Source organism: Tribolium castaneum, chromosome 2 (assembly GCF_031307605.1).
Source record: "Tribolium castaneum strain GA2 chromosome 2, icTriCast1.1, whole genome shotgun sequence".
Lineage (NCBI taxonomy): Eukaryota > Metazoa > Arthropoda > Insecta > Coleoptera > Tenebrionidae > Tribolium > Tribolium castaneum.
Window position 1 is genome coordinate 6105440 of NC_087395.1, and position 68515 is coordinate 6173954.

General features: G+C 34.8%; 3 protein-coding genes and 5 long non-coding RNA genes across 9 annotated transcripts in view; 6 read left to right on the top strand and 2 right to left on the bottom strand.

The window, feature by feature from the left end:
- The window catches only part of LOC107399093 (uncharacterized), a 1044-nt gene extending 757 nt beyond the window's left edge, over window positions 1-287 (top strand). The window contains exon 2 of the long non-coding RNA XR_001575769.2: window positions 1-287. This exon is cut by the window's left edge and continues 382 nt beyond it. This is a non-coding gene — a long non-coding RNA (uncharacterized LOC107399093).
- Window positions 288-3658: 3371 nt separating this feature from the next.
- LOC135265369 (uncharacterized) lies at window positions 3659-9280 on the bottom strand. The gene is made up of 3 exons (XM_064354819.1): window positions 7613-9280; window positions 7113-7562; window positions 3659-7052 (listed from the first exon to the last, which is right to left on the bottom strand). Exon 1 carries the CDS (start codon window positions 8954-8956, stop codon window positions 8030-8032), a length of 927 nt encoding a protein of 308 aa, XP_064210889.1. The 5' UTR covers window positions 8957-9280; the 3' UTR covers window positions 3659-7052; window positions 7113-7562; window positions 7613-8029.
- A 15464-nt stretch (window positions 9281-24744) lies between these two features.
- On the top strand, window positions 24745-28369 carry LOC135265373 (uncharacterized). The gene is made up of 2 exons (XR_010333015.1): window positions 24745-24945; window positions 28170-28369. It is a non-coding gene; the product is annotated as an uncharacterized LOC135265373 (long non-coding RNA).
- Window positions 28370-38263: 9894 nt separating this feature from the next.
- Window positions 38264-40233, top strand: LOC135265374 (uncharacterized). The gene is made up of 3 exons (XM_064354826.1): window positions 38264-38844; window positions 39039-39201; window positions 39469-40233. The coding sequence occupies exons 1-3, from the start codon at window positions 38794-38796 to the stop codon at window positions 39864-39866; spliced, it is 612 nt and encodes a 203-aa protein (XP_064210896.1). The 5' UTR covers window positions 38264-38793; the 3' UTR covers window positions 39867-40233.
- Window positions 40234-40271: 38 nt separating this feature from the next.
- On the top strand, window positions 40272-40638 carry LOC135265375 (uncharacterized). The gene is made up of 3 exons (XR_010333016.1): window positions 40272-40404; window positions 40454-40483; window positions 40533-40638. It is a non-coding gene; the product is annotated as an uncharacterized LOC135265375 (long non-coding RNA).
- Window positions 40639-45831: 5193 nt separating this feature from the next.
- LOC107398872 (uncharacterized) lies at window positions 45832-46875 on the top strand. Its single transcript, XR_001575606.2, has 2 exons — window positions 45832-46141; window positions 46207-46875. It is a non-coding gene; the product is annotated as an uncharacterized LOC107398872 (long non-coding RNA).
- Window positions 46876-46931: 56 nt separating this feature from the next.
- LOC135265288 (uncharacterized) lies at window positions 46932-51710 on the top strand. Of its 2 annotated transcripts, none has more exons than XR_010332884.1 (2): window positions 46932-47119; window positions 47161-51710. It is a non-coding gene; the product is annotated as an uncharacterized LOC135265288 (long non-coding RNA). The 2 variants fall into 2 exon arrangements; XR_010332883.1 differs by having other exon boundaries at window positions 47175-51710.
- A 3318-nt stretch (window positions 51711-55028) lies between these two features.
- Window positions 55029-60696, bottom strand: LOC135265349 (uncharacterized). Its single transcript, XM_064354772.1, has 4 exons — window positions 60650-60696; window positions 58976-60563; window positions 58476-58925; window positions 55029-58415 (listed from the first exon to the last, which is right to left on the bottom strand). Exons 1-2 carry the CDS (start codon window positions 60694-60696, stop codon window positions 59393-59395), a joined length of 1218 nt encoding a protein of 405 aa, XP_064210842.1. The 3' UTR covers window positions 55029-58415; window positions 58476-58925; window positions 58976-59392.
- Window positions 60697-68515: the final 7819 nt, after the last annotated feature.

The window sequence follows — 68515 nt, forward strand, 5'->3', positions numbered from 1 at the left end:
AACTACAATTCAGAAATTCAAATTAGTTACTAAAAATAGCATTGTTGTAGTTTTATTTTTTATAGTATTTGTATTCATATATTATTTATGTGCATAGGTAATGTGATGCAGACTTGTTAACCTTGATCAGTGTCGGGCGCGCGTCAAAGGCAAAGGTTTCAAGAGGCGTCTTGATTTAATTAGTTTATAATTAAATAAGTGGTAGAATAATATGGAGGATTTATAATAGATTTAAGGATATTTAATGTACTACCTATAATATTGATGAAATAAAGTGTTTTAATCGATTCCTTTTAGTTTATTTTATTAAAAAACAATTCATAATAATAATTATCTATGTAATATCCGATGAATTAATCCAAGAGTTATGAGTTTTATCCATTCCACTCCACTTGACGAATAAACGGTTACCTTTCTTTCGTAAAACTTTCTCAACGAGATATACATTCGGATATTTAACTTTTTGTAATTCTTCAGTGTAGAAACCTCCTCGTATTGTTTCTCCAGAAACATCTTGTAGCAAATAAGTTCTAGGATTAGTATTTTGAATCTTCGAAACTGTAAATACTTCATTACTCCAATTTGGGGTGTACCCTTTCTTAAAAAGATGTCGATGTTTACTAATTCGAACAAAATCACCAACTTTAAATTTGGGTTTATAAATGTCCATTGTTTTAAGATGACTATAAACTTGATCCAAAACTTTGCGTTCGTTTTTCTTATTTATTGAAATCGGTTTTAAACCAGTAGTCCTATGTCTGGTATTATTGTATTTTTTTATTATGCCAGGTAAAATGTTTATCCAGTTGTAGTGACCTTGCACCGAAAATTCTTTATACATCATTCCCTTGATTGTTCGATTCACGCGCTCGACGACACTACTTTTTAAATTCGAATAAGAACTGTAGTGATTAATTTTGTATTTATTCATTAATTGTTGAAAATGTTTATTGTAAAACTCCTTTCCCAGATCTGTTTGAATGTTTTTAGGAACGTTACGTCGAGTTTTTAAAATTTCACTCATTGCATTTACAACACTTAAAGCCGACTTATTCTTTAATGGAACAGCCCATACAAATTTAGAAAAAACATTGATAACCATTAAGATATACTTAAAGCCTTTATTGACGCGTGAATATGGTATCATTTCAACCAGATCGAGTTGCAATAAATCATTTAAACCTTTCACTATCACACGTCGTCTTTTAAAGTTCACTCTCGCCGGTGCATGTAGTTCATTAACAACTTGACGCTTAATATTTAAATCACTACGCTTCATGGTGGATTGGTACTTTTAAAACTATTTCTATATATATCGGTTTAGCTTCTGATGTTTTGGGTCCATATTTAAATGATAGTTTGTCACCTTCACGTAAAATTTGACCAATTAAATTCGTAGTTTGTTTCGAATTAATTAATGCAATCCACCCGCTCGATGGACTACCATGTACAGACGTAATCGTTGCTTCTTTTAATGGAAAAATATAATTCGTACCAATATTAAATAATACAAAAAGTTTTTTAGCTGGATCCAGTGTCCCAAAGAGTGAGATTGTGGTATATGAGAAAGATTTGACACGTTGTAAAGTTGTCCGAATTCTGTGTTCACTAATGTGTTCACCAAATTTATCTAATGTCATATTCTTGTCTATTGAATGAATAAAGTATGTAGAAATACTAACTATAAAATATAATGTGTTTGCAATATATACAAGTCGTCTCTAAATTATTAACGAATTATTTTCGATTCACGCAATTCTGTTATGATGCGATTGATTTCATTCATATGATTATTATTACCAGCTACTGTCGATGATAATAAAAGACGTAGTCTATTTACGAGTGTGTTGGGATTTTTGTAGGGAACAAATTCTAAATTTTTATCTGTTAAAGCCAATGTGCGAAGAATACCACCACCCTTAACTCTTTTTGATATTGGTTGGATACTACTTGTCGGAGTTGATTGTTTATGACCTTGAGCCTGCAATCGTTGTATTGCAGGTATGTTGCGAAGTCGCGGATACTGTTTACGTGCTGGTGGTACGAGAATTGAAAGACTACTACTGCGGCTTCGTTGCTGGACAGGAGTCGATTGACCTTGATCGGCATCAAGGCTTTCTTCAGTATCACTGTAAAATGGCGGCGATTGAGATGCACGGTGTTCCTGAAGCGGTAGTGGCTGTCTCGAGAAATGTCGAATAATTGTTTTATATTTGTTCCCTACATTACCCAGAATTTGTGCATTTGGTTTATAGTTTTTTCTGTCTGCATTGGTTCGAATGACAATATTTCGATAAGTTTCTAAATCTGATTGAGTATAATTAGTTGGATTTTTTTTAAATAATAATTCATATAATCCAGGTGTATCAGGATAAGCTACATTTTGAACGATTACATGATCGTCTTTGAAATCAATTTCAGAATTGCCAATAAAAAATTTATTTGCCTCGGTTCCATGTCTCACACCATATTGATGATCAAATTTGTTTTCTGTGTCAATAATCATATCTTCAATGTACTGTCGAGGTAAACCGGTCCATTGTTTAAGAAAATGGCGAAATGCATCGGTTTTTGACAAATTTATTAATGTTTCTTGTAACTTTCCAATGGTCACGTTCTTGAGTGACTCTCCCTCCTCTCTGGGTGTGCTAGCAGCCGCATGTTGTCGCATTAAACTGAAACGTGGATCGAGCGATGTAGTACTACGGCTTGTAGTCGTTGACTCAAAAAGTCGCTTCGCCTCCGGTTGTTTGACCTCATGATGAATTGATATTTTTTCCTGTTTTGGGACAACTTCGCGTTCATGTTTAATTTCAGAAATTAAACTTTTTATTGGATCGGTTAGAGGTTGAATGTGGGTTGCGAAACGTCTTTGCGAACTTGCAATGTGTGAAGATAATGATCGTACTTTTTGTTTAACGTGTCGTCTTGCCTTATCCAGCTCTAAAGCTAAACGTTTATCCATGTCGATCGTCGACTAATAAATAAATCTTTGACAAACATTTACATTTATATTTTAATGAACTGATCAAAACCGTTACGATAACGCCCATTGTCTTGTTCAGCATCCTTATCAATAGTAACAAATCCATACGGTTTTTGCCAACACTGTGAACACATTTTCTGAAAGGTTTCAAATGACATATCTGTACCAACGTGATCATTAAAAATATGTTTTAAATTTAATACATCCTGAGGAAAGATAATTATGAAATTAGCATTATCACGAATTAATTGTTTCTGAATGGAAGAATACGTTTGGCTAATAAATATACAATCGATATTATAATGCCTACCAAAGCAAAAATAATCACGTATTATATTTTGGTTACAAGTTACTACATCATCAAATATTATTATGGAATAGGGTTTGATTTCTTTAGGAGGAGGAATTTCGGCACCATCTTCATATTCATAGTAACCGACTTTATCGAGAGGTGCCAGAACCGATTTTAAAAATTGATATTTTGGTTGTTGTAGGGTTTTTGAAAATAAGTAAATGTCTGTGAAGCGTAATCCATTAGGATGCAGCAAAAGACTTAATATCACATTTGTTTTTCCACATCCAGAACGTCCAACCACTAGTCCTCTTTTTACACTATTATTGAATAAAGTATTATGTTTAGGAAAGTGTTGATAGGGTACACAAACTGAATAGTCGTGATTAGAAATTTTTAATAAATCTTTTTGTTGCACAAGTTTCATTGTTGACTTACAAAATACAAATAAAAATACTTTACACATTACATCAATTATAAATACATAATAATAATAATAATAACTATGTAGTATAAATAAATGGTTACATATCGTTACATATCTACAATAAGGTAAAATTCAATCAGTGGGTTCCACATATTTTTGCAATTCTCTAATTAGAGAATCTAAATTTCGATCTCTATCAATATCGTAATGTCCCCAGGCTAATGTGTCAATTGAATTACCTAAAATGTATCGTTTATCATCGAAATTAGACAGTGCTATTTTATTCCTTAATTCGGTATACATATTATGTAAATAAGATTTGAAAACGTTCATAACACAGAAAACTGATGAAGATGAAGGATTTGTTGCAATTGCCCGATATTGTAACAGTGTTAGAGATTTATCAATTACATGTTTACTTACACCTTTAGCCTTTTTAATTAAATCATTCACTGTTTGCACACAATATGCTTTGGCACCGGTGCCATAAAGTAGTACAATTGGTACACCAGCATACTCATCTTTCATTTTACCGATAATAGACACAGTTTTAGGAATATCATGAATATTATTCTCGGGATAATTTGAAGTATCAAACCGATCAATATTCTGCTTAATATCATTATATACGTTTTCCGTATAAATTTCTAAAATTAATGAATCCGTATCCGTATACAAAAGCTGTACATTATTTCCATACTTAACTTTAAGGAAATTATAAAAAAAGTCATACATTAAAGTTTTTGAAATTTCCAATATACTGAATCCTACATAAATAGGTTTATCATACGTTACTTGAACTTTATTCATTTCTATTGCAACTAAATTTTCAGTAAAAATAGAACAATTTTTAAATTGTGGTTTGGCTATCCATGTCTCTGCTCCATACTTGTGACCGTTCTTTTTCCAATGTGTAGCCAGTTTAATATCTACCCGATTATCGACATTTTCCATGGTTTTTCCATACACACTATTATTCATGAGTTTAAATAAATCTTTTTCAAACTTATCTTTAGTCTGATTTCGTAATTTCGTATTTAAATCAATATATGGTTTGAGCCATGACGATTGATTGAATTTTAGTACTCTATGAATTTTTGTCAATTCTAGTCCATTTTGTAGAGCTTGTTTTAAATTTCGATAGTGTATTATGTAGTTTGTTTTAGCACATAGATTTGGAATGAGTTTAGCACATTTTCCGTTTGGTGGAATTAAATTTTCAGGTAGAAATGGCATATCATTATGAGAGTTGTGTAAATGATGAGGATAAGAGATATCTACTTCAAGGACATAACCTTCAGGTGTGGTATCAGTCAAATCCATAATACTAAGTGAATTAATTTCGTCTTGCGTTAGCCAAGTAAATCCACCTAAAGGGAGTACTTCACTCATAGCCCAACCATAGAGATTTGTTGCATCGAGGTATAAAATGTATGATGTCGGTTTCGAAGGGTCATAATTTGGAAGAAATTTATTATTTGCTTGAGCCGCTCGTTTAACACATGTACTAACTCCCCCACGAATCCCTTTTTTGAAAAAATGCAACATATCTATATCAGTCAATAATTCTAATTTTACATGGGTAAATTTAAGCATAGCATTCCAACTAAGAGATGGTGCTGTCACGTAATGTGCTGGATCAAGTTCATAATGCTTAAGGCACATGTTTCGAAAATTCTCAAAGACATCAGCTAATAGCAAAATATCACTTTTTAAATAGAGATCAGAATATTCGCCTAGAGTCTGACAATGGAATGTATTCCATACGGTATTAGCTCGTTGATAATCATCTTCAGAAATATGCTCATCGCGAAGTTTATCGTAAAAATCAATTTTTTGTGGTAATTCCGTGAGATCTAATTTAGAAAAATCATCGATAAATGAATATGGAAAAACCCCTTTCTGTCTAATTAACTGAAATTCTCTGTCAACGGGAAAGTATCGTTTTACTTCCATACATTGAGCATCATCCAAGGCTGCTGCCAGTTTTTCTAATGAACATGCCAAAAACTGAAAACTATCTATAAAACGCAAGTGTAAGTGCTCCTTGACTATTCGATTGTTTGAATTTAGATATTCGCCTACACAAATTTTTTTCGAAAATGTAATATATTTCTCTTTAGTTTTACCAAGAATATTAATTTCACTTTCTTCAAGGGCCAACTCTTTAATGAATAAGTGACTATCATAATTTGTTAAATTATGAAATACTATCGGAATAAAATTTGGAATTTGAAAATTCAAGTTACAATTACTGTGCGCGGCGGACCTATAACGACCCGTTAAATGACAGTGATCTTTTACTTTAATATCATTCTGTTGAAAAGGTTTTTGACAAATATGACATTCCGTTGCTGTAAGATAATCAAACTCTTCTTGAATAGTTAATGGAAGCATTGGTTGTACAATACTTAAATACTTTTTATAAATCTCTATCAAATCTATTTCTAATGCTGTAATAAAGTCAGCCACAGATGACTGTCCTCGAAAACTTTGGAATTTAGATAATTGATCGTTATATGAACATTTAATGTAATATGCACATGAATATGGTTGATGGAGAAAAGTTTTTATCGAAAATGATTGATTTGGATTTGGTGCAACTGTACTCATAGGTTTCAATAAACATTCGAAATCAGCATAAACAATAAATGGAATAGTCATTTTATGATGATAATTTTGAAATTCTAATACATTAGCGGGAACATTATAACCAAATCTATTTGTTATTAATTCATTATTTGGGATTCTAGCATAAAGTTTTCCACAATCAGTCGAAGAATGTCTATCTAATAAAGCTTGGGTTGTGAAATATTGTAGACATCCATCACAGAAATATTTTGAATGATGATGTTTTGAGAGTTGGGAAGATACTAAACGTGGCAAATTAGTTATTGTACAGTAATGTTGATTACCATCGTTATCACTCAACAATAATAAATTTATGTGTACCGGTTTCTTAAAGTTTGTAAAATATAATGGTCCCACAATTTCAAATTTTACCTTATTGTTTACATAAAGTAATTCAAGTCCGTAAACATTAATAGAGACATTATTTTGACTTTCAAATTTTGCAATACTATCCAGTTTTACAGGAAATTCAATACCTTGGAAATTAAAAAGTGTCGACCAATGTGGATATGAACTGGGCAAATGTTCTGGTCCCATAGGTAGACACACTGCTGCTACGACACTCCAACCAAAACAATGAATATCCTGATTTTGAACATTAACTATTGCCCTCTTCATTTTCACGCTTGGCGGTAGTGGGATATACGATGAAGCTTTCAATGGATTGTAATAGTTTACATTTAATTCTAAATGTAAGATTTTCACAAGTGTCCAGCCTAAAACAAAGAAGCAAAAAAAATAATTGTATTATAAAGATTTTTACAATATATAACTACCTGAATCTCGTTCCAAAAAATCCATCATTTTTTGACTAATAACTTCTTGAAAGTCATGCAACATATTCCTAATATTCGTGCCTAAAGTGACAATTCTGTTAGTAGTATTGAAAGATTTTACATCAAATATATTTTTTGACTCAATGGTATACAATCCAAATAATTCCAAATTAATTTTGATTGTACTAAATTTTTCAATTTGTGAAACAATAAGTCTAAGTAATTTATTGTGAATTTTATCCATAAATTCATTTAAATCGATATAATCGCCCTCATCACAAATCCTATACGAAGCGATGCGTGATTTAAATGCACTGCTGAGTGCAAACACCCCATTCTCCAAGGGAGTAGTTTGACAATTATTTCTATGCTGTCTACTTCTCTCATGGGCCGTAATAAGCTTTGGAGCAATTTCTTGATTACATGTAACGCACATATAATTGTTGCTAGCTAGAAAAGAAAAATAATTGAAAATAGAGTACCTATTAGTTAAAACTTACCAGTTGAATGACATATTTTCTGTTTTTTTGCGGCCGGTCCTCCATTTTCCTGTTTTTTGACCACTTGACAATAGAGCTTTTCGTGGCGTAGTCGTGATTGACGGGTTGTAAATTGTTTATTACAGTTTTCACAGTGATGCATTTTCTTATGAAAATATAAATCAATAAATTAAACAGGTTACTAACAAAGTTTAATTATAAATTTGCTGCCTTCTGTTACTATCTTTGAATGACTTTTATTTATACTATATAAATATATATTTTTTTGTGTTCAGAGATAGGTATCCAGCAAGACCTCGAGGAGGAGCAGCATGCTTGCCATCGTGTTGTCGGTAGTATGATGTTAAAATTTGGAAAATCGCGTCCGAATTAAATGTACTTGATATGAGTGTAGGATGGAAATAGGATTTATTAATATTAATTATTAATATTAACATTATTAATATTAATATTATAATTATTAATAATTAATATTAATGGGGACTTTCGCGAACGTCTACGAGGCTTTCTAGGGCGCCGACGCCTCCTTGATCGTGAGTGAGGGGGAGTGGGTGGAATGATGTCTTCGTCGTCGTCATCGTCTCCACCCTCCACCCTATTCTCAATCCTATTATTTATTTGCCCTAGAATGGGTGACAATTGAGAGGGTTGAATGATGTCATTTTCAACATCCATCTCTTCACCCTGCCTCCTCTCTTCAACCCACGGCTCTGCCAGTGCGTCAATGACAGATGGTTGTTGCATGTCATTGACGCCCTGTGATAATATTATGGGTGACGGTGGTGGTGATGGTTGTGGTGACCGAATGATGTTATTTTCGGCCTCTACCACCACCAATCTCTCTGGCAGAACATCATTTTCCTCAATAATCGGTGAATTAGGTTGAGGGGGATGTTCAACGTTACCATTGATAATGTTTTCCACCTCAACCCAAGGCTCCGATAAAGCGTCAATGATGTCCTGCGATATTATCATAGGGGGTTGAGTTAATATCGCGGGTGCCGCTTCAGGAGATGTTAGTGTAACGGGGCGGGTAAACACTGGCTCAACGAAGGGGCTTTGTGGTGGTAGTGGTGGACTGGGAGAGATTGGGGGTTCTTCCACCACCACCACCATATCATTATCAAATACATTTAACTCATCGGTAATCGAATTATTGATGGGACAAGTTCCTTCATCCACAACCGGATTGAACGCCGCCTCGTCTTCGTTAATAAACTGGTCTATTAAGGTCAACGAGATGTCGTCCGAATAATCATTTTCAATACCATGTTGAGCCAGGTATTGCGTGAATGGTAAAGAAAACGATAATTCACTATCAGATTGTGATGAAGGAATAACCATAGAATCATCATCATCCTCATCAACGATTTGAACAATATTAGCAACAGCGTGATTAGCTAATTGCTTCTCTTTCACACTTAACTGACTACATTCAATCACATCCTCTTCAAGACAATCTTCCCTCAAAGATTGATTTAAAGACGACTTGGCAAATTGTTCAAATTGTGTCTCATCATTTTTGATTAATTTTGAATTAGCAGGTCTAATAATTACATCAGAAACGATATTGATTCTAGGTTTATCCCTATTAAAACCACTACGGTTTTGATAGGGATTTGCAACTTTTCCCTTCAATACTTTAAATAATAACTTTGATGACTGGTTACTTACAGTTGTCCTAGTTGAGGGACCGGGACACTGACAACACTCGTCACCATGAGTGCACGGTTTAAAATTAGCAAAATAATTTGAACACATTATTTCGTACACAGACTACCTGTACAACACAGAATGAATTTCTGCATGCACTCTCTGCACATTTATAAATTGTTAAAAGCTCCCGTCAAGGTCAACTTCTTTGTATGCACTTACTGCAACTACATTGGTGTATTCCATCAAGGTTAACATATAGACACAAAAAAATGTAAAAAGAAGACCTATGTAGACAGGATGGAGTGTAACCGCCTGTTTCAAGGACATCGTTAACCTGTTTAATTTATTGAAAAAATGAGAAAAATCACTCATATCCACTGCAATAATCAACTCTTTTTTTATAAATAAAATGAATTTTTTTGGGTGGTGTATAAGGATTATTGAAAGTGTAAGGGAGTGGTAAATATTATGAAAAAAATACAAATGTTTATAAATATATAACATTTATTTATAAATACTACAATTAATTAATTCAATTAATATTCCATATCATTACAAAAAATATTTTTTGAAGAGTTTGTATTTTCAAAGTTGCTTCTCGATGATTGTTGATAATCATTATTAGTATTATGGGATAAAGTTGAATCAAAATAATTCCCATTTCCGCAATCAAAACTTCTCCAAGAATATTCACGATGTGGAAGACATCTTCGTAAATGTCGTCGAAGATGTTTTACTTTCAGGCGATGTCCTGGATTATTACGACACGTTATCCAACTCTCTTGATCCATGATTACTAATAGACTGATGAGTTGAGATTATTTACACAATGTTTTGTACACTTTCAACGAAATGTTTGTTTTAAAAAAAATACATTATGTAGACTGCAATATGCTTTATCGTTCAGATGGTACATGCATTTAACTTTATCGGCGTGTAATGTTGGTTGTTGTGGAAATTCAATAACTTGTTTATGTGTATATTTTTTTAAAAATTCGGCTTTTTCTTTTCCTTTTACGTAAATTTTGTCAACATCCTTCAACACATTGTTTATAACTTGTACGTGTTTCCAATATGGAATATGTCCCATATTCCAGTCAATACAATGATAATTCTTCATTAACCATTTTACTTGTTTTTCATCTTGAGGATTCAAAAGTTGTGAAGGGAAAGGGGGTTGAAAAACATAGTGTGCGAGTTTGTCTCCTCTTAAAGCAGCCAGTTCTTTAACTATAAACTTTTTTCCAATTTTGTAACCTTGAACGTCTATAATCACTTCGTTCTCCATTACTATTAATATTAATTTAGACTTGTTTTACAGATTTTGTCAACGGTGTATATGTAAAGGCTCGATCACTAATGACTAATGCATATGCGGTGGTTCCCTCACTTATACCGGTGTCTGTATCAAATTCAATTCTCAGTGCAATAGACTGTGTTTGTAAACCAGTTTTTTGCATCGAACAATCAATTATGATTAGTGGATAACTGTCGAAAAACTGTGTAGGTGTAATGTGTGTTTCTTTTTTATCTGTATAATAGTATCGGGATCTAAAGTTTGTAAACATTTCATATAATATACCGAAATGGTGTTTTTTATATGAAATATTTAAATTTTCATACGGATATCGTTCATTATTTAGAAATACTCTCATATTGGTTATATCGCCTCTATCAAATTTACTCATATTTTTATCAAGTTGTCCTTCTCTATTGCTTTGAAGGCCAAAGATAATATAACGAGGTGTTTCAAATTTTGTAGAGATTTTCACAGGCCAACTACACTTTGTAGTATTTGTAAAGAGTGGCAGCGAATGAAGTTCCCAGCTTCTGTACGGTACTGCAATTTCTTTATCTTTTTCAATGGTTTTTGTCAATTTAACCTCTTCCTTTAAACCGGGCACAATATGTGGAACTAGCCATGCAATTTTATCAATTACAACTCGTGCTTTCTCATTTGTTGTACAAATTAATGCATTGACATCACTATTACTACGAATTAATATTAACTCTTGCGGTATGTTTAGCATTATATTTTTATAATCTTCTGCAAATCCTGTTGGGAATTACATTGTATTCAGACGCGAATTTGTGCCCTGCGAGTGCTTGTTGTTAGTGCGCATGTTCGGCTTCAGATGAAGATGAAGGATCCTCGAGAGAGAGTAAGAGTTGATGTGCAGTCGCCGACGTATAGACTCGCAACTCTCGGTTATTGTTTCCAATTCTTTCCTGCCCGTTCCATTAATATATTAACCGTATTATCAACCGTGTTTCAATACTACCTACCACTGCTCGACCACCACCACAACAGGTTATGGGCCCAGGTCGCAAGGGTAGTTTTAGTTCAGTTTTGTCTACAGTAACGTTCGAGTGAAACACGCGTTCGGGCGATTAAAAACTGGTTCGTGCGGTCAAAACCAGTGTGTCGGGTGATTCACAGACAAAAACGAGTGTCGTGAAAACAAGAATGGCAGACGGAATAAATTTGTCAGCAATAAACAAATTCGACGGAAACAACTACAAGCAGTGGCGGTTCCAGCTAAAATGCGCCCTAAAGGCAAAGGGGGTGTATTCAATAGCAATAGGCGAAATAGAGAAACCGTCAGCGAATAGGGTTGAAGAACTCAACACCTGGAACAAAAAGGACGCCATAGCAATGTGCGTAATAACATCTACGATGGAATTGTCTCAAATAACGATGATAGAAAGCTGCGATACGGCTAAAGAAATTCTCGACAAGTTGGATGCGATCTACGATATAAAGACGGAGACAAACAAGATGCTTATACACGAGGAGTTTCATCAGTACAAAATGTGTTTAAATGATTCCATTGCACAACACATTTCAAAAGTCGAGAATCTGGCAAGACGAATAAGAGAATCTGGCGACAATATAAGCGAAGTGGCCATAATTACAAAAATTCTTGGTACGCTGCCGGCGAAATACCGCAATTTTAGACAGGCATGGTTGTCTTTAGCGGAAGACAAACAAACACTTAGCAACCTGACATCAAGACTCATCGACGAAGAGCGTAATTTAACAACTGTGGAAACAACAGAAAACGCGTTGGTCACCACTACACGTGTCGTACCAAACAAGAAAACGATAAGAGGAAAACCACGCATTACGTGCTACAATTGTAATAAAAAAGGGCATATTTCAAGAGAGTGTCGTGCCCCACGAAAAACCCATGTGACTCAAGGTCACAGTGGAGCATTCTTAATCGAAGATGTCAACGAAATTGCTACCAAAATCCAAGAAGATGAAGCATGGATCCTGGACAGCGGCGCCTCGGCGCATATGACGTCACGACGCGACATGTTTTCAACAATACAAGAGGTCGATGAGTTCAGTGTGAAACTTGGCAATGGCAGCGAACTAAAAGTAAAAGGAAAGGGTACGATTGAAATCGAATGCTGGCTAGAAAACGAATGGATTAAAAACAAAATGACAGATGTTTGGTATATTCCAAATCTAAAGAGAAACCTCTTCTCGGAGGGTCAAATTACGAAAAAGGGAATGACAATTACAAAAGAGAATAACAAAGCCAAAATAGTTTGTGATGGTGTCGTAAAAGCCTGTGCAGTTCGGCAGTCAAATAATATTTATAAATTACTGATACGTTGTACAACAAAAACAAGCGAGGTTAATTTGACAGCGACAAGAAGTCTACAAACTTGGCATCAGCGCTTAGGACACATCAATATGAAAACAATCCAGGAGATGGCGAAGAGAGGCTTAATCGACGCACATGGAACAACTGATGACGAGGTCAATCAAATTTGCGAGGGTTGTCGGTATGGTAAGCAACACAAAATGCCATACCATAAAATCGAGAAAAGAAATTACAAAGCCGGTGAATTAATTCACACAGACGTGTGTGGTCCAATGTCAGTAGATTCCGTCGGCGGATGTCGATTCTTTATACTTTTCAAAGACGATTCGACGAATTTTAGAACCGTTTATTTCGTAAAACATAAATCAGATGCTCTCGATTGTTTCAAACAGTTCTATTATATGTGCAAAAATAAATTTGGTCACCCAATTAAAACCTTGCGTGCGGACAATGGCGGGGAATACGTGAATCAGGAATTTCATAAGTTCTTAAAAGATAGAGGCATAATTCTCGAAACCTGCGCCCCATATTGTCACGAACAAAACGGAAAAGCTGAACGCGAAAATCGGACTCTAGTTGAAAGCGCCCGATCTATGATCTTTACGAAGAATTTACCATTATATTTGTGGGCGGAAGCCGTAAACACGGCGGCATATATTTTGAATCGAACGACAAATTCGATCAACCAAGAAGTGACGCCATACGAACTTTGGACAAACAAGACACCTGATCTAAAACACATAAGAATCTTTGGTTCTGACGCGTACATGCACGTACCTGATAACTTAAGAAAGAAATTAGAGCCGAAAAGCAAGAAACTGATCCTTGTAGGGTATGATAATGACTCGACAAATTACAGACTGTTTGATCGAGCAACTCGAAAGATTAAAATCGCTAGAAATGTAACATTCGGCGAAGATAATGAACTGACTTTACCCAGAGCAAATAAGATTGTAATCACGGATGAAATTCACGACGATGAAAGAAATTTAGAGCATAATAACCAAAACGATCAAACTAAAGAACCCGAGGAAGAACCCGTACCAGAAACTGAAGATCGAAGAGGGTATAATCTGAGACCACGTGAAATTTTAAAAACACCAAACAATCTTGATGATTATGTGATAAACATAGTTGAGGGCGATACCCCAAATACATATGACGAAGCAATCACCAGTAGCGAATCCGAAGAGTGGAGAAATGCAATACAGGAGGAACTGGACGCTTTGAAGAAGAACGATACTTGGAATCTTGTCAACCTACCAGTTGATAAAAAGGCAATTGGATCTAAGTGGGTGTTCAAAATTAAAAGATCCCCCAATAATAAAAATATTCGTTATAAGGCACGATTATGTGCAAAAGGTTTTGCCCAGACCGAAGGCGTAGATTATAACGAAACGTATGCACCGACAACTCGATACGACACGATAAGAATTCTTTTGGCCGTCGCCGCAAGAGAAAATTATCAGATGATACAGTTCGACGTCAAAACAGCATTCCTTCACGGAGAACTAGAAGAAAACATTTACATGCAACCTCCTCCCGGGTTATCTGTGCCACCTAATTCTGTGTTAAAATTAAAAAAGTCATTGTACGGACTTAAGCAATCACCTCGCTGCTGGAACAGGAAATTCAACGAGTTCCTCGAACTTTTCGGACTTAAACAATGTGAAAGTGATAAATGTGTTTACACAGGAAAATTCAACGAACAATTAATGATCCTTCTACTGTATGTAGATGATGGTCTAATTTTGGCAAAGGACATGGACACTCTACACAAAATGGGCAACAAATTAAAAAGTGCGTTCGAAGTGACCATTTGTGAACCAGAATATTTTGTGGGACTGGAAATTAAAAGACAGAGTGATCCTAAAGTTCGTAAGAATTCGATCTTCATACATTTATCGAACTTTATCGATCGTATTATTGACCGTTTTAATATGAACGATGCGAGAACATGTAATACACCAGCTGATCCAAACGCGATATTGTCGCAATCCGATCCAAACGAACCCAAGAACAATGACGTGCTATTTCCTTACCGAGAAGCAATTGGATGTTTAATGTTCGCCGCAATTTCCGCGCGTCCCGATATTATGTACGCGGTAAATGTAGTGAGTCGTTACCAAAACAATCCAACAATCGCTCACGTAAACGCCGTGAAACGGATCTTCAAATATTTAAAAGGGACTAAGGAGCTGGGAATCCTCTACAACAACTCCGGTAAACTCATCGGATACTCGGATGCCGATTATGCGAACGACATCGATTCCAGGAAGTCGACAAGCGGCTTCGTTTTCAAACTGGGAGACGGCGCCATCACCTGGTGTAGCCGTCGTCAAAGGTGCATCTCCCTATCTACAACGGAGGCCGAGTACGTGGCAGCTTCGGAAGCTACCAAGGAAGCAGTGTGGATAAGTGGCCTCTTAAGTGAAGTGGGTGAAAAGTGCGGTGGTGTCGCTTTGTGCGTTGACAACCAATCAGCGATTAAGCTTGTTAAAAATCCAATGTTTCATAAACGCACTAAGCATATCGATGTCCGATATCACTTTGTACGTGAGAAATATGAAAATGGAGATATTGTCTTGAAATATGTACCATCGACTGAACAAGTCGCCGATGTGTTTACTAAAGCATTATGTTATGCGAAATTTAATGTTTTTGTTTTGAATTTGGGAATGTTGTTCATTAGTCCCACTGTGTAATTTTTGTTTGTTTGCTTCTTGTATTTTGTTCTGATGTACTCTAATTAACGTAAGTTGTTTAAAAAAAATTGTAACAAATTCCGGCAGAATACGGGGGAGTGTTGGGAATTACATTGTATTCAGACGCGAATTTGTGCCCTGCGAGTGCTTGTTGTTAGTGCGCATGTTCGGCTTCAGATGAAGATGAAGGATCCTCGAGAGAGAGTAAGAGTTGATGTGCAGTCGCCGACGTATAGACTCGCAACTCTCGGTTATTGTTTCCAATTCTTTCCTGCCCGTTCCATTAATATATTAACCGTATTATCAACCGTGTTTCAATACTACCTACCACTGCTCGACCACCACCACAACAAATCCTAATAGTCGATTTAATGGGATACATGCTTGAAAATATCCATCTATAGGTTTAGTGGCTTCTTCATTTAGATCCCAACCAGACATTGTTAATTTCAGACTTTCACTTTGATTTAATGATGCCAGATTTTTCATAGTTGTTGTAATACCTGGCTTTGTGTTTGTATCTACAGTTACTCCACTTACTTCATACCGTATTTCACTAAACAAAAAAGCGACACCATTATTTACAAACTTGGTTTTTGTTGCTGGTACAGTTTTATTGGTTGTAGCGTCGGTTTTAACCAATTGTCCCTCAATTAAAATTAAACTATCACATGGTAGTGTACACAAATCTTCTTGTAAAGGAATTCGAATTTCATCCGTGTTTTCATATCTGGCTGTATATGCCTCATGACTTTGAAATTTGTAACCTACCACACCTTCATCCCACTCAATACCCTTCTCAATATCGAACATTTTTTATGTGTATAATTCAAATCCTAATGATTTTAGAAACAGTTTATTTTTATTACTTAATTGTTTCACGGTTCGTTTCGTACTAACTGTTTTTCTACACTTTTGTTGCTTTTTATATGAGTCAGTTCTAAAACTAATACCCATTTTCTTCTTTCTTCTGCAAATGTAATCCAACTGTTACAGTCTCTTGTTGAAAATTGACCAACTTTTCATCTTGATCTATTATTTTAAGTGTAATATTTCTGATAGTTTTAACACTAATGGGTAGGTAAATCACATGATCTGGTGACTGTACTATTTTAAATCCAGGTGGAACGTTTGGAAAAAATTGATAAATTATGTGTACAGGTTCTCCATTTTTAAAACTTCAAATTGTAATATTACATTCAATCATAATCGAATTAAGTTTCATTATGTCTGCAATATTGTCCGAATCTTTTCCAACATTTTTCGGAACTATTTGACTATTAAATCCCAACACTGGTCCGATAGTATTTGGTTTGGTAAAGTCAACATCTTTTGTTGCTTTGATATGTGTATGTAATGTATTATTGTTTGCAGTAATAGATAAGAGGTCATTACGGAATTGTTTTTCAATTACATGTTGTAAATAGTTGTTTATATCGGTTAATTGATAACAACCGGTCGGTATTTTAAATTCGACATCCCCGAAAAAGAATTTATTATTTTCTTCATCAATATTCGGTATACTGTTGTAGACTTCAAAATTTGTAACACCCAGTTCATAGACACCATCACTAACATCAATCGGTGGATTAAAGTCAGCACTTAGTATCGCTGATTTTCCTGTTAATACAAACAGCATCTTTGATTCGACTAAACTTATAATTTGCATGTGTGTCTATATAAAAACTTTAAACATAATTGTCCACAATTATATGAACCCATTTTCTGATATCCATCATAATTGTATGTAATGTTATTACCATCATTATCACTTTTGAAATAATTGATAATCTCTGTTGGAGGTTTTAAATTGCCCATACTATCAAAGTATAATATATTATTTTTATTTTTTACATATGCTGTCCAATGAGTTCCACTATTTTTTTCTTCATCTAAATTTATAATTCCTGTTTTATTTTTATGTATAAGTTTCGGTAATTTATTACGCATATATACACCTCTAAAATTTGGAATTTGTAATAGTCGAGCAAACTTTATTATTTCAATATTAGTGAGGGCGTGACGTGATAATTTTTCTGGGAGTTTTTTTTCTGATATCATTTATATGGATCAATGTAAAGACCTTTCCCTTTAGTTTTTCCTACACCTTTACCGCTACTCATTTCCATTGCTTTATTATGCCGCATAGTTTCCTCCAACATTTTTTTATCTACCGAAGCTTTATTTACAGCAGTCGCTATCCCTGCAGCTCCTCCTCCTAAAGCGCCTAGAGCACCTAATAGTGGTAATAGGAATGGTAAAAAACCACCATATTTAGGAGCAACTAGAACTCGTTGTTTTTTTGTCTTCTTTTTTTTACCCTTTTTACTTTTAGCTCCCATTCCGAATTTTACTTTGCCTTTCATTATACCAGCAATTGCTAATGCAGCTGCTTTTTCCCCAAACGATGCGTCTTTTGCTTTTAAACGTTCAACTGCTTTACTTAATAATAACTTATCTGCTTCGTGTCGTTTTTGCAAATTAGTTTCGTTGGCGTACGATATATCGTGTTCTTTACAAGCCTGATCTAATTTATTTCTACCACTATGTCCAAGTGCAATTCGTTCTTGTAATTTGGTTCCAGGACCACAAAACTGATAACCCGGTATATGTAATTCAATGGGTAATTTATTTATTAATTTATTTATTAGACCCCAACCTCTCTTTGTCAGAGTTGAATCAATACAATGTTGAGAATCACAAGTCTGTTTATTATATAACTTTATTTATTTACTTTTATCCATACAGCAAAAGAACAATCTAGATACTAATTTAATCTAAGGTTACAAGTTGTTTATATTTAATTTCTACTCTTATTAACTAACTAACATTCTATACCACTATCACAGCTACTTGATGAGTCGTCAGAATCATAGTCATCAGAATCATAAAACATCATTTGTCGCTCTCTACTAAAATACCATATTTTAACAGTCATTTTGTTTATTAAATTATTTCCACACAACTGAGAATTCTGTCCTATTACTGTATTACACTAAAAACACTTGTAGTTTAACACTGAAGTCACATGTAGATGACAAATGTGAAATCTCACTGCCATAATCTTCACACATTTTAAACAAAAGAATTTTCTTTTACTACAGTCCTTTGGAGACAGGCAAAAGAGCATGTAGCAGTAAGGATCTGAAAACATTTAAAACTTAATTTCTACAAGTACATACAATCTCATATTACATACCATTGTCAACTTCCATTATGCTGATTTAAGTTAGTGGTATATAGCTATAATTTTTTGGGCATTTTCCGGATCCACTTGGCTAGCTGTGTAACACGGAGTTTTACACTTATGACAAAGGAAACCATATTTTCTAAGTAACTCTTTAAATTCTTCTTCATTACACGTAATGTCAATACTTAAAGAATTATTCCACCCATCTGGATTAATAATAGAAATGTCCTTAGTGCTGCACTGCTCACACACAACCACTCTATTAAAGAAACGTTCCCAACCACCTTCCAAAGATATGTGTCCTAACTGGTTGTGGAAACACGTTTCTTCCACTATTATGACACCTTCACAAGTAAAACGATACCACATTTTTTTACTACTTTAATATTGAGAAATACTTATTAGATACTGTTTTTGAATTTGTATTGAATTTTATATATATTAGCTGCAGTGACCTTGAATGATAAATAAAGAGGGAAGTTGTTGGCCTTGCAAAAGTGGGGAGTAACATGAATGGCCTTGACCTTGAAAACATCAAGGTCCAAAATACCTTGGCCTTGAAGTGGTGGGGGGAAGTGGGAGGGGTTGACCTTGAAAAAGTAAGAGAGAGAGAGAGAGAACGAGTGGCCTTGAAAGAAAGAGAGGGAAAATGGGCGGGGTCAAACTCAAGGTCAAGGTTGTGTTGTGTTGTCCCCCCATTCGTTATCTACTTTAAGTATATAATAAAAAATAATTTTCATGAATTTTAAGTGTTTTTCAAGGTTGAATTTATTTTGACAAAACCGTATTCATATGTGCTGAAGTGGGCAATTGAAAAACAGGGTAGTTTTGCTTATTTTTGGCATAAAAATCTGGCTCACATTTTTAATTAAATTAAATTAAGAGGTGGTGGAGTGCTAATTGCTGTGGAGAAAAACTTTCCCTCCAATCAAGTACAGTGTGATGCAACAATGAGAGAAGAATTGTGGGTTTCCGTTTATGTGAATTCTAGTCAGCTTATTATTGGTGCAACTTATATTCCACCTAACGCAAATTTTGTGGAATATTCAAATCATTTAGACTCCCTGGCTCTTATGTCTACAAACTATCCGAATGCCGTAATATGTGTACTTGGTGACTATAATTTACCAGGTGTTAGTTGGTTAGTTGATACTGACTGTGATTACTTAGTGCCCAACAATGTATTTTCTGCTGCAGAGGAAATCATATGTGACAATTTTGCATACTTCGGTCTTTTTCAATATAATAATATTGCAAACGATAATGGTACTTTTTTGGATTTGACATTTTGTAATAATAGGCTTTTAGTAAGTAATGTTGAACCCATTCTTGCTATTGATAAACATCATCCTCCTTTATGTGTTAATGTCTGTGATATTATTGTACCTGATATTCAACCAGAAATTGATATTTTTTATTTAGATTATAAGAATGCACCATATGACGTTATTAAAAGTTATTTATCTTCTATTGATTGGTCTGTTTTAGATAATTTTGTTGATATTAATAACTCTGTAGAATATTTTTATTCTCACATTTATTATATCCTAGATAACTTTATTACGATCAAATGTAAAAATGCGTCTAAAAATTTTCCTTCCTGGATTAACAAATCAACAAGATCTTTAACTGTAAAGAAGAAAATTGCTCACAAAAAATATAAGCGTAGTGGTCTGTTAAGTGATTATGAACAATTTTGTATACTGAGAGATAAATGTAAAAATGCCACAAAGAACTGTAAAAAACAATTCCTTGATCAGGTAGAACAAAATATTATAACTAACAGTAGAGCATTTTGGTCATATGTTAAATCTAAAAATACTGCACAGGGTTATCCTAAAAAAATGTCGCTAAATGAAAATTCATGTGATTCTCCTAATGGTATTGTAAACCTTTTTGCCCATCATTTTGAATCTGTTTATCTTGATCAACCAAAGTTATCAGATTTAAATTTTTCTAAAAATGATCAAAATGCTGTATTTTTAAATAGCGTTGAAATTTCTGCTGATGTTATTTTTTCGAAATTGATACATCTAGATGACAACTATACAACCGGCCCTGATGGTATATCTCAAATGTTTTTAAAAAATTGTGCTTATGAATTAACATTGCCATTACAAATGCTGTTCAATAAATCTCTTGATCAGTCTCAATTTCCGGATATTTGGAAAATCTCATATATCAGACCTGTCTTTAAAAATGGTAGTCGTGTAAATATTTCCAACTATAGACCGATATGTACCCCATCGTATATATCAAAAGTTTTTGACTCCATTGTGGCTGACATTATATCATTTTCTGTAAAACAATCTGTTATTGAAGAACAACATGGTTTTTTCAAGGGTCGCTCTACGATGACCAATCTTTTTCTGTTTACTGAATATATAACGTCAAATCTTGAAAATGGATTCCAAATTGATTGTATATATATTGATATGTCAAAAGCTTTTGATCGCATTTCCATTGAGTTATTAATATCAAAATTAGATAATTTAGGTTTTGGGGATCCAGTCCTTAGTTGGATTTATTCTTTTTTATCTAATCGTGTACAGTATGTAACTATAAATGGTGCTAAGTCTCGCGCAATTCACCCATCCACAGGTGTGCCACAGGGGTCACATCTAGGCCCTATTCTTTTTTCTCTATATATAAATGATGTCAAAACAGCGATCGAAAGCTCTGAAATCCTTCTTTTTGCCGACGATGTAAAGATTTTTAAAGTTATTATAAATCCAAACGACTGTGATATATTACAACGTGATTTAAATAGTTTTTGTATGTGGTGTAAAAAAATTTTTTTAGAACTGAACATAAATAAATGTAAATCACTAAGATTTTCTAGAAAATTATATTACAATTTACCATCTTATTTTATATCAGGCAATCTACTTGAATGTGTCACTCATATTCGCGATTTAGGAGTTATTGTAGACAGCCAGTTAAGTTTTGACTATCACGTTAACCACATTTTGTCGAAAGCAAACAAAACATTAGGATTTATAAAAAGACAGTGCTCTGATTTTTCAAGTTTGCGTGTTGTAATATTATTATATAATTGTTATGTTCGTCCTATTTTGGAATACTGCACAATTATTTGGCAACCTTGTTATAATGTTCATATTAATCAAATTGAAAATGTTCAGAAAAAATTTGTTAAATTTGTATGTTACAAATTTAACATATTTTATGACAAAAATAATTACATAAACATTTTAAGTTATTTAGGACTATCCTTACTATCTTCTCGTAGAATATTTTATGACGCGTCGTTCGTATATCGTATATTGTCTGGTAATGTAAATTGTAATCCTATTCTTTCGCTATTTTCAATCAATATACCCGTTTGTAACGTTAGAGAGCCTAGAATGCTTGTAGTGCCTTACCACCGTACCAATTATGGGAAAAATTCTGTATCTTCTAGGCTATCTAAAACATGCAACGTACTTTCTGGTAATTTAGATTTTATAGGTTTACCTAAAAATAGATTTCTAAAAGATTTAAAAACTGTAATTGAACATAGTGAACTTAGCTCTTTTAATAATTAACACTTTATTTTATGTTAACTGTATTGTACCTATCTTTGTTTGTATTTTATATATCAATTTATCTTTGTATTTTATATATCACTTGTACTTGGCGTGGCCGTTTAAACATTATAATATTAATATTATAATATAAAAAGGCTATAAAAATTAGGGTAGTGTGCATAAAAAATTGATGTTTCAATAGATAAAATGGGTCTAAAATCAGGTTATTTTCTGAATTTTTTGTGTTTTTGAACAGACTTCAATGGGCTGTTTTTCAAACTCAATAAACTTCAACGACTAAAACTTGAAAACCGACTCATTTTCCTAAAAAAATTATGTTTTTTGGAAAATCTGAGTTAGAAGTTAGGGTTAAAAATCAGGGTAAAAAGTCAAATTCAACGTTGTTTTTGATGTTTTGGTAGAAATACGGATTTTTCTTGGAAAAAAAATGCGTAGAAAGTAAAAAATGACTAAGAAACTAAGCATGATAATCTGAGTTAAAAAGTTACACATATTGTTAAGTGAAGGGGGCGCTGCTGGTGAAATTGGCGGGAAATGATGACGCGTGAGGCGCGTACGGGCAACGCCTAGTTAGTTGGAAGGACACGGTGGAAGTGTCAATGTCGTTGTTGAATCTAATTTGCTAATAAATTAGTTTTTGGGTGAATTCCGAGTTTCATTTACAGAGCAGCGGTGGGATGTTGCTCAAATAATCGTTTCCGATAGAGAGTGGTGAATTGTGGTGATTTTGTGAGGAATTTGTGGGTCGCCAAGGCAAGGGCCAAAAATTGAATTTTTGGGAATCTGTACCGTTTCATTCGTAACAAAATTGTGTTTTACGACTTGAAATCGAACAAATCAATCGGGTGCTAGCCGAATTTATCTGGTTTTTCTGATTTCTGACGAGTTCTAGGAGTTACGCAACCACACGCTGTCAATTTTCATTTGGGTGTGGCTCAAAAGGCGCGAAAAGTTTTCTAATGAGATTTTCGCAATGGGGCGTCACAGGTATCGAGGAAATGTGGACTCGGACGACTCGGACTCAAGTGACGATGAGCCACGGCCCAAAAGGTCCACGCCTGGGGTCTCCACTACAGTAAATTCACCCCCAGTTTCGGCCGAGTCCGCTAGAATCGCGAGACTTGAGCAACTTGTGGAAAACTTGAATCGACGTTTGCTAAACCGCAATTTTGAGCACACATCAGGACAAGTTGGCATTAAAAGTGACCTGATTCCTGAATTCGCTCCAGGAAACCCCAATTTTAGTACCACTAAGTGGTTGCATAAAATTGACCAGTTGGCTCTCGTGAACGGTTGGGACGAACGTACAACGATTTACGGCATGATAAGTCGACTCAAGGGGTTGGCCAAGGAGTGGTACGACAATCTCGATCCCTCAGCATACGACCGGAGCTGGGATGAATGGAAACGTTTGTTACAAACCACCTTCCCCGATCACCACGATTATGCTTCCACACTTCGTAAGCTAGTGAATAGGGTGAAGGAAGATGGTGAAACCTGGGCACAATATTATTTTGGGAAATTAAATCTGTTGCAGGCTTGTGACATAACAGGAACGAATGCAGTCTCCTGTCTTATTGATGGAATCACTGACGTGACTCTCAGAAATGGGGCTAGAGCAGGGCGTTACGTTACACCCGAAAGCTTGTACGCTGAGTATTTGTCGACTCTGAGATCCGAAGGTGACAAGCGGGATACGCTCGCAAAGCAGGTGCCTCGGGAAAGGAGGAGGTTCCTTCCAAGTCGAGTCGAAGCACAAAAACTGTATTCGTCAGTTCGGTGTTACAATTGTCGTAATCGAGGACATGTTGCGACAAAGTGCCCGAAACCAAGAATTGAGTGTAAGAAATGTGGCCGCATTGGACATGTGGATGCTGAGTGCCGACGTGGTAACGTAGTAAAAGAAAACATGTCTAAGCAGGCACTAACGACAAGTGTAGCTGACGCAAGTAATAATAAGAATTATTACATAGACATTAAGGTCAATGGTAAGCCGACGCGAGCTTACATTGACTCAGGAGCTGAACCGGTCCTTGTCAAGCAAAGTGTTGCTAGAGAATTGGGACTGATGTGGCAGCCAAGTTTACATTTGATTCGTGGTTATGGCCAGGGAATCACCAAAGTGCATGGGGAAGTCGAAGTAGAGCTAGAAGTGGATCTTGTCAAGGCAAACGTAAAAGCTTTGATTGTCGAAGACAGTGCACAACGTGTGCCTGTCATAGTGGGACAGACCTTCCTGAATGCGGGTGCTAATACGATTATAGCAAATGAGGAAGCTGTGAGAGTAGTTGACGGAAACAACGAATCGATCCAAGCATTTCTAGGCCAACTTCCGACACGAAAAGTTGCACTTTGGGCGGAAGAGGAAACAGTGATCCCTCCTCAATCCATTGGTTGCATACGAATCGAGGCAAAAGACGATGGGTGGAAAGGAGCTTATTACGTTGAAGGGTGTCAACGTCCGAGACCAGGGTTCGAACACGTTGTTCATCGGTGTGTCACATCTGATGGAGGCCTAGTGACCGTTCGCAATCTATCGCACCAAGATCTGGTCTATCGAAAGGCGCAAATCGTTGCGAGAGCTGAGCCTTGCGAGCAGGAAAGGACAGCTACGACGGTGAGTGTGTTTTCTCTGGGGAAGGTTGAGGTAAAGAGTTTTCAACGGTGGGAACTTCTTACACAAGTCAATAAGAATCTAGACCCGGCTCAGTTCGAGCAATTGTTACGACTCGTTAACGAATTTCGAGATTGTTTTGCACGAAATGTAGCGGAAATAGGTGCCACAACTGCGGCAGAAATGAAGTTAACTTTGACTGATGATAAACCGGTAGTTTATCGTCCTTATCGGTTATCGCATCACGAAAGAAGAATTGTTCGAGACATAGTAAATGACTTGTTAGGTAGCGGAGTCATACGAGAATCAGACTCGCCATATTCGAGTCCCATACTGTTGGTGCGGAAGAAAGATGGGCAACACCGTATGTGTGTTGACTATCGGCAATTAAATTCGAAAACAATCAAAGATCGCTTTCCGTTACCACGAGTAGACGAACATTTGGATAAACTAAACGGTGCAAAGTTTTTCACCACACTAGATCTCGCGAGTGGGTATTATCAGATCCCAATGGCCACCGAATCGATTCCAAAGACAGCATTTGTTACGCCTGATGGGCATTACGAGTTTGTCCGCATGCCTTTTGGTCTAGCCAACGCTCCGGCAGTGTTTCAGCGAGCTATGAATAAGGTGTTGGGTCCACTACGGTTTCAGACCGCTTTTTGTTACATAGATGATCTTCTGATACCTTCCAAAGACTTTGAAACAGGTCTTAACAATTTACGAACGGTGTTTCAATTGCTTCGACAATTTGGATTGACTCTAAAGCTGAGTAAATGTTGCTTCTTTGGAAGTCAAATAGAGTATTTAGGGCATGAGATCAGTGCGGAAGGCATTAAGCCAGGCGAGACAAAAATCAAAGCGGTGACAGCTTTTCCCAAACCAACAGACGTACACAAACTTAGGCAATTCTTAGGTTTGTGTGGGTACTTTCGAAAGTACGTGAAAGATTACGCAACAATAGCAAACAGTTTGACGAGTCTCCTAAAGAAAGGCAGTGCATTTGTTTGGGAAGAAGCACAAGAGCGGGCTTTTCAGACTTTAAAAGACATCTTGACGAGCAGACCAGTTCTTGCAATTTACGACGCGGAAGCTGAAACGGAGTTACACACTGACGCTTCTAAAGTTGGAATTGGTGGCATTCTGTTGCAACGACAAGGTGATGGATCTTTGCGTCCAGTTATGTTTTTCAGCCGACAGACGACCAAAGAGGAACAAAGGTACCACTCGTACGAGCTAGAAACGCTAGCGGTGGTCTGTTCTCTCAAACATTATCGAGTATACTTGTTGGGGCTTCAATTCAAGGTGATCACAGACTGTAATGCTTTACGAACAACCCTCACCAAGAGAGATTTGATTCCACGAATTGGGAGATGGTGGTTGTTGACTTCTGAGTTCGACTTTACTGTAGAATACAGACCTGGCAGTAAAATGAGTCACGTTGACGCTTTAAGTAGAAATCCGGTATTAGATCCTTCGGAGCCTTCAGTGGAAGTCTTGCATATTAATGTTAACGATGATGATTGGATTTTAGCTGTTCAAATGAAAGATGCGAGATGCGCATTGTTGAAGGAAATATTGGAAAAATCACCGACGAACGCTGAAGAGCGTGCCATTCACAAAGAGTACAAACTAAAGGATGGTCGAGTATTCAAACAGACTGAGTCAGGATTAAAATGGGTCGTACCAAAAGCGGTAAGACGCCAGATTTTATTAGCACACCACGATGGAATTGGCCATTTATCGAATGAGAAAACTTTGGCATCTGTGTCGAAATCTTATTGGTTTCCTTCAATGCGGAGGTATGTTCACAAGTATATTTCTAGCTGCTTGGAGTGTCTCTACAATAAGGAAGCCGGAGGAAAGCAGCCAGGATTTTTGAATCCCATACCTAAGAATTCGCAACCATTTGACACATTGCACATGGATCATTTGGGACCATTTGTAAAGAGCAACTCAAATAATTCTTATCTTTTAGCTGTTATCGATGCATTTACTAAATTTGTCTTTCTCAGGGCCGTGCCTAATACTAAGGTGGGCCCTGTTTTATCATTTTTAGCTTCTCTTACAGGAATGTTTGGTGTACCTAAACGTATAATAGCCGATCGTGGGGCTTGTTTTTCTAGCAAAAAGTTTAAGACACATTGTACCGATTTAAACGTTAAATTAGTACTAACCGCGACTGCCACACCACGGGCTAATGGCCAGGTGGAGCGATTAAATCGTACGATTTTATCTCAGCTTGCTGCTAGCTCGAGAGAAGAAGAGAAATGGGATGACTTTGTGAGTAGAATTAGTTGGGGTATTAATTCTACGCCGAATTCGACTACGGGCAAAAGTCCATACGAATTGTTGTTGGGGTATACACCTCGACATGCTAATGACTCAATCCTCACCAACGTGGTGACAGAGGGTGTTCATGATGGTGATTTGCCACGGACACGAGCAGACGTTGCTCAGCGTGTCGAAAAGGAACAGCAGAAGCAAAAAGAGCGTTATGACAAGCGACGCTGTGCCCCAAAGAGATTTAATGCAGGTGATCTCGTGTTGGTACGCACCACGCGAGCTTCAAACGAGGGCAAAAGTCGGAAGCTGTTACCTAAATATTCGGGACCGTACCGAATTCAGAAAGTGCTCGACTACGATAGGTATGTCGTGACGGACATGCCGGGGGCGACGCGTTCCCAAAAACGATATGAGGGTGTCCATTCAGTGGACAAATTGAGACATTACGTTGTCGCCACGACGAGTGGAGACGAAACAATGGACGATGTCAGTGACGAATGACTGAGTTCGCTGTGAAGCTGAGTGAAGTTCAACGTGAACTCACGATTTTGGGCCCAAATGTTGTTTTTAAGCGCTTTACGTTGAAACTCATGAGTTAATGATTTGTTATTGTTGTTCTTGTTCTTGTTCTTGTTATTGTTCTTCTACTTATTGTTGAGGTTACTGATCTTGTTGGTGTTGGTGTTCTTATTGTTGTTGTTGGTGTTCTTATTGTTGTTGTTCTTAATTAATTCTCAACGTGAGAAAAGCGATGATAATTATTTTCAGATTCATTCTCAACGTGAGAAACACGATTATGATTATTTTCAGATTCATTCTCAACGTGAGAAACTCGATTATGATTATTTTCAGGTTATTTATAAATAGTTCTTAAGTGGGACTCGGGCTGTAGATGTATACTACGGCTCGGATACGTGGTATTGGTTAATTACTTGTTTTAGAAACACCGGTGGTTCCCCGAGGACGTGGAACACGGAAGCGTGGCCGACTGTTAAGTGAAGGGGGCGCTGCTGGTGAAATTGGCGGGAAATGATGACGCGTGAGGCGCGTACGGGCAACGCCTAGTTAGTTGGAAGGACACGGTGGAAGTGTCAATGTCGTTGTTGAATCTAATTTGCTAATAAATTAGTTTTTGGGTGAATTCCGAGTTTCATTTACAATATTAGAAAAATCAATTAGTTTGCCAAGTCTGCATCAAACAAATAAAGAAATATCTCGCACTGAATCATAAAAATATATCAAACTGGTATGGAAATTTTAAAAATCGCATATAATCCTAATTTAATAATAAATACTGTTTTTCTTTTAAAGTCGTTAACCCTGTAAAATAGGACTGTGAAGCCGTATTTATTTTTGTGCTCAAGTGGCTCAATGGAAAAACAAGGCAAAATCTTTGAAAAACGTTAATTTTAATATACCTCTAAAATGGGGGGTATTTTCACGATTTTTTCTGCTTTTCTGTTTACCCTTGAAAATCGGGGTGTTTTCAACGCTTGATTTGTCTATGCATAACCTGAACGTTTACTAAGAACTTGGCGGGAAATTTAGCGGTCTTGTCTACTCCTTAGAGTTTGCTTTATCTGTTTTTTCTTTATATCTTTATTTCAACAATACCTAAAAGTAAAATTAGACAAAGGCAAAGACTTATTAAGAAAAGTGTTGATAGAACCATGAAAATGTTAAATGAATCAAGTTTAAGTGTTAAAACTTCTAACAGTTCTAATTTTGAGTGTTTTCATATTGAAAGTGCAAGTGATGTGGATAATTCTTCAATAGTTTTGAGTTCTGTGGATGACGAATTAAATAGATCAACTTCATTAAGTAACGAAACTAAAAATGAAGGTGTGCCATTAGAAGATGTAGAATTCGGCTATCCTCAGTTACAAGAGTGTGTTAAAGACAAGAACAGAAAATTGAAAATAAATTAGTGAAATGAGCTGTAGAAAATAATATTTCTCAAAGTCACTGTGGTAAATTATTAAGGATATTGCGGGACGACATAGTTAAGTTACCCACCAAAAGATTCCAGGACCTTATAAAAAACTCCTAGAACTACCCTTATTCGTGATCTGGAACCAGGAATTTTTTTTATTTCGGAATTTCAGAAACAATAACAAACTTATTTATCAAATATAATGTATCTTTAAATGAAAATAACGTTCTGTATATGTCAGTTAATGTAGATGGCCTACCGTTATCTAAAAGCACTGGCTCTCAGTTTTGGCCAATTCTTGGTACAGTAAACTTACTAAAAAAACATTTTATTGATCGGATTATATCACGGTTACCAAAAACCACAGGATTCAAATAATTTACTTTATGAATTTATTAAAGAAGCTGTAACATTAATTAATGAGGGATTTCGATTTAAAATTACAGTACATGCATTTAGAATTAATATGTTAATATGTGACCTCCCCGCAAAAACTGTTTTATTAAAAACTAAAGGTCATTCTGGGTATTCTTCATGTAACAAGTGTACACAAGAAGGTGATCATTTTGGAAATAATTTGTTTTTTCCAGAATTAACCTTTACAAAACGAAATGATTCTGATTTTCGATTACGGAAAGATCCTGATCATCACATTAGTTTGGATGACACAAACTTATTACTGTTACCTCAGTTTAATATAATTAAGAACGTACTGATTGATTATATGCATTTAGTGTTACTTGGAGTGACAAAAAGATTATTAACTCATAAAAACTATGGGTTAATATTTGGTAAACCACCTCATAAACTTTATGCAAGAGATGTGAACAGTATTTCAAATAAATTTTCAGATATGAGAAATTTATTCCCCAGGAATTCACACAAAAGACTATGAGGAATTTAAATGAATGTAAACGCTTCAAAGCTACTGAATTCAAATTTTTGTTACTGTATTGTGTTCCTGTTGTTTTTAAAAATACTTTAGGAAAAAAAATATTATGAAAATATAATGCGGCTGCATGTTGCCATATCAATTCTAGCAAGTGACGTCTTTTCGTCAGACAATTCCTATTTAGATTATGCGGTACAATTGTTACATAATTTTGTTAAAAAATATAAGAAAGTTTATGGAGCAGAGTTTCTCTCTCACAATGTGCATTCTTTACTACATTTAGTCGATGATGTTGGACAATTTGGTAATGTTGACAACTTCAGCGCTTTTCCTTTTGAAAATTATATTGTAACGTTTATATAAAAAAAAAACTTAAATTCTTAATAAAATCATGCGCGAAATATTTGGGGAGGGGTAGAGGTCGAACGGTCAGTAGGTATCGAGAGGTCCAGTTAAGAACATCTGCAACAATTGCCTGTGACCTTAAATTAGTTAATTATTTGTTAAAAATCCAACACTTAGAACGATCAAGCAACTTTTGAGGGCGCACACCACCAAAGTAGGTTCATAACTTTAGTTTTTCCGATCCCTAATACCCCATTTTAGGCCCTCAACCCCAGTATCATCCTAAAGTCCGACACGCCAATGTCGTAATCGATCAGAGGAAAATCCGAGGTCCTCAAAGTTTCTGTTATTTCGTATCCGAAGGTTCCCCTACAGTCGATTAGAGGAGGACTTTCTTCATCAAATGGTGTGACCTTCGGGAACCTCGTAAACGGCCAAGGACTGGACGCAGATAAGTCCAAAATATCAGTTCTTCGCGATTTCCAATCTTGTCGTTATAATATATTATTCGAATTTCCTTTCTTAAAAAAAAATTATTTCAATTTTCAAATTTTCCTTTTTAAATTTCAATTTTTATGCAACTATTAGTAATTTTTTATAACTTATAATTTCAATTAATGTGAGCGAGCGAATTGGCCAATTCTAACGTAAAAATTCGTGTCAGTAGTTGATTTAACCATCTGGTCACAAGAGTAACTTTTAATATACGGAATTTTAATTGATTATTCAATAGTTTTCTTATCTCCTTCTCAGTTGGGAGCTTAGTTATCGATAACTGAGTGGCGCCCTTAAATTTTTAGCTAACTTAAACCATCAATAGTAAAATCCTTGTCCCACGACCTGCCACCGACTAAAAAGACCTACCGCCCTTGTGTACCTGTTGCGAATATAAACAAACCAAAAAAAAAAGGTATGCAATAACGGCACATTTTAATTTAAGGGAGAAAAATAATTTAAATATAGAGTACTTACGACTAGATAAAAGCAAAATTTCAGCAGATCCGGTGTGCACGATCGGTTTGCAGTAGTAAAATGCTTCCACTGCTGGGAGTACGGGCACAAAACAAAGGACTGCTCAGATGAGGATAGAAGGCAGAGATGCCGAAAATGTTCGCAGATAGGCTATTTCTGGAACAACAGCTTCGATGCCCCCTGTGTAGTTCGGAAGGACAAATGCCGGGAGCGGCATACTGCGAGAGTTTCAAGAAAGCAATGAGAAATGTTATCCAAACGAGGAACCAAAGTAAGCCTCGTAGAATGACTTCAAGAAACGACGCTCCGGAACGCTACCTCCGGGAACAGGTAGAAGAGCCCATTGGTGACTGACGGCGTTTGCGGGGAGGGGGAAGCCCACACCCGCACCCACTGACGGACCGGGACAAGGAAAACCAGAACCAGCTATGGGCTTCCAACAACGACAACGACAGATGGCCACAGTTAGTACCAATATAGTGCTGCTCTGTATCCAGCTAAACACCAACCGGAGCCAGACAGCACACGACTGTCTAACGCAGATGGCCATTGAGGAACGGGCGGATATCCTGTTTGTAACGGAACCCAACAAGAGACTCATCGCTAAGGGAGGATGATCCTATGACAGAAACCTGGACGTAGCAATCAGAGTCATTAATCCGCAACTCAGAGTGGAACACCAAGCCTCGGGGCGGGGGTGGGCCTCGGTGCAAGTGGGAATATGCACAAAGATCAGTGGTTACATTCACCAAATGTGCCCATTCAACAATTCCTTGAGGAGTTGAGGAAGACACTACGAGACATGCGAGAAAAAATCCTGTTAACGGGCGATTTCAATGCCAAGTCTCACGCATGGGGCTCCGGTACCGAGGACCGTATGGGCAGTGCCCTAGCGGACCTCCTGGCAGAATTAAACCTAGTAGTGGCCAATGTAGGAAATTAATTGGTGAAACATTATTGTTCTTTCAGAAAACAGTTTAACTTTAAAAAAGTTACTAGGAATATCTCATTAAAATGATGAAAACTTCTTTAAACCCGCTTTTTCGTCTGATAATTTTATCCAGGTAATAAATTCTGAAAAATACATTGTTGTAAAAATTTATTGTAACTATACCCAGTAATAATTATAGTACAAATAACGTGTCGAGAGATTGTAAGATCCAGTCTTAGGGATATAATTTGTTTACGTTACGCCTAGTAAAATAAATGATACTTTTATAATTATGTATTATTTTAGAATTTAGGAATTATTTCTCGTTTTTTTATTAAATTTATACAATTTTTCTATTACTAGCTTGCGAAGATATAGCTGCGTTACTCTTACATTATATAAATTTTGTGTATTTCTTTAAAATATAAGTAAACATTGCTAAAGATCGGGTACCTGAAACTGAAATCACATGTAAACAAAAATGTTTATTAGAAAGTTTAGAAGGTTTTTCATAAGCTCTTGTATTTAGTGGAGGGTTTTATTTTATACGTGGGAGTTAAAAATAAAAATTGTAAAAAATGTATGTATTATAAGAAAAAAAACCAAACGACGCCCCCTCATAAATGTTTTAAAAATTGGAAAAACACTTCAACTTCAATGGAAGCAGCAATTATTTTGGATGGATTTAAAAAATAAGTAGACATGCATAACGTAAGATTTAAAAACCTCATAGGAGATGGTGATAGTAGCGTCTACAAAAAAATTCATAATGCAAGACCATACGAGCCTAATTATTTTATTAAAAAAATTGAATGCCGAAATCATATACTACGAAATTTTTGTACTAAAATTAGAGAAATCGCTAAAACTCCTCGTTCTGACAAAAATATAAAAAAATTTTTGCGCAACAATTATTTGAAATTTAGAACCGCAATTGTTTCAGCGATAAAATACAGAAAAAACGAAAACTGTACTTTCGATCAAAAAGCAGAAAACCTGAAAAATGATATTTTAAATGGACCTGCACATATTTTTGGTAATCATTCAAAGTGCGCTACGTATTTTTGGTCAAATAACAAATGCAGTTGCATATTCTGACTTTAAAAATAGTTCCTTGTTTGAGTTGTTCATGCAGGCATTAAAACGAGTTGCAAATTTATCTTCAAGTCTATTGTATGATGTCGATAATAATTCTGTTGAGTCATTTAATTCAGTAGTTAACAAACTTGTTCGGGGTAAAAGAATAAATTTTTCAGAACGCGGTTCTTATCATGGAAGATGCTTTGCGGCAGTCGTAAATGTAAATAACAAAAACAAATTAATTTGTATTTAAAATTATGGAGAAAATATCAGGGAATAGTGGCATTTACACCACAAAATTTTCAAATCGCTTATTAAAAACCAAAAAACTTCAAGCTACAAAATTAAATAAAAGAAAAATTCGTATTCAAAGTGCAGATTCGGATTATGGTGCGACTAATGACATAATGGACATGCCAACAGAAACATATGACAAAATAAAAAATGAGTTCTTGAATGATTTGGCTGCTTGCGATATTTTAAAAATTCCTTTGTTAACAATTGGTCAACGTAATAATGAGCAGTGGGATAAAGAAAGAAATAATAAATTAACGGCTAGTAATTTCGGAAGAATTATTAATATGAAATGTACGACCAATACAGCGAATGCTGTAAAAGATATCTTGTATCGTGTGGGATTATCTAAATTTAAAAAATTACCCGAACCACTACAGTGGGGAATTGATAATGAAGAGAAAGCAAAGGAGAAGTTTGAACAGATCACAGGTATAAAGGTAGATTCATGCGGCTTTTTTGTTGATAAAGAAAAAAAATTTTTAGGTGCAACACCAGATGGGTTAGTGGGTTCAATGCTATTGTTGAAATTAAATGTCCATTTAGCGCAAGAAACACAAATATTAAAACTGCCATAGAACAAAAATTGATTAAATACTTAGAAATAGATTCTCAAGATGATAGTAAAATAGTTTTAAAAGAAAAAGATAATTACATGCATCAAGTACAAGGTCAGCTCCACATTACTAATCGCCAAACTTGTTATTTTATAGTGTACACCTCTACAGATTTAAAATATTGTATTATTGAGGAAAACGATAGTAAATATTGGAACGGAGGAATGATAGATTGTCTTGAAAATTTTTATATGAATGCCATGTTACCAGAAATAATTGATTCAAGACATAGTCGCAATTTACCGTTACGCAGCATAATAAAAAAGGATTTGTAAATAATATTTCAAGTTAAGTTTTAGAGATTTTTACATAAATACATAATATGATGATAAGCATTTTAATAATAATTATAATTTTTAATTTGAACAATAAAAGTAAAAAAAAACTTCCTCAGTGGGTTGACACCTTGTCGTGGTGAGGGAGCTCAGTAGTTCTATCACAAAACCTGTACAGAACGAAGCTAAGTACCAAAGTTTTAATCATCTTTTTTTATATTTTTTTTAAAACAGAACAAAAATTGATTAAATACTTAGAAATAGATTCTCAAGATGATAGTAAAATAGTTTTAAAAGAAAAAGATAATTACATGCATCAAGTACAAGGTCAGCTCCACATTACTAATCGCCAAACTTGTTATTTTATAGTGTACACCTCTACAGATTTAAAATATTGTATTATTGAGAAAAACGATAGTAAATATTGGAACGGAGGAATGATAGATTGTCTTGAAAATTTTTATATGAATGCCATGTTACCAGAAATAATTGATTCAAGACATAGTCGCAATTTACCATTACGCAGCATAATAAAAAAGGATTTGTAAATAATATTTCAAGTTTAGTTTTAGAGATTTTTACATAAATACATAATATGATGATAAGCATTTTAATAATAATTATAATTTTTAATTTGAACAATAAAAGTAAAAAAAAACTTCCTCAGTGGGTTGACACCTTGTCGTGGTGAGGGAGCTCAGTAGTTCTATCACAAAACCTGTACAGAACGAAGCTAAGTACGAAAGTTTTAATCATCTTTTTTTATATTTTTTTTAAAACAGGAATAATTTTATTGTTAAAAGTATTCAAAAAAATAGCGAGCGTGATTACTCGTATTTCAAAATCTCATAAGATACGTTGATAGCAGTGTCTACACAAAAAAAAACGTAATGCAAATCTATAGGTACCTAATTATTTTGTTAAAAAAATTAATTCCGAAATCATGTGCTTTAATTTTATACCATTATTAGAGAAATCGCTAAAATTCCTATTTGTGCCGATACATTTCTCTGTCTTGAACAAAGGCAATAAAATTATTATCTTGTGGGTCACCCCAATGGTGGTTACCTCCAGCGGTGCGTCCTAAACCCGTCATAAATCTTCTTCCAGCTAGCTACGCATTCGAAGAAGGATGCATTAAAAGTTGCCTACTTACAATTTAATTTTTGCTTTATATCTATCAATTAAGAACAGTTAACAAAAATCTAAAATATCTCAGGTCTGTATTTTTAAATTTCCTATAAAATGGTTTTTTTAAATTCTCAATACAATGCACCGTTATCAAAAATTCGTATCAACTTCATTAACAGACATTTTATTTAATAAAAAAATATCTAGCCATTTATTTTAATCAAGAATGTTTCTTGGAACTACATTTACTTATAAAGAAACACTGCAAATGTCAAGAAACTCTTCAAGTCTAAATTTGCGGCTAAAAACAGTAAAAACAGTTTACACGTAAAACGTATGCGCCAGCTCCCAGAGGGTCTTGAGCCTTTTAAGTTACTAGAGCAGGCAAGCTGCTGCGCGATCATGTTTTGAGCCATGCAAATGAGCGATAAACACACATTTAACAATAGCAAATAAAAACAAAAAGGTAATAATAATTGCGACCGCAGAAAGGTATAAATAACTCCTCGAATAATTTTTTTAATAAGAAGGTGACGCGGATTTATGCAAAAGTGGAATTTGCAAGTAAGATTTTGTTGTGTTTGCGAGCTGTTTGAGTTTAGGTCACTATGGGAAAATTGAGGAAAGTTACATTAGTTTCTTACCAAGGACATTAAAACTATTATCACGTTGCCATTCATTGCTATTACCAAACTACTAAGCACTACAAAGCAACTACCACCCCGTCTGCATGATACGAAAGCGGCTAAAGAGACCCAACGTCTGTTTTAACCGGAGCGGAGCGTCTGACCGACCACAACATTCAACACTACCGCTGTTCGAGAGTACATTAAAATTTGTTGTAAATCGACAAGGACACCAAGTCAAACGGTAATGTTGTGGGAAAGAGACTGCTGGTAGACCTGCATAGTGCAGGACGTGTCCCGCCAACATTTCGTCCTTTTTCCAGACGCAGGACAGTCGGCCGGAAGCCACTGTATCACTGTGTTTCCCGCTAAATACTTCACTGGCGGAAGTAATTAAAAATTTCCTAACTACGTTTGTGACGCCGATCCTCGTTAATAATTTATGATTCATTTCAGCAAATGGAGAAAGAAAGTTGTGATTAATTGTTGGTTTACGTGAAACGTAAAGTGTTGAACATCATGAAGCTTTTCAGGAGCTGATCAGTTAATTTCCAACTTCAGGAACTTGACGCCTAATTATTATAAATTACGTATTATGATGTATTCATTTATTGTTGCTACGCTTTTTATTTGCTGTTTCTCTTGATTTCGTTTTTGGAAAGAAAGTGTCAATTAACTTCCGATCGATTTGGGAAATCCATTTCATTCACCTGTTCTTCACGGCTTGGCTAACATTCGTCCATCAACTAGAACATCGTCGCCGAAGAAAAGAAAATAATTTAAATTTTCCACATTTTTTTACCAAAACGGATTTTAGTACAATAAGTATTGACGTTATTTCCCACAACTTTTGGCCAAACGTATTTGCATACAAATAATGGAATTTAACGAAACAGATCAAAGTTTCAAGTTTAAAAATCAAAGGGAAAACTTTGCAGATAATTCATATTTTCGCCCTAGGGGAAAGAATAAACTTATCGGAAGTATTGGAACTTTTCACATGATTGTATTTTTCTTTTTTGTACGGCGTATTTCCCACTTTGTTGTATAACCATCAGGCACGGGGAACTTTAGACGGGTGCTGCGATTTAAGATTGCCGATGAGTAATGAGTTAAGTTTTCTTCCTCTTTAATTAACATTTAATGAATACTACATCACTCCATCTTCCCTTCTTTTTACCTTATTTTACGTGATTGACTAAGAAGAATAATTAATTATATGCGGACTCGCGTGTTGCTTATAATTTTGTCATAACAGCATTGTAATTAGCGTCTAAAGTTACCCTTGTAATACATGCACACAACTTTTAAGAAAGACTTTCGAAAAGTTTGACTCCAATCACCTTCTCAATACATTTAAATTAAGTGGCGCATTTAGTTAATTGTCTATTTGTTGCAAATGTTAAATTAATATTAATAACAGTATCGCAATCATTTTAAGTACATGCAGCTGCAGAAAAAATGAAAATTAAGACACGCTGTAGACTTTAGGTCTTTTACTCGTACTTCTTGTGTAGGATTGCAGAAAATTATTTTTTTTGCACAGATTAAATTCATCTGTCATTAGCATAACTCGCAGAACTTTTCTGATTTTGATGTTTATTTCAGTCGTAATAACTTAAATTGTAACTTTTTGTAATTATTTCCAGTTTTAATTTATTTGGGGGAGTTCTTTATTATTAACGATACGAAATGTAGGAAAATTAAATAAGCTTAAAAATGTATTTTCCAAATGTGGCCACTGACTTATGCAATACCGATTACACATTCAAATAAAGAGTTATCTACAAGTTAAATTATGTATATCTATTAAACCAATGTACCTATTTAATATTTATGGTATTATTTGTTGAAATCTCATTTAATTTAAAAAAAAAAAGCTATTTGTTGTTAATGTATTTTTTGCCACAGTGAAGTGAGTCAAGTGCGCAAAAATTTGGTAATTCCCCGGTCATGGTTGACGGCCATCGAGTGAAATCACTCAGAAGTGAAGATGTATCTGTGTATTTAAAGACTTTCACGGACGCGTACCGGAGTCTAATTGCTGGCCAGTAAATTATGTAAATTTCCACACATGAAGCGTTTATACCTATAAACACAGAAACGAAACTAGTTTCAAACAGTTTGTGTTGCGCTTTGGCGGGAGCACAGTATTTGAAAATAATTTGTAGATTTAGTGGCACTCTATAAATAAAACGAGAACGAGTTTGATCGAACTTTCATTTACGATATGATGACTAAACCTTGCGGCTAATGTGTTACTTGCTATAATTTATTGCGGCTACAGTCATTATCAAGTGTAGTGTAGTTTGTTATTCGAAAATTGTAACTAGCAATGTATCAGTTTGTGTTTACAACTGGCTTAAATGGGGACTCGGAATTTCATAAGGATTTGAGCGCAACGAACAATCTTTGCAAACTAGTGCAAGTAACTGTAAATGCGTCTTCAGCGGCTAATTGTGGAAGACGATGGTGAAAAATTGCTACGTCTTTTTTATTTTAGTGGTGCTTGCGGTAACGGTGAGTACACTTTGTCTAATTGCGCGAAAGTATTTGAAACCGATTCGAGGAACAAAGTCGGAAATTGCTTTTAGAAAAAAACAAACCTGTCGATCGAGTTTATGTGAATAACCATGAAAATGTTTAAACAAACCGCTGTTCCATTCTACTGATGATTACTTTACTTAATACTTTAATCACTGCAATTGTTGTAGGTGTATATTGCAGAGACGCGACCTCAATTTAAAGAGTCGCTTGAAGCCATCTCCAAAGTGACTGAAGGGATTAATGATAGCGCTATCACTTTTATTAAACATCTAACCGGCGAGGCGTTAAAAGATGACAAGAATAAAACTAAAACCAGGATTTTGTTTCGAGGTACGAATCAATCTTCGTCTACTTAGCGCAGATTTATAAACCTAGTCCAAGGTTAATTTCAAAATGGCATAAATTCAGAGAGTGGTTTTGGGAACAGGAAACAAACACGAAAAAATGAAATTTTGATTGAAACGCCACTGTTTGTTTTTGTTTATGTCTTTACATAAAACACGTAACCTTGACCTATCGTCCACACTTAAACAAGTGTGTTTATTTGTCCTTATTTTTTGCTTGAAATTTGTTAGAAAACTAATTGGTCGCTTTCAGGGGATTTGCTGGGCGGGGAGTTCGGCGACCAGGACATAATATTTCCCGACACGTACCAAGTGATTTTCAATGATGTTCCGAAAATCGACGGTCCTCCTAAGTGTGCCGAAGGCAACACTTTTTGTGAGGACTTTGATTCTTATCCTTACAACCACGTGAAAAACGTGCTTAAGCGCAAGCGGGTGCATACTGATTTATTCGGCAAGGACGAACCCCTCGATGAGCGCTACAGCATCACCAACAGAAACGGCGACTTCGAGGCGTTCATCTGCACGAGCATATCCAAAACGATTTTCCCCCGAGTTGGCATCAACAAAAACAACAAGTGGAAGGTCATAATCAATCAAGAGGAAGACGGATACATTCAAGGGATTAGGACGGAAATTTGCCGAAAGTAAAGGGTTGAAAGTTGATTTCTGTGTCGGTGACAGAGTGTTGCGGGGAAGGGGCGGCTTGTGACCTCATCGGCGACAGGGCGAACGGCTACATAACCAGCTGCAAGCAAAAATACATGTTGCGGAGGATGATGTCTTTATCTGAAAATGGGGATCCCGTCCCGGACACATTCCAGTTACCGTCAGCCTGCTGCTGCTCTTACAGGAAGGATCTGAGTTTTTTGTCCCGATTTGGCGCCGACGATGTTTCCTTAAGGTCGAAAGGGAAAGGAAAATAAAATAAAGAATGTGATATAAGTTATGTGATTGAACTTTTTATTGTAAAAACGGCAGCGGAATTATTTATTGAATAAAATCATACAGAAGCAAACCACAACCAATGAACGAACCCTTCTCCCCACCTTTGGCCGAAACCCTAAACCCTTTCAACTTTCCTAATCACTTATTTACGATTCTATTCAACATTATTCTTCGTGGCTGCAAACGTCGAATGTGGGTGAAGTGTGTTTTCGTCTGTGTTTATTTTATGACTATGGAAGTGGTTAGTTATTTCTTTTCTCTTTTTCTGGATTTTCTTATAGTTTTTTTAGTCAGTATTCAAGCAAGTCCAGCCTGGCAGAGTAAGATTTATCGCCTTGAAAATGAAAATTTAATTATTTTTTATGGCAGGAAACAATCACATCGTTTTTCCGAACTCGCTAGAAGAGCATGAAACTTTCATTGCTCCAAAGTGTAGCGGTAACAAAACATTTTGTGAGGACGTCGGACATTACCCCAAAAATAAATTTAGCGTAATATTAGAAAACACCACATACGGGGAAGATTATTTCATGCCGCAAAGCACCGCCGAGGAAGAATCTATCAAAAATCGATTGTACGGAGTAACTGAATATTACATCTGCAATTCTCACGTCCAAACGCAATATCCCAAAGTGGCGCAAAACGTCAGAAACGAGTGGAAATATGTTTACAATTTTGATAACTACAAGCAAGGCGTAAGGACAGAAGAATGTGTGTAAGTGCATGAAGTGATTACGATTTCTACTTTCTTATTAGAGCTGAAACAGCTTGCAGATCATTCCAGGGAACGCCGCGGGAAGTTAGGACGAAGTGTATGCAAAAGTACAGCGATATGTTGCTGTTGGTTGCCGATGAATACGGAAAACCTGTGTGGGATTTATTCTGGTTTCCTTCCGCCTGTGTCTGTGCATACGAACCAATTATTAATTTTAACCGAGTTTAGGAGAGTTTGCTGACAACTAATTTTCCTTAAATTGCGATCAATAGACGTGTCTTTGAAGCTGAAATGTTATACCATTTCCCGGTACAATAAAACTTTGATTCTATACATTCGTTTTTTTTTCCACCTTTTCTAATGAAATAAAAGTAAACATGAGTTTTGATGTCACGGCGACCTGTAAATTCTTGTGAAAGAATTTCGTAGTCGAATACCCTTCGGAGCCGGTCTCCTGCTGTTAGTGAAAATGATGGTCAAGGTGGTGGACGGTAAGTATCATTAACTCTTAATCCTTTGCTGTTAGTGTCAGATGTACCTGTTCAGAAGACAGTACACAACCTTCAGTGGCAGTGGAAGAAATGTGGGTTTTTGTGTTGGTTTTTGCCGTTTTCAAAGAGGTAGGAATATGTCTTGTGAAGCGCTGTGTGATTAAGCTGTTACAAGTTTGATTAATAAATTGATTTTTAGTTGGGCATTCAAGCCATGTCATTTAATCCAGCCAAGATGGGTAAGTTTAGCAAGCGTTAATCAGTGTAAACTAATCTCAGAGAATATAACAGAATAACACAAAGTTTTTTAATGAAGACACTCTAATTTTTTCTCTCATTCGTTTTCTAATTGTGTAATTTTAAACTGGTTTTAATGAGGAAAGAAGTAGTAAATTCGTAGTTTTAGATGATCGCAAGGGTTTGACCTTTCCGGATTCGAGTGAAATTGGGGGTGATTTTTTGTACGAGACGGTGGTCCCCAACTGCCAAAATCACACGTACTGTGAACACTTGGACCGCTACCCTAAAGAACTATTTTCCAAAATATTAAAAACCGCGAAAAGGAGTTTTCTCGGTACTTTCAGAGTATGGCAGTAATAGAGCCCATTATGAGTAGGAACCAAGACACTTCCTGTATTTGTGCATCACGCAAAATATTATATACCCAAAAGCGGCATATAATATAAAAAATAATCTGAAATTTATCTACAACTTCGATGGATACAAACAAGGAGTGTCCGTAGAGGTCTGCGTGATGTAAGTTTTTTAAATTTTATTGTGAATAAGGACGGACTTTAGTACGTGTTTTAGAAAAAATCAAATGTGCAAATTTTACGAGAAGGTGAGAAAGTTAAAAACAAGGTGTCGACAAAAGTTCGTCGAAAAATTGTTACTGACGGCTGATGAAAATGGAAGACCGTACGCTGATAGGTACAGATTTCCATCACCTTGTGTCTGTTCGTACAAGATAATTAGCTCTAATGTGTTTTTTACTTAAAGTTGGGGTAAGTTTCGTAATTTAAATTTTGTTTCACCTACTAACTCATTTTTAGTAACTGCAGAGTAATACATTTACTTTGTGGAGAAGTGAACTGAGACGATTTTATCCCTGTAATTATCGCAGTATTAGGTGGAAGAAAACGATAGGTATTAATCACAATTTAGTGAATCCCAGCTAATAATTCTTGAAAAGTAATTACGTGTGATTTGTGTGATTATGACGAATTGTAGGTACGTAAGTTATTGTGGACTAATGTGTGTTTTTATAATTAAATTTTAGCAATTTTAGTCCGGACGTTAGTCAAGTTTTTATTTATTGTTACAAGCTTTACCAGTGTCTGAAACTGTTTAAGCATTTTATGAAATATTATGTTAGAACTAGCTTAAGCATTAAAAATGTACAAACAGACGAAAAGTATTGTAGTATTGTAAATTTATGTGTACTATAAACTGTAATTAATAAAGCTGTTGATGTTCGAATGAACTTATTTTATGTGGGAAAATGAATAAAATTTGTTGCAAACAGGAAAGCTATTAATAACTGAAACTTAAATGAATTTCCTTCAGTTTTGTTTGAGGAACGGTGTGGTCTGATGTGCGTCCGTGATGCTGAGTTATTTGTATTTGAAATAAGAAGCCTCTAATTTAATAGTAATAGGTGAGTTGGTTAAATTCAACCAAAACGTAGTGTGGGCTCTTCTTGCACCTTTATTGTAACAAAAAAATTCCACATATCTCACTCTTAATACTTTAATTAATTGCTGTTGTGGCACAAACCAATTGTTAGATATAGTATTTAAATAATGCTTGAGGAAATAAGAATTTTGTTAAATTTTGTCCTGCAACGGTTTGTTAAATCTTACATTGTGCGTGCAGAAATCTTCAAGTCGTAAAAACGATCTTATGTTGATTTAAAGAGTTTATAGCTGCAAAATATACATTTCTTCGATTTATTGCTTGACTTGTTATTTCTGGAGGAAAGTGACGGCAAAAGCAAATAGCATTGATACAAACCATTTTTTATTTGTTAACAGATTCAAGTTTGGTACAAGCTTGGGTGTAAAATAAATTTTTCTATAAGTTTAGTAGTAAATTAATTAACTAGTGGCATACTAAAACCAAATAAATACGGTTATTTATTATGTATTGCTTTTATTTTAACAAAACCTAAAGCAATTTCAGTTACAACTTTAAATACTTTATTCGCGGTAAATATTATATTAAATCAACAGGTGTAATAAAATCGCTGAATTTGAATGAACCATTGTTTTTGATGTTGCTGTTGCAGACTGTTTATTGAATGTTACTTTGAAGTAATTACATAAATTAGATTCATTGGGCATTAATTATATGATATTTGAATGGACACTAATTAAATTCACTGAGTCAGTATAGGGAGAATAAAAACGTTTCTGAAATATTTGTCTGAATGAAATTAAATCGATTAAATATTTGCGTATCAATCAAGCCAGGGATCGCGTTTATTTTTAAGGAGTTTTAAAAATTCTGACGCATCTTCTCTGTTATGCTTTACACAGTTTCGTGGATCTTCCTTGAAGGAGATTGATGTGGCCAGTGAAATCCATCTCTGCGTCACTTCTTAGCGCAAACCCTTTACAATTTGTTGGAAGTTAAACTGATCCTGCAAGCTACAGATACCTCCCTTGAATAACTTTAGGAAAATGCGACTTTCTCTCAGATTTTCTTTAATTAGCAGATTACATAGTTTATGAACGTGATGTAATCATGGCCAGAAGTTCCAACAGTGGAGCCGTTCCATCTATAATTATGTAAAATCGATGCTTTGGGATGATTACCAACTCTAGGGTACCTTAAATGGCATTGTTAGAGCGAAAAAGCGGTTAATTGCTTTTAAATGAAACCGTAAAAGGAGGAAAAATGTTCCTGGCCCTAAAGACAGGTTTAAACGCGGCATAAAACTTGAATGAACGTTACTTAAATATTTACCAAATGCATTCTAATTTCATTTGAATTTTTAAATATTTACTCCGAATTTCAAAACTATATTTTTCTTGTGGCGATAGGTAAGTTATCCAGATGCTCGTTATAAACAAAATCTGTGTCATATTCGTTTTATAGCTATCCTACTAACATTCATTGTTAAAATATTGTTTCAGTTTGAATAGGTACAGCTGTAATTGTAGTCGAGTTTTGGTAAACAAAATGAGCAAAGTAAACACGCAGTTTTTATTTAAAAAATGCTGTAAAAATAAAATCGCAATTTATTCCTGGATTAAGTGCTCAGTATTTTTAGATACTCCGATAATAATATAACTAAATCAACTTTCTAAGTAGATAACGAATGGGGGGACAACACAACACAACCTTGACCTTGAGTTTGACCCCGCCCATTTTCCCTCTCTTTCTTTCAAGGTCACTCGTTCTCTCTCTTTCTTACTTTTTCAAGGCCAATCCCTCCACTTCCCCCCACCACTTCAAGGCCAAGGCATTATTGGACCTTGATGTTTTCAAGGTCAAGGCTATTCATGTTACTCCCCACTTTTGCAAGGCCAACAACTCCTCACTCATTCAAGATGAATCGCGCAATTGTCCTTACTCATTTTCCACCCCAAACTGTATAAAAGTTAATGTGTTGTGTTGTGTAACACAGTTCTTGTGTATATCTACAATAACAAGCAATTCTTAAAAAATGGAACCCATCAGAAAAAGTTCTATTTTTAATACTCCTGGTAAGTTTAATATTTTTTTAGTAGTTTAGTTGGAAATAATTTTTTTTCAGAGGATATCATAGTTTGTCCATACGACAAAAACCACATTCTTCTTTGGTTTCGGCTCGAAAGGCACATTTGGAAGTGCCATCGGGCCGATAAAGAAAAGCAAAGGGCCTCAAGTAAAGTGATGGTGCAAGAAGAAGAGGAGAACTGGGATCATTTTAATGAGCCCAGCTACCTCGACTTCCTGAGGAGTAAAAAGAATCATAATGCCTTAAATTAAAGAAGTAAGTTTTATTGTTCTTTTTCAACAGTAATTTATTGTGAATTTTTTAGGGCCGGGGTTCTTTCGTAGAGAATAGTGTAGTTTAGCTAAGTAGTAGTCGTAGTAAAATATAAATATTATATTATTGTATAAAAAAATAAAAGTTGTAAAAAAAGCTACATGTTTTTATGTACACCTATTTCAACCTGCTGATACAAGTAAGTGTGACCAGCAAGCAGAGTCGCTCCCTGTTTCAAGACCACTCATTCCCTCTTTATCTTTGATGTTTTCATCTCACTTTTTCTCAATATTTCACTTTTTCAAGGCCACAATATTGGTGCATTTTCATTCAAGGTTAAAAAGTGGGGGTATAGTTAATATATAGAATTTAGTACAAGTTTGATAGCAGTCAGTACTGATTTAATCCTCCGAGAAATAAGAATATAAAAAAGTGCATATATCTGTGTTAATGTCTAAGAGTATTCGCTGCTGGGTCATTGATGTATTGAATCGAATCGCTCGATGCGGACAGAAGCCCATTTTAAAAGCTGGTGAGCTAGAGTTGAACACAAGATTCCGCATACATAATATTAGACGCACAAAGTCTCTGTTCGGAAATTCAGTGCTTGTTGAGTTGGACAATTATGCAGTGTTTCTGCCGAGAAGAATAAGTGATTATTTGACTGAGGAGAAAATTGATGAGTTATTACGAGATCCACGTCCACTATATTTAATATATTTGGGAAAAGAAGATGCTAGAAACCCGACATCTGCACATTGTTTTGAGTTTCAACGTGTTGATGATGAAATATTAGGTAAGGGAACATAATGTAAAATGGAGGATGAAAAGAAATTAAAGAAATGTATATTTCATTTACAGTTAACGAGGGTGCCGAAGAGTAGGATGAAATTATCGGAAAAAGACTTATGTGTGTGAAGTAGTGTGCGTTTTGTGCTAGTGATAGTTTCTTAAAATAAATAAATAAATAAAAAATCATGTGTCTAGACGATGGACAATATGAAAAAAGTTTATACGAGTGTTTTGATAAAAGACTGTTATCATATAAGAACTGGGTACATTCATACCCATCTCCATGGAGTTTAGCAAAAGCGGGATTGTTTTATATTCAAATATCTGATTGTACCCAGTGTTTTGTTTGTGGAGTAATAATTTCACGATGGGAAAAAAGTGATGATGCGTTTATGGAGCATAAAAAACATTCTCCAAAATGTGGATATGTGAAATTGCTTTCCACAGACAAAACTACAATTCAGAAATTCAAATTAGTTACTAAAAATAGCATTGTTGTAGTTTTATTTTTTATAGTATTTGTATTCATATATTATTTATGTGCATAGGTAATGTGATGCAGACTTGTTAACCTTGATCAGTGTCGGGCGCGCGTCAAAGGCAAAGGTTTCAAGAGGCGTTTTGATTTAATTAGTTTATAATTAAATAAGTGGTAGAATAATATGGAGGATTTATAATAGATTTAAGGATATTTAATGTACTACCTATAATATTGATGAAATAAAGTGTTTTAATCGATTCCTTTTAGTTTATTTTATTAAAAAACAATTCATAATAATAATTGTCCAGCGCAGCCTCATCCTCAAGATAACTTACAGGTAGTTTCACTTGTATCTAGGAATGACCACAAATTTTAAAGAACTCTGCGTTACCGACTCCTACTGGGCTCTATCCAATCCTCTGCTGCTAATGCCATTCGTTTCCTTGTGCTTGGAAATTGACCACGCCTTGCTAATTTTCGTTCGGTTTCCCCTTATAAAAGGTAAAATATCGTTCAATTTCTTACTCTCCTAATTGCTTTAGGTCTATTTTTACAGTCATAGACATTTAGGTTGCAGTAAGTACTCGGTTTATAGATATCGGTACTGAAAAAATTTGGAGGTTAGATCACGTTATGCACTCATAGTGTAAAAATGGGAAAATCGCACAGATCTTCCTCTCGATCTAGTTCTGTCTCCAGCACGGACGCTCATAGACGAAGCCATCGAGACAAATCCGACCTCGAAAGGCGTTTACGCCATTTGGAACGGAAAGTCCGCAAATCTCGACACGCCCGGAAACATCACACCAGGCGTAGTCGTTCCACATCTCTTTCTCCACGTCATACACATGAACGTGGGGAAAGAACAAGTCCTCTTCACAGCAGCAAGGAGTCAGAAGGGTTTGATCGCGGCACATTTTCTCGATGCCCGACCCCTATTTCTCTGCCAACCAACGGTGGCGAGCCTGACACCGCTGATGTACTTGTTTGCTTGGAACCCGACCTCGAAAAAGAGGTTTTAGCCTTGTTAGGGGATGACCCATCAGAAAAATCTGAGGAGATTCACCTTCATGAAGCACTAACTGTGCGTTGGAACTATAACCTCACACGAGGTTTGGATGCTCAGGTAAAAACAGCATTATTGGGGAAATACCAAACACCAATCAATTGCGAATTACTCAAAGCACCAGAAATTAACCCAGAAATTCTACCTGCATTAGTCGATATACAAATCAAGAAGGGTAAGTATCAACGTTTAGGTCAATTTCAATTGGGCGTGGGTCTCACCTCACTAGGTGAAGCTTTGACCCCTCTTCTGAAGGAGAGTGGTTCCCGAAATGAGGAATTATTGAAATTATTGATAGACTCCGGAAAAATTTTGACAGATCTTTTCTTTAATATGTCCCGATCTAGAAGAGCCAACATTGCTCAAAATCTTAATAAGTCTATGAAGGACATAATCCAGAAAGATACACCAGGTTACTTTCTGTTTGGAGAGGACTTAAATCCTTAAATTAAACGCATTAAATCTGCAAAGACTTTACAAAAGTCAAGTCAGGACCTCAAAGCGGTACCAGATAAATTAATAGTAAAAACCCCTAAAATCAGTCAAAAAAGAGGGGGGGGAGGAACAACTAATTACCTACCCATCCACCTCCAGGTCTTTAAACTCGAGGAGCTCGTTTCGGTCAACGAGGGACCTGAAACAAAAAGGGCGAGATCCTCGACCGTATCAGAGTTACAACAATTACCGAAGTGGCAGTCCCTCACGCCTCAACAAACGTTAGAGGTAATAGCAGGTAGATTGTCATACTTCAGGACTGAATGGCGAAAAATCACTAATAATCACAAAGTTCTTGAATGGGTTAAATCTTTTAAAATCCATTTTGTAATCAAGCCAATTCAGAATCGAGCACCATCTCCTGCGAAATTAAACAAGGAGGAAATGGATGCAATGTAGGTTTCCATAGATGCGCTTTTAGGTGAAGGCGTGATTCGTAAGTGTCACCTTTGCACTGACCAATTTATATCAAATTATTTCTTGGTCAAAAATTCGAATGGCAAGAACCGCTGTATCTTGAATTTAAAAAATTTAAATAAACACCTGCATCCTCCCCATTTTAAGATGGAGGATATGCGAACAGTTACCAAACTCGTAAAAAAGAACTGGGTTATGACATCCATTGATTTGAAAAATGCTTATTTTCCTATTTCTATTGACGAAAACTCTAGGAAATATCTTAGGTTTGAATTTAGAAATCACCTATTTGAGTTTGTTTGCATGCCCTTTGGATTGTCGATTGCTCCCTATGTTTTCACAAAAATTATCAAACCAGTTGTAAACTGGTTACGTATGGAGGGAGTTTTTTGTGTGAGCTATTTAGACGATTTTTTAATTTTATCAGAAAACTATAAAGTTGGTCTAAGAAATACTCACCTGGTATTATCTTTACTAAAATCTTTAGGATTCATTATTAATGAAGATAAAAGTTGCATAATTCCAAACACAAATTGCAAATTTCTAGGTTTTTTGTTTAACTCAAGTGAACTAACAGTAGAATTACCGCATGACAAGAAGCAAGCTATTTTACAGACAATTTTACAGATTAAAGTTTGTAAGAAATTAAAAATTAGGAAAATGGCCCAACTTTTAGGTACTTTAACATCTGCTTGTCCGGCAGTGACATATGGCTGGTTATACACCAAACATCTCGAACGGGATAAATTCCTTGCCTTAAGCAACTCTAAGGGCAACTATGAATCATATATGCAGCTTTCCATCCAGTCTTTGAAGGATCTCGATTGGTGGACTAACACGATTCCTTCATCTAAGAATAGAATATGGAATGATGAATTTCATTTAGAAATATTTACGGATAGTTCTTTGACAGGGTGGGGAGCACACTGTAAGGGCACATCTGCTAGTGGCAACTGGCCAATGGACTTACAGCGGGAACATATTAATTTTTTAGAACTTTAGCAATCTTTCATGGACTAAGATGTTTTGCGAGAAATTGTTCGAATCTGAATATTCTTATTCGTACTGACAACACTACAGCTTTGTCGTATATAAATAAAATGGGTAGTGTACAATATCCAAAATTAAGTTCTCTTGCTCGTGACATTTGGCAGTGGTGCGAACATCGTAACTTATGGTTACACGCCTCGTACATTCGTTCAGAATGTAATAATATAGCAGACAAGGAATCTCGAAAGTTGTCTGTAGAAACAGAGTGGTCACTATCACAAGAGGCATTTGCCAAAGTGGTAAATAAATTTCGTCAACCTGAAATTGATCTATTTGCTTCCTTTTATAACACCAAATGTGACACATATGTGTCTTGGAAACGCGATCCTGGATCTATTGCAACTGATTCGTTTACTATTTCTTGGAGTGATTATTACTTTTATGCTTTTCCGCCATTCAGTCTCATTTTAAGAGTTTTAAACAAAATCATATGTGATAAAGCAGTGGGGATAGTAATTGTTCCCAAATGGCCATCGCAGCCGTGGTATCCCTCACTATCTAAATTGCTGGTTCAAGCCCCTTTAAATTTAGAAGCAAATCCTCACCTACTTTATTCACCTTATAGTTACGAACAACACCCTCTGAGGCTTACCCTGGTTGCCGCACTTTTGTCAGGGAAGTTTTTCTCAGAAGAAAAATACCCGAACAATCAATCCCCATAATGTTGCAGTCTTTGTCGACCGGGACTTTAAAGCAGTATGACTGCACATACAGCAGCTGGTGGCTTTTCTGTTCAAAGTTCAATCTATGTCCTTATACTGCTACTTCCAATGAGGTACTACAATTTTTGCAGGACATATTTACCTCAAAAAATTATAGTTATGGGACGTTTAATTCCCATCGCTCAGCTTTATCTTTAATCATTCCTGATATTGGAACTAATATTTACATAAAACGATTTTTGAAGGGGATAGCGCGACTTCGCCCGGTACGTCGCAAATACGAGTTTACTTGGGATCCCAGTAAGGTCTTAGATTTTTTGAATAACTTGTTTCCTAATACCAACCTGTCATTGCAAAAACTCACGTACAAATTGATCACGCTGTTAGCACTGATCACTGGACATCGTGTTCAAACACTATCCTTGATTAAATTATCAAATATTCTTAAGATGGATACCAAAATTCAGATCCGAATAACAGAAAACATTAAAACGTCTTTAGTGACAAAAAACGAACCGTGCCTTCAAATCCCTTTTCTTTAACGAACAACCTGGAGTTTGTGCTGCTCTAACCTTATCAGACTATATCCAGAGGACTGCTCAGATTCGTAAAGATGTTGACTCTCTGTTCCTGACAATAAAATCACCTCATAAAGCAGCTAATAAACAAACATTAAGTAAATGGATAAAAACAACATTATCTATGGCTGGAATTAATACTAGTATTTTCTCAGCTCATTCAACTAGACATGCGTCATCATCTGCAGCTTTACGCAAAGGCATTTCATTGGATGTAATCCATAAGACTGCAGGTTGGTCCGAAAAGTCACAAACTTTTGCCAAAACCTACAATCTGCCTCTAGCTGCAGAGACCGATTTTGCCAAGGCAATTATGCAATGAGTCATGTGCCTTTTTTCCTTTTCGTTATTAAAAGAATATATGTTTTGTTTATCTTTAATTTTACAATGTAGACGCTCAAATAGATTTTTGATGTTATTGAGCCCCTTTTCTACGTTGTCACAACCTTTCTCTTTAAACTTCTACCTGTAAGTTATCTTGAGGATGAGGCTGCGCTGGACAATTAAACAGTCAAACGAGAACTTACCGAAGTTCGACTATAATTGTCCTAGCAGCCTCATCCGAAGAGATAACTCCCACCCATCCCAAATTTGAAACCCCGTATATAGGTCGGTTGTGACTTGTTCTTCCAACTTAATGACATTAGCAGCAGAGGATTGGATAGAGCCCAGTAGGAGTCGGTAACGCAGAGTTCTTTAAAATTTGTGGTCATTCCTAGATACAAGTGAAACTACCTGTAAGTTATCTCTTCGGATGAGGCTGCTAGGACAATTATAGTCGAACTTCGGTAAGTTCTCGTTTGACTGTTTAATTATCTATGTAATATCCGATGAATTAATCCAAGAGTTATGAGTTTTATCCATTCCACTCCACTTGACGAATAAACGGTTACCTTTCTTTCGTAAAACTTTCTCAACGAGATATACATTCGGATATTTAACTTTTTGTAATTCTTCAGTGTAGAAACCTCCTCGTATTGTTTCTCCAGAAACATCTTGTAGCAAATAAGTTCTAGGATTAGTATTTTGAATCTTCGAAACTGTAAATACTTCATTACTCCAATTTGGGGTGTACCCTTTCTTAAAAAGATGTCGATGTTTACTAATTCGAACAAAATCACCAACTTTAAATTTGGGTTTATAAATGTCCATTGTTTTAAGATGACTATAAACTTGATCCAAAACTTTGCGTTCGTTTTTCTTATTTATTGAAATCGGTTTTAAACTAGTAGTCCTATGTCTGGTATTATTGTATTTTTTTATTATGCCAGGTAAAATGTTTATCCAGTTGTAGTGACCTTGCACCGAAAATTCTTTATACATCATTCCCTTGATTGTTCGATTCACGCGCTCGACGACATTACTTTTTAAATTCGAATAAGAACTGTAGTGATTAATTTTGTATTTATTCATTAATTGTTGAAAATGTTTATTGTAAAACTCCTTTCCCAGATCTGTTTGAATGTTTTTAGGAACGTTACGTCGAGTTTTTAAAATTTCACTAATTGCATTTACAACACTTAAAGCCGACTTATTCTTTAATGGAACAGCCCATACAAATTTAGAAAAAACATTGATAACCATTAAGATATACTTAAAGCCTTTATTGACGCGTGAATATGGTATCATTTCAACCAGATCGAGTTGCAATAAATCATTTAAACCTTTCACTATCACACGTCGTCTTTTAAAGTTCACTCTCGCCGGTGCATGTAGTTCATTAACAACTTGACGCTTAATATTTAAATCACTACGCTTCATGGTGGATTGGTACTTTTAAAACTATTTCTATATATATATCGGTTTAGCTTCTGATGTTTTGGGTCCATATTTAAATGATAGTTTGTCACCTTCATGTAAAATTTGACCAATTAAATTCGTAGTTTGTTTCGAATTAATTAATGCAATCCACCCGCTCGATGGACTACCATGTACAGACGTAATCGTTGCTTCTTTTAATGGGAAAATATAATTCGTACCAATATTAAATAATACAAAAAGTTTTTTAGCTGGATCCAGTGTCCCAAAGAGTGAGATTGTGGTATATGAGAAAGATTTGACACGTTGTAAAGTTGTCCGAATTCTGTGTTCACTAATGTGTTCACCAAATTTATCTAATGTCATATTCTTGTCTATTGAATGAATAAAGTATGTAGAAATACTAACTATAAAATATAATGTGTTTGCAATATATACAAGTCGTCTCTAAATTATTAACGAATTATTTTCGATTCACGCAATTCTGTTATGATGCGATTGATTTCATTCATATGATTATTATTACCAGCTACTGTCGATGATAATAAAAGACATAGTCTATTTACGAGTGTGTTGGGATTTTTGTAGGGAACAAATTCTAAATTTTTATCTGTTAAAGCCAATGTGCGAAGAATACCACCACCCTTAACTCTTTTTGATATTGGTTGGATACTACTTGTCGGAGTTGATTGTTCATGACCTTGAGCCTGCAATCGTTGTATTGCAGGTATGTTGCGAAGTCGCGGATACTGTTTACGTGCTGGTGGTACGAGAATTGAAAGACTACTACAGCGGCTTCGTTGCTGGACAGGAGTCGATTGACCTTGATCGGCATCAAGGCTTTCTTCAGTATCACTGTAAAATGGCGGCGACTGAGATGCACGGTGTTCCTGAAGCGGTAGTGGCTGTCTCGAGAAATGTCGAATAATTGTTTTATATTTGTTCCCTACATTACCCAGAATTTGTGCATTTGGTTTATAGTTTTTTCTGTCTGCATTGGTTCGAATGACAATATTTCGATAAGTTTCTAAATCTGATTGAGTATAATTAGTTGGATTTTTTTTAAATAATAATTCATATAATCCAGGTGTATCAGGATAAGCTACATTTTGAACGATTACATGATCGTCTTTGAAATCAATTTCAGAATTGCCAATAAAAAATTTATTTGCCTCGGTTCCATGTCTCACACCATATTGATGATCAAATTTGTTTTCTGTGTCAATAATCATATCTTCAATGTACTGTCGAGGTAAACCGGTCCATTGTTTAAGAAAATGGCGAAATGCATCGGTTTTTGACAAATTTATTAATGTTTCTTGTAACTTTCCAATGGTCACGTTCTTGAGTGACTCTCCCTCCTCTCTGGGTGTGCTAGCAGCCGCATGTTGTCGCATTAAACTGAAACGTGGATCGAGCGATGTAGTACTACGGCTTGTAGTCGTTGACTCAAAAAGTCGCTTCGCCTCCGGTTGTTTGACCTCATGATGAATTGATATTTTTTCCTGTTTTGGGACAACTTCGCGTTCATGTTTAATTTCAGAAATTAAACTTTTTATTGGATCGGTTAGAGGTTGAATGTGGGTTGCGAAACGTCTTTGCGAACTTGCAATGTGTGAAGATAATGATCGTACTTTTTGTTTAACGTGTCGTCTTGCCTTATCCAGCTCTAAAGCTAAACGTTTATCCATGTCGATCGTCGACTAATAAATAAATCTTTGACAAACATTTACATTTATATTTTAATGAACTGATCAAAACCGTTACGATAACGCCCATTGTCTTGTTCAGCATCCTTATCAATAGTAATAAATCCATACGGTTTTTGCCAACACTGTGAACACATTTTCTGAAAGGTTTCAAATGACATATCTGTACCAACGTGATCATTAAAAATATGTTTTAAATTTAATACATCCTGAGGAAAGATAATTATGAAATTAGCATTATCACGAATTAATTGTTTCTGAATGGAAGAATACGTTTGGCTAATAAATATACAATCGATATTATAATGCCTACCAAAGCAAAAATAATCACGTATTATATTTTGGTTACAAGTTACTACATCATCAAATATTATTATGGAATAGGGTTTGATTTCTTTAGGAGGAGGAATTTCGGCACCATCTTCATATTCATAGTAACCGACTTTATCGAGAGGTGCCAGAACCGATTTTAAAAATTGATATTTTGGTTGTTGTAGGGTTTTTGAAAATAAGTAAATGTCTGTGAAGCGTAATCCATTAGGATGCAGCAAAAGACTTAATATCACATTTGTTTTTCCACATCCAGAACGTCCAACCACTAGTCCTCTTTTTACACTATTATTGAATAAAGTATTATGTTTAGGAAAGTGTTGATAGGGTACACAAACTGAATAGTCGTGATTAGAAATTTTTAATAAATCTTTTTGTTGCACAAGTTTCATTGTTGACTTACAAAATACAAATAAAAATACTTTACACATTACATCAATTATAAATACATAATAATAATAATAATAACTATGTAGTATAAATAAATGGTTACATATCGTTACATATCTACAATAAGGTAAAATTCAATCAGTGGGTTCCACATATTTTTGCAATTCTCTAATTAGAGAATCTAAATTTCGATCTCTATCAATATCGTAATGTCCCCAGGCTAATGTGTCAATTGAATTACCTAAAATGTATCGTTTATCATCGAAATTAGACAGTGCTATTTTATTCCTTAATTCGGTATACATATTATGTAAATAAGATTTGAAAACGTTCATAACACAGAAAACTGATGAAGATGAAGGATTTGTTGCAATTGCCCGATATTGTAACAGTGTTAGAGATTTATCAATTACATGTTTACTTACACCTTTAGCCTTTTTAATTAAATCATTCACTGTTTGCACACAATATGCTTTGGCACCGGTGCCATAAAGTAGTACAATTGGTACACCAGCATACTCATCTTTCATTTTACCGATAATAGACACAGTTTTAGGAATATCATGAATATTATTCTCGGGATAATTTGAAGTATCAAACCGATCAAAATTCTGCTTAATATCATTATATACGTTTTCCGTATAAATTTCTAAAATTAATGAATCCGTATCCGTATACAAAAGCTGTACATTATTTCCATACTTAACTTTAAGGAAATTATAAAAAAAGTCATACATTAAAGTTTTTGAAATTTCCAATATACTGAATCCTACATAAATAGGTTTATCATACGTTACTTGAACTTTATTCATTTCTATTGCAACTAAATTTTCAGTAAAAATAGAACAATTTTTAAATTGTGGTTTGGCTATCCATGTCTCTGCTCCATACTTGTGACCGTTCTTTTTCCAATGTGTAGCCAGTTTAATATCTACCCGATTATCGACATTTTCCATGGTTTTTCCATACACACTATTATTCATGAGTTTAAATAAATCTTTTTCAAACTTATTTTTAGTCTGATTTCGTAATTTCGTATTTAAATCAATATATGGTTTGAGCCATGACGATTGATTGAATTTTAGTACTCTATGAATTTTTGTCAATTCTAGTCCATTTTGTAGAGCTTGTTTTAAATTTCGATAGTGTATTATGTAGTTTGTTTTAGCACATAGATTTGGAATGAGTTTAGCACATTTTCCGTTTGGTGGAATTAAATTTTCAGGTAGAAATGGCATATCATTATGAGAGTTGTGTAAATGATGAGGATAAGAGATATCTACTTCAAGGACATAACCTTCAGGTGTGGTATCAGTCAAATCCATAATACTAAGTTAATTAATTTCGTCTTGCGTTAGCCAAGTAAATCCACCTAAAGGGAGTACTTCACTCATAGCCCAACCATAGAGATTTGTTGCATCGAGGTATAAAATGTATGATGTCGGTTTCGAAGGGTCATAATTTGGAAGAAATTTATTATTTGCTTGAGCCGCTCGTTTAACACATGTACTAACTCCCCCACGAATCCCTTTTTTGAAAAAATGCAACATATCTATATCAGTCAATAATTCTAATTTTACATGGGTAAATTTAAGCATAGCATTCCAACTAAGAGATGGTGCTGTCACGTAATGTGCTGGATCAAGTTCATAATGCTTAAGGCACATGTTTCGAAAATTCTCAAAGACATCAGCTAATAGCAAAATATCACTTTTTAAATAGAGATCAGAATATTCGCCTAGAGTCTGACAATGGAATGTATTCCATACGGTATTAGCTCGTTGATAATCATCTTCAGAAATATGCTCATCGCGAAGTTTATCGTAAAAATCAATTTTTTGTGGTAATTCCGTGAGATCTAATTTAGAAAAATCATCGATAAATGAATATGGAAAAACCCCTTTCTGTCTAATTAACTCAAATTCTCTGTCAACGGGAAAGTATCGTTTTACTTCCATACATTGAGCATCATCCAAGGCTGCTGCCAGTTTTTCTAATGAACATGCCAAAAACTGAAAACTATCTATAAAACGCAAGTGTAAGTGCTCCTTGACTATTCGATTGTTTGAATTTAGATATTCGCCTACACAAATTTTTTTCGAAAATGTAATATATTTCTCTTTAGTTTTACCAAGAATATTAATTTCACTTTCTTCAAGGGCCAACTCTTTAATGAATAAGTGACTATCATAATTTGTTAAATTATGAAATACTATCGGAATAAAATTTGGAATTTGAAAATTCAAGTTACAATTACTGTGCGCGGCGGACCTATAACGACCCGTTAAATGACAGTGATCTTTTACTTTAATATCATTCTGTTGAAAAGGTTTTTGACAAATATGACATTCCGTTGCTGTAAGATAATCAAACTCTTCTTGAATAGTTAATGGAAGCATTGGTTGTACAATACTTAAATACTTTTTATAAATCTCTATCAAATCTATTTCTAATGCTGTAATAAAGTCAGCCACAGATGACTGTCCTCGAAAACTTTGGAATTTAGATAATTGATCGTTATATGAACATTTAATGTAATATGCAGATGAATATGGTTGATGGAGAAAAGTTTTTATCGAAAATGATTGATTTGGATTTGGTGCAACTGTACTCATAGGTTTCAATAAACATTCGAAATCAGCATAAACAATAAATGGAATAGTCATTTTATGATGATAATTTTGAAATTCTAATACATTAGCGGGAACATTATAACCAAATCTATTTGTTATTAATTCATTATTTGGGATTCTAGCATAAAGTTTTCCACAATCAGTCGAAGAATGTCTATCTAATAAAGCTTGGGTTGTGAAATATTGTAGACATCCATCACAGAAATATTTTGAATGATGATGTTTTGAGAGTTGGGAAGATACTAAACGTGGCAAATTAGTTATTGTACAGTAATGTTGATTACCATCGTTATCACTCAACAATAATAAATTTATGTGTACCGGTTTCTTAAAGTTTGTAAAATATAATGGTCCCACAATTTCAAATTTTACCTTATTGTTTACATAAAGTAATTCAAGTCCGTAATAGAGACATTATTTTGACTTTCAAATTTTGCAATATTATCCAGTTTTACAGGAAATTCAATACCTTGGAAATTAAAAAGTGTCGACCAATGTGGATATGAACTGGGCAAATGTTCTGGTCCCATAGGTAGACACACTGCTGCTACGACACTCCAACCAAAACAATGAATATCCTGATTTTGAACATTAACTATTGCCCTCTTCATTTTCACGCTTGGCGGTAGTGGGATATACGATGAAGCTTTCAATGGATTGTAATAGTTTACATTTAATTCTAAATGTAAGATTTTCACAAGTGTCCAGCCTAAAACAAAGAAGTAAAAAAAATAATTGTATTATAAAGATTTTTACAATATATAACTACCTGAATCTCGTTCCAAAAAATCCATCATTTTTTGACTAATAACTTCTTGAAAGTCATGCAACATATTCCTAATATTCGTGCCTAAAGTGACAATTCTGTTAGTAGTATTGAAAGATTTTACATCAAATATATTTTTTGACTCAATGGTATACAATCCAAATAATTCCAAATTAATTTTGATTGTACTAAATTTTTCAATTTGTGAAACAATAAGTCTAAGTAATTTATTGTGAATTTTATCCATAAATTCATTTAAATCGATATAATCGCCCTCATCACAAATCCTATACGAAGCGATGCGTGATTTAAATGCACTGCTGAGTGCAAACACCCCATTCTCCAAGGGAGTAGTTTGACAATTATTTCTATGCTGTCTACTTCTCTCATGGGCCGTAATAAGCTTTGGAGCAATTTCTTGATTACATGTAACGCACATATAATTGTTGCTAGCTAGAAAAGAAAAATAATTGAAAATAGAGTACCTATTAGTTAAAACTTACCAGTTGAATGACATATTTTCTGTTTTTTTGCGGCCGGTCCTCCATTTTCCTGTTTTTTGACCACTTGACAATAGAGCTTTTCGTGGCGTAGTCGTGATTGACGGGTTGTAAATTGTTTATTACAGTTTTCACAGTGATGCATTTTCTTATGAAAATATAAATCAATAAATTAAACAGGTTACTAACAAAGTTTAATTATAAATTTGCTGCCTTCTGTTACTATCTTTGAATGACTTTTATTTATACTATATAAATATATATTTTTTTGTGTTCAGAGATAGGTATCCAGCAAGACCTCGAGGAGGAGCAGCATGCTTGCCATCGTGTTGTCGGTAGTATGATGTTAAAATTTGGAAAATCGCGTCCGAATTAAATGTACTTGATATGAGTGTAGGATGGAAATAGGATTTATTAATATTAATTATTAATATTAACATTATTAATATTAATATTATAATTATTAATAATTAATATTAATGGGGACTTTCGCGAACGTCTACGAGGCTTTCTAGGGCGCCGACGCCTCCTTGATCGTGAGTGAGGGGGAGTGGGTGGAATGATGTCTTCGTCGTCGTCATCGTCTCCACCCTCCACCCTATTCTCAATCCTATTATTTATTTGCCCTAGAATGGGTGACAATTGAGAGGGTTGAATGATGTCATTTTCAACATCCATCTCTTCACCCTGCCTCCTCTCTTCAACCCACGGCTCTGCCAGTGCGTCAATGACAGATGGTTGTTGCATGTCATTGACGCCCTGTGATAATATTATGGGTGACGGTGGTGGTGATGGTTGTGGTGACCGAATGATGTTATTTTCGGCCTCTACCACCACCAATCTCTCTGGCAGAACATCATTTTCCTCAATAATCGGTGAATTGGGTTGAGGGGGATGTTCAACGTTACCATTGATAATGTTTTCCACCTCAACCCAAGGCTCCGATAAAGCGTCAATGATGTCCTGCGATATTATCATAGGGGGTTGAGTTAATATCGCGGGTGCCGCTTCAGGAGATGTTAGTGTAACGGGGCGGGTAAACACTGGCTCAACGAAGGGGCTTTGTGGTGGTAGTGGTGGACTGGGAGAGATTGGGGGTTCTTCCACCACCACCACCATATCATTATCAAATACATTTAACTCATCGGTAATCGAATTATTGATGGGACAAGTTCCTTCATCCACAACCGGATTGAACGCCGCCTCGTCTTCGTTAATAAACTGGTCTATTAAGGTCAACGAGATGTCGTCCGAATAATCATTTTCAATACCATGTTGAGCCAGGTATTGCGTGAATGGTAAAGAAAACGATAATTCACTATCAGATTGTGATGAAGGAATAACCATAGAATCATCATCATCCTCATCAACGATTTGAACAATATTAGCAACAGCGTGATTAGCTAATTGCTTCTCTTTCACACTTAACTGACTACATTCAATCACATCCTCTTCAAGACAATCTTCCCTCAAAGATTGATTTAAAGACGACTTGGCAAATTGTTCAAATTGTGTCTCATCATTTTTGATTAATTTTAAATTAGCAGGTCTAATAATTACATCAGAAACGATATTGATTCTAGGTTTATCCCTATTAAAACCACTACGGTTTTGATAGGGATTTGCAACTTTTCCCTTCAATACTTTAAATAATAACTTTGATAACTGGTTACTTACAGTTGTCCTAGTTGAGGGACCGGGACACTGACAACACTCGTCACCATGAGTGCACGGTTTAAAATTAGCAAAATAATTTGAACACATTATTTCGTACACAGACTACCTGTACAACACAGAATGAATTTCTGCATGCACTCTCTGCACATTTATAAATTGTTAAAAGCTCCCGTCAAGGTCAACTTCTTTGTATGCACTTACTGCAACTATACTATATTATACATTGGTGTATTCCATCAAGGTTAACATATAGACACAAAAAAATGTAAAAAGAAGACCTATGTAGACAGGATGGAGTGTAACCGCCTGTTTCAAGGACATCGTTAACCTGTTTAATTTATTGAAAAAATGAGAAAAATCACTCATATCCACTGCAATAATCAACTCTTTTTTTATAAATAAAATGAATTTTTTTGGGTGGTGTATAAGGATTATTGAAAGTGTAAGGGAGTGGTAAATATTATGAAAAAAATACAAATGTTTATAAATATATAACATTTATTTATAAATACTACAATTAATTAATTCAATTAATATTCCATATCATTACAAAAAATATTTTTTGAAGAGTTTGTATTTTCAAAGTTGCTTCTCGATGATTGTTGATAATCATTATTAGTATTATGGGATAAAGTTGAATCAAAATAATTCCCATTTCCGCAATCAAAACTCCTCCAAGAATATTCACGATGTGGAAGACATCTTCGTAAATGTCGTCGAAGATGTTTTACTTTCAGGCGATGTCCTGGATTATTACGACACGTTATCCAACTCTCTTGATCCATGATTACTAATAGACTGATGAGTTGAGATTATTTACACAATGTTTTGTACACTTTCAACGAAATGTTTGTTTTAAAAAAAATACATTATGTAGACTGCAATATGCTTTATCGTTCAGATGGTACATGCATTTAACTTTATCGGCGTGTAATGTTGGTTGTTGTGGAAATTCAATAACTTGTTTATGTGTATATTTTTTCAAAAATTCGGCTTTTTCTTTTCCTTTTACGTAAATTTTGTCAACATCCTTCAACACATTGTTTATAACTTGTACGTGTTTCCAATATGGAATATGTCCCATATTCCAGTCAATACAATGATAATTCTTCATTAACCATTTTACTTGTTTTTCATCTTGAGGATTCAAAAGTTGTGAAGGGAAAGGGGGTTGAAAAACATAGTGTGCGAGTTTGTCTCCTCTTAAAGCAGCCAGTTCTTTAACTATAAACTTTTTTCCAATTTTGTAACCTTGAACGTCTATAATCACTTCGTTCTCCATTACTATTAATATTAATTTAGACTTGTTTTACAGATTTTGTCAACGGTGTATATGTAAAGGCTCGATCACTAATGACTAATGCATATGCGGTGGTTCCCTCACTTATACCGGTGTCTGTATCAAATTCAATTCTCAGTGCAATAGACTGTGTTTGTAAACCAGTTTTTTGCATCGAACAATCAATTATGATTAGTGGATAACTGTCGAAAAACTGTGTAGGTGTAATGTGTGTTTCTTTTTTATCTGTATAATAGTATCGGGATCTAAAATTTGTAAACATTTCATATAATATACCGAAATGGTGTTTTTTATATGAAATATTTAAATTTTCATACGGATATCGTTCATTATTTAGAAATACTCTCATATTGGTTATATCGCCTCTATCAAATTTACTCATATTTTTATCAAGTTGTCCTTCTCTATTGCTTTGAAGGCCAAAGATAATATAACGAGGTGTTTCAAATTTTGTAGAGATTTTCACAGGCCAACTACACTTTGTAGTATTTGTAAAGAGTGGCAGCGAATGAAGTTCCCAGCTTCTGTACGGTACTGCAATTTCTTTATCTTTTTCAATGGTTTTTGTCAATTTAACCTCTTCCTTTAAACCGGGCACAATATGTGGAACTAGCCATGCAATTTTATCAATTACAACTCGTGCTTTCTCATTTGTTGTACAAATTAATGCATTGACATCACTATTACTACGAATTAATATTAACTCTTGCGGTATGTTTAGCATTATATTTTTATAATCTTCTGCAAATCCTAATAGTCGATTTAATGGGATACATGCTTGAAAATATCCATCTATAGGTTTAGTGGCTTCTTCATTTAGATCCCAACCAGACATTGTTAATTTCAGACTTTCACTTTGATTTAATGATGCCAGATTTTTCATAGTTGTTGTAATACCTGGCTTTGTGTTTGTATCTACAGTTACTCCACTTACTTCATACCGTATTTCACTAAACAAAAAAGCGACACCATTATTTACAAACTTGGTTTCTGTTGCTGGTACAGTTTTATTGGTTGTAGCGTCGGTTTTAACCAATTGTCCCTCAATTAAAATTAAAATCACATGGTAGTGTACACAAATCTTCTTGTAAAGGAATTCGAATTTCATCCGTGTTTTCATATCTGGCTGTATATGCCTCATGACTTTGAAATTTGTAACCTACCACACCTTCATCCCACTCAATACCCTTCTCAATATCGAACATTTTTTATGTGTATAATTCAAATCCTAATGATTTTAGAAACAGTTTATTTTTATTACTTAATTGTTGCACGGTTCGTTTCGTACTAACTGTTTTTCTACACTTTTGTTGCTTTTTATATGAGTCAGTTCTAAAACTAATACCCATTTTCTTCTTTCTTCTGCAAATGTAATCCAACTGTTACAGTCTCTTGTTGAAAATTGACCAACTTTTCATCTTGATCTATTATTTTAAGTGTAATATTTCTGATAGTTTTAACACTAATGGGTAGGTAAATCACATGATCTGGTGACTGTACTATTTTAAATCCAGGTGGAACGTTTGGAAAAAATTGATAAATTATGTGTACAGGTTCTCCATTTTTAAAACTTCAAATTGTAATATTACATTCAATCATAATCGAATTAAGTTTCATTATGTCTGCAATATTGTCCGAATCTTTTCCAACATTTTTCGGAACTATTTGACTATTAAATCTCAACACTGGTCCGATAGTATTTGGTTTGGTAAAGTCAACATCTTTTGTTGCTTTGATATGTGTATGTAATGTATTATTGTTTGCAGTAATAGATAAGAGGTCATTACGGAATTGTTTTTCAATTACATGTTGTAAATAGTTGTTTATATCGGTTAATTGATAACAACCGGTCGGTATTTTAAATTCGACATCCCCGAAAAAGAATTTATTATTTTCTTCATCAATATTCGGTATACTGTTGTAGACTTCAAAATTTGTAACACCCAGTTCATAGACACCATCACTAACATCAATCGGTGGATTAAAGTCAGCACTTAGTATCGCTGATTTTCCTGTTAATACAAACAGCATCTTTGATTCGACTAAACTTATAATTTGCATGTGTGTCTATATAAAAACTTTAAACATAATTGTCCACAATTATATGAACCCATTTTCTGATATCCATCATAATTGTATGTAATGTTATTACCATCATTATCACTTTTGAAATAATTGATAATCTCTGTTGGAGGTTTTAAATTGCCCATACTATCAAAGTATAATATATTATTTTTATTTTTTACATATGCTGTCCAATGAGTTCCACTATTTTTTTCTTCATCTAAATTTATAATTCCTGTTTCATTTTTATGTATAAGTTTCGGTAATTTATTACGCATATATACACCTCTAAAATTTGGAATTTGTAATAGTCGAGCAAACTTTATTATTTCAATATTAGTGAGGGCGTGACGTGGTAATTTTACTGGGAGTTTTTTTTCTGATATCATTTATATGGATCAATGTAAAGACCTTTCCCTTTAGTTTTTCCTACACCTTTACCGCTACTCATTTCCATTGCTTTATTATGCCGCATAGTTTCCTCCAACATTTTTTTATCTACCGAAGCTTTATTTACAGCAGTCGCTATCCCTGCAGCTCCTCCTCCTAAAGCGCCTAGAGCACCTAATAGTGGTAATAGGAATGGTAAAAAACCACCATATTTAGGAGCAACTAGAACTCGTTGTTTTTTTGTCTTCTTTTTTTTACCCTTTTTACTTTTAGCTCCCATTCCGAATTTTACTTTGCCTTTCATTATACCAGCAATTGCTAATGCAGCTGCTTTTTCCCCAAACGATGCGTCTTTTGCTTTTAAACGTTCAACTGCTTTACTTAATAATAACTTATCTGCTTCGTGTCGTTTTTGCAAATTAGTTTCGTTGGCGTACGATATATCGTGTTCTTTACAAGCCTGATCTAATTTATTTCTACCACTATGTCCAAGTGCAATTCGTTCTTGTAATTTGGTTCCAGGACCACAAAACTGATAACCCGGTATATGTAATTCAATGGGTAATTTATTTATTAATTTATTTATTAGACCCCAACCTCTCTTTGTCAGAGTTGAATCAATACTATGTTGAGAATCACAAGTCTGTTTATTATATAACTTCATTTATTTACTTTTATCCATACAGCAAAAGAACAATCTAGATACTAATTTAATCTAAGGTTACAAGTTGTTTATATTTAATTTCTACTCTTATTAACTAACTAACATTCTATACCACTATCACAGCTACTTGATGAGTCGTCAGAATCATAGTCATCAGAATCATAAAACATCATTTGTCGCTCTCTACTAAAATACCATATTTTAACAGTCATTTTGTTTATTAAATTATTTCCACACAACTGAGAATTCTGTCCTATTACTGTATTACACCAAAAACACTTGTAGTTTAACACTGAAGTCACATGTAGATGACAAATGTGAAATCTCACTGCCATAATCTTCACACATTTTAAACAAAAGAATTTTCTTTTACTACAGTCCTTTGGAGACAGGCAAAAGAGCATGTAGCAGTAAGGATCTGAAAACATTTAAAACTTAATTTCTACAAGTACATACAATCTCATATTACATACCATTGTCAACTTCCATTATGCTGATTTAAGTTAGTGGTATATAGCTATAATTTTTTGGGCATTTTCAGGATCCACTTGGCTAGCTGTGTAACACGGAGTTTTACACTTATGACAAAGGAAACCATATTTTCTAAGTAACTCTTTAAATTCTTCTTCATTACACGTAATGTCAATACTTAAAGAATTATTCCACCCATCTGGATTAATAATAGAAATGTCCTTAGTGCTGCACTGCTCACACACAACCACTCTATTAAAGAAACGTTCCCAACCACCTTCCAAAGATATGTGTCCTAACTGGTTGTGGAAACACGTTTCTTCCACTATTATGACACCTTCACAAGTAAAACGATACCACATTTTTTTACTACTTTAATATTGAGAAATACTTATTAGATACTGTTTTTGAATTTGTATTGAATTTTATATATATTAGCTGCAGTGACCTTGAATGATAAATAAAGAGGGAAGTTGTTGGCCTTGCAAAAGTGGGGAGTAACATGAATGGCCTTGACCTTGAAAACATCAAGGTCCAAAATACCTTGGCCTTGAAGTGGTGGGGGAAGTGGGAGGGGTTGGCCTTGAAAAAGTAAGAGAGAGAACGAGTGGCCTTGAAAGAAAGAGAGGGAAAATGGGCGGGGTCAAACTCAAGGTCAAGGTTGTGTTGTGTTGTCCCCCCATTCGTTATCTACTTTAAGTATATAATAAAAAATAATTTTCATGAATTTTAAGTGTTTTTCAAGGTTGAATTTATTTTGACAAAACCGTATTCATATGTGCTGAAGTGGGCAATTGAAAAACAGGGTAGTTTTGCTTATTTTTGGCATAAAAATCTGGCTCACATTTTTAATTAAATTAAATTAAGAGGTGGTGGAGTGCTAATTGCTGTGGAGAAAAACTTTCCCTCCAATCAAGTACAGTGTGATGCAACAATGAGAGAAGAATTGTGGGTTTCCGTTTATGTGAATTCTAGTCAGCTTATTATTGGTGCAACTTATATTCCACCTAACGCAAATTTTGTGGAATATTCAAATCATTTAGACTCCCTGGCTCTTATGTCTACAAACTATCCGAATGCCGTAATATGTGTACTTGGTGACTATAATTTACCAGGTGTTAGTTGGTTAGTTGATACTGACTGTGATTACTTAGTGCCCAACAATGTATTTTCTGCTGCAGAGGAAATCATATGTGACAATTTTACATACTTCGGTCTTTTTCAATATAATAATATTGCAAACGATAATGGTACTTTTTTGGATTTGACATTTTGTAATAATAGGCTTTTAGTAAGTAATGTTGAACCCATTCTTGCTATTGATAAACATCATCCACCTTTATGTGTTAATGTCTGTGATATTATTGTACCTGATATTCAACCAGAAATTGATATTTTTTATTTAGATTATAAGAATGCACCATATGACGTTATTAAAAGTTATTTATCTTCTATTGATTGGTCTGTTTTAGATAATTTTGTTGATATTAATAACTCTGTAGAATATTTTTATTCTCACATTTATTATATCCTAGATAACTTTATTACGATCAAATGTAAAAATGCGTCTAAAAATTTTCCTTCCTGGATTAACAAATCAACAAGATCTTTAACTGTAAAGAAGAAAATTGCTCACAAAAAATATAAGCGTAGTGGTCTGTTAAGTGATTATGAACAATTTTGTATACTGAGAGATAAATGTAAAAATGCCACAAAGAACTGTAAAAAACAATTCCTTGATCAGGTAGAACAAAATATTATAACTAACAGTAGAGCATTTTGGTCATATGTTAAATCTAAAAATACTGCACAGGGTTATCCTAAAAAAATGTCGCTAAATGAAAATTCATGTGATTCTCCTAATGGTATTGTAAACCTTTTTGCCCATCATTTTGAATCTGTTTATCTTGATCAACCAAAGTTATCAGATTTAAATTTTTCTAAAAATGATCAAAATGCTGTATTTTTAAATAGCGTTGAAATTTCTGCTGATGTTATTTTTTCGAAATTGATACATCTAGATGACAACTATACAACCGGCCCTGATGGTATATCTCAAATGTTTTTAAAAAATTGTGCTTATGAATTAACATTGCCATTACAAATGCTGTTCAATAAATCTCTTGATCAGTCTCAATTTCCGGATATTTGGAAAATCTCATATATCAGACCTGTCTTTAAAAATGGTAGTCGTGTAAATATTTCCAACTATAGACCGATATGTACCCCATCGTATATATCAAAAGTTTTTGACTCCATTGTGGCTGACATTATATCATTTTCTGTAAAACAATCTGTTATTGAAGAACAACATGGTTTTTTCAAGGGTCGCTCTACGATGACCAATCTTTTTCTGTTTACTGAATATATAACGTCAAATCTTGAAAATGGATTCCAAATTGATTGTATATATATTGATATGTCAAAAGCTTTTGATCGCATTTCCATTGAGTTATTAATATCAAAATTAGATAATTTAGGTTTTGGGGATCCAGTCCTTAGTTGGATTTATTCTTTTTTATCTAATCGTGTACAGTATGTAACTATAAATGGTGCTAAGTCTCGCGCAATTCACCCATCCACAGGTGTGCCACAGGGGTCACATCTAGGCCCTATTCTTTTTTCTCTATATATAAATGATGTCAAAACAGCGATCGAAAGCTCTGAAATCCTTCTTTTTGCCGACGATGTAAAGATTTTTAAAGTTATTATAAATCCAAACGACTGTGATATATTACAACGTGATTTAAATAGTTTTTGTATGTGGTGTAAAAAAATTTTTTTAGAACTGAACATAAATAAATGTAAATCACTAAGATTTTCTAGAAAATTATATTACAATTTACCATCTTATTTTATATCAGGCAATCTACTTGAATGTGTCACTCATATTCGCGATTTAGGAGTTATTGTAGACAGCCAGTTAAGTTTTGACTATCACGTTAACCACATTTTGTCGAAAGCAAACAAAACATTA

Bases quoted from the DNA above. Each gene is read 5' to 3' on its own strand.
- LOC135265369 (XM_064354819.1), bottom strand. From the start codon at position 8,956: ATGGTTATTCCTTCATCACAATCTGATAGTGAATTATCGTTTTCTTTA.
- LOC135265374 (XM_064354826.1), top strand. From the start codon at position 38,794: ATGGTGAAAAATTGCTACGTCTTTTTTATTTTAGTGGTGCTTGCGGTA. The intron at 38,845-39,038 runs GTGAGTACACTT...CAATTGTTGTAG, and splicing joins TAGTGGTGCTTGCGGTAACG to GTGTATATTGCAGAGACGCG. The intron at 39,202-39,468 runs GTACGAATCAAT...GGTCGCTTTCAG, and splicing joins AACCAGGATTTTGTTTCGAG to GGGATTTGCTGGGCGGGGAG.
- LOC135265349 (XM_064354772.1), bottom strand. From the start codon at position 60,696: ATGGTGACGAGTGTTGTCAGTGTCCCGGTCCCTCAACTAGGACAACT. The intron at 60,564-60,649 runs GTAAGTAACCAG...TGGTTTTAATAG, and splicing joins GTCCCTCAACTAGGACAACT to GGATAAACCTAGAATCAATA.